This window comes from Hetaerina americana, unplaced genomic scaffold (genome assembly GCF_022747635.1).
Source record: "Hetaerina americana unplaced genomic scaffold, ioHetAmer1.1.p SCAF_3, whole genome shotgun sequence".
Classification (NCBI taxonomy): domain Eukaryota; kingdom Metazoa; phylum Arthropoda; class Insecta; order Odonata; family Calopterygidae; genus Hetaerina; species Hetaerina americana.
This window is the reverse complement of record NW_027286874.1, coordinates 50,680,676-50,752,764: the sequence shown is the minus strand read 5'-3', so window position 1 is coordinate 50,752,764 and position 72,089 is coordinate 50,680,676.

The following is a 72,089-nucleotide window of genomic DNA, read 5'->3' as shown; positions in this document are numbered from 1 at the left end:
CGCAGTCTTTATAAAGCAAAGTGATCCATTGGATGTTGCCTTATTTTTTTCAGATTGATGCATCTAGAATTTTATCCATGGAGGATGCTTGCAAATATTTTTCTGGATATGCGTAAAAATTCCTTCTAGAAAATATTTGTTTGCTAGGAGGACACAAAATTATTTATATCATAGCATACGCATCTTTTTCGGTATCTCGATTTTACATTTGATTTAATTATAATTCCACATGCATTATTTAAGTTCAGTGTTTAATGTAAAAAACTAAATTAAATTTCTGAACTTTGCAGGAGGCCAGAAAAATTGTTTAAAATTATTCATTTCAATGAAGGGAAGAGATGGGGAAATATCCTAAAATACCTTACTACCTCAGCTTGTAGGTATTTTAGACCAAATTCCAGCAAGAAATTATTTATTGTCACGACTTCTAATTTCCCTGAAATTAATTATGTTGAATTATTAATAATTCCTCATACTGTCATGGTTGTCCATTATTTATTCAATTTAAGAGAGATATTAAAAGGTATCTCACGTCTTCGTCAAATATTTTTCAATTGGTACATTTTATTTCTATTTTTTTTCTATCAACGAATCACGTTTATTATTTCAAATGAAGTCAGGAACATTTTTATGCCGGACGTACTGTACTTAAAACTCAAAAAACATCAGTATTCTTTTCTTGGAGCCACGGAAGTGGTAATGATTTCGGATGTGTTCTTTAAAATTATAGATGACTGTCTACATTAGTTGGCCAAATAAAGGGTATTTTATAATTTTGTACAATACTTGCCACTAAATAACAAAAACAACTTTTCTCTCAACGAAAAAAGTTTTATGTCTGGCTATTTGTTTAATTTTATGCGAAATATAATAACATGTACCGGAATATTCCAAAGTACGAGTATCATACTCCAAATCTTTGTAACCAGTCATCCATGCAATTTTACATAGGGATTATCGTCTCAAAAATCCGTTTAGTTTTTTTTTCTATCATATTTCTATGTTACTTACTTCCCTCATTTGAATTTTCTCACATTTTGCTCGATTATCAACTAACTTCGTTTTAAATTGCATTTCTGCCTTTCATTTTCAAGCCACTTGCAAAGAAATGCGTCACTTAGTGCTTTGGTAATGCGATTAAGTGATTGGTGATGCACGGGATTAACACGATGACAACACATCGGATGGACTCCTTAAGAGCAGGTTATTTATTTTGTACCGTAGGCAATATAAATCGCCGCAATTTGGGGGGGGGGGGGGGGGGTTGTGTGTGTGTGGGGGGGGAGGGTGAGCAAGATTTACATTAAAACGAATAATAGAGGTAAGCCTTTTTTATTTTAACTTTTATCTATTTTATACGAAGTAGCTATAATCCTTCTTTTAAACGCATCAACCAACAACTTTCTATCACTCTTCATCTCCCCTACTCTCAAAACCTCCTCCATATCCTCCCCCTCGTGTTCCACCATCTCCAGCTCCGTTTCACTCCCATATCCGCGTCAGTTCGACAACTAGCCAGTCATATCCCGTGCATCACGATGAGAAGAAATATATATCCCGGGACAGGGAATGAGAATGTTGGGCAATGAGCGTATCCTTTCGCGGCGACAGTGACACACGATACTCTTTCCCTACATCACCCTCGACTGTTTGCACACTGCCCGTCAATATTCCATTGCGATTTCTTTTATCTTATTCGGACATTTCCGTGCGCTTGCCAACTGTGTGAGCGGAGTTAAAAATTGGTATTTTCTCGTGATGCTGGGAGATTGTTCAAATACATCGGAGAGCCGGGCGGTGTGCTCTCGGTAAATTTTATCTGGGCGCATTGTGCCATCAAAAAAAATATATCCTTTCCGATATTGGCAAAGCATCCATGATTAGAAATCTTGGTATTGGCAAAGAAAGAAAATTCAAAGTATTTGCGTCAGTTGGACTAAACAATTCAGTCATTAAAACGAAAATACTCAAATACGATAGCATCGTCATGAAGATATTGGGGATTATAATGTTATCTAGGCTTGGATCCTTCTTTACATGGGGAGGTAGACAGTATTCATTATTACATTTTAAAATTAGTCTCAAACAAAAATAGATTATAGAAAAAGTTACTTAATAATAATCCCAATGCAAAAGTACCTAGAAGAAATTAATCTTAAATTCAGATCTTCGGGTGATACATGCATCAATGGATAATTCACCCGAGGAGTAATGCCATATTCAAACCTGGTTGAAGCTAGTCTTTCATAGTTAATTTCAAAACATGGAATACTTCTGGAAAACTGTCAAATAATTAACAAAATAAAACGACCAAGTGTGCTTTAGTCAAAAGGGAATATCACCAATATTTTAATATTTAAATTAATTTTAGCATAGTGAAAAACAATGCAAGGCCTTATGAATTTTAATTCGTAGCCAGATTACGCATAAACGTGAATCATAGGGGCAGCATTATAATTAGACATAATAATTGGGACATGAATTTACGAAAGCAGAATCCCCCATTCTTTTTAGACATACGTTAAGGGATGTTAAGAAGCCGATTAATCACAACGTACATAAATACAAATCCGTGAATTTGACGATATATTTTCATTGCGTAGATGAAAAGCACGCGGAAACAAGTATCATATCACACGCATGTAGCAACCCGGGAAAAAATTCTCTCTCACTCTCACACTCTCTGTCTCTCCCTCTCTCTCTCTCTTTTCAGTGGGATGGGGAAAAGGAATGTTTAAGTTCACCTTTTTCGCCCATTCATTCTCTCTCGTGGCGTTTGCACACGTTTGTGAAGCGTTTGCTCCGTGCTGAAAAATTCGGTATCATCGCCCCCTTTTGCTCCGTGCGTGCGAGAGAGAGAGAGAGAGAGAGAGGGAGAGAGATAGATAGATGAGTGCCCCACCCCCAAACCCACAACTTCCCTTCCCACCCACCCCCCGGACCCCCCTTCCCTCAATCCATCCGGTCGCATCTGAGTCCCTCAACTCCCCCATACTTCCATCCCACCCCCCAAAACCTCCCCCCATTTCCCCATGCGACCAAATACCCCATCCACCTGACCTCCCTTTCCCACCCACCCACATGTACCCTCCCGCTGCCCACCCGTCCCCTCTGCCTCCGTCTCACCCACCCACCCACCCTCCCTCCCCTCCGTTGGAGACCATATTCCCTCTCGAGCGGCCGCAATGGCCGACGGGAAAGCAGCCCCAAAGGCACACGCCACCAAAACGCCGACTGCGCCGCCACACGGCAATATCCATTCGCACGCAAATAAAACACGGAGAGAGAGCGCAAAGTAGAATGCGTCAATACCGGCGGGTTTGGTTGCGCCGGAAAAGTTAGGGGGGTTGGAGGGGGATGTTGGGGTAGGATATAAAAGGGGAGAGGAAGAGGGATGGAAGGGGAGTGTGGGGGATTTCCGCGGGGACGGAGACGAGAAAGAAGAGGATGTGGAGGAAATTGGGACGATTGGGAGGAGGATAGAGGGAAGACGAAGAGAATGGAAGAGGTGAGATTAGATTTTGTGGATGGGCACTTCGTAGCGGTGAAATTGAATGCATTAGGCCCTATCATATGACACATTCACGATTCGAGCGAGAATCAAACATCAAGGGGAATATGATTCATTGTACTGTATACTGGATTTACAAAAACACATCTTAAGCCAAGGTATTTAATTAATTTATACAAATTTTAAAATGTTATCCACATATTTATTACGCTTTTGAATTATTAGATAGCGGCTTCCTTCATCATAACTGTTCTAAAGAAAATATTTTCATGAAAATAAATCATCGCCACCTATTTTCTATTCAAAGATTGCTGTGCTGCATTTCTCCTCGCTATCCTACTCCCTGCCAATCTCCTTTAATTAACACAGAAGCTCCTCACGCTGACATCTGTCATTTGTCTCTCATAATTCATCCTTGACTTTCATCTGCTATTTTTCGCATCAATCTATCGTTCAATTATGATATTCAATGATATATTTTTGCCTCGGGATTTGCTCAATTAGTTTCTCTCCTCCCTTTTACGAGTGTCCTCTGCAAGTTGCACACTTCACTCGCTATTCGAAGTCCGTCTTCTTTTGATACATTTTCATTCATTTTATTCATTCTTCTGCAGCACCTTAAATTTATCACTTCTATTTTTACCCTTCTGGCCTCGTCGTCCAGACCTCATAGCCATTGAAAAATAAATTGCATACATAAGTTTTGATAAATAGCTTTGTCGACGCTCTTTTCTGTTGGTAGTGGAGACAAAATAACACTAGGAAATCAGATATTCATTTATTCCACGAACCTTGTTGCATCGCGATGCCAATTTATCAGTTAATACTTGAAAATAAACAGTGACTGATATACTTAAGAGATATCGATGATTTAAATTTAATATATTTTCTGTACAAAAATTTAATCCTTGACTCTAAATGAGGTATACACACATATGCATATACACACACACACACATACATATATATATATGTATATATACATATATATATATATATATATACACACACACATATATATATATACACATATATATATATATATATATATATATATATATATATATATATATATATATATACACACACATATATATATATACACACACATATATATATATATATATATATATCATCAGTATTTCAATCCTAGGATTGGTTTCAAGCAGCTTATATATTCCCATTCTACACTATTAGAATGCAAGACAGGGCTGCAAATTCTAGGTAGAATAATGTGGTGGTTTTCTGTTGCTTTCCACATCACCGTACTGCGACCGATACCGTGTATATTATATATATATATATATATATATACTACCTTGATCAAAAAGTTCCCGGAATTTATTCAGAAAATTAAAAATACAAGTTTATTCATCTAAATCTATATTGTCCCCTTCAAAGTAATCCCCATCGACTGCAACACACTTATGCCAGCGCTTGATCCAATCCTCGAAACATTTTTTATATTCGGTTTTCGGTATGTCCATCAGTGCTTCCTGCGATTTTTCCATTACTTCCTCTCGGCTGCTAAAACGCGTTCCCCGTAATGGTTTTTTAACTCGATTGAACAGAAAGAAGTCACAGGGAGCCAAATCAGGTGAATTCGGTGGCTGTTGGATGGTATTTGTTGCATTTTTCGTCAAAAAATTACGAATAATGATAGCACTGTGCGACGGTGCGTTATCATGGTGCAAAATCCACGAGTTTTCTGCCCACATTTCTGGTCTCTTTCGGCGAATTGCTTCATGCAAACGTCTCATAACGCCCAAATAATACTCTTTGTTTACTGTCTGGCCTTCTGGCAAAAATTCATGATGCACTACACCGTTGTAATCCATGAAAACCGTCAGCATTGCCTTCTTTTTTGACTGAAAACGACGTGGTTTTTTTGGTCTCGGCTCATTTGGTGAACGCCATTCAGTTGCCTGATGTCTGGATTGCGTGTCGTACTCATAAACCCACGTCTCGTCTCCAGTAATGATCCTTTTGATGAATGTGGGATCGGATTCAGCCTCGCAAATCATGTCTTTTGCGACGTCAACACGGTCTCTTTTTTGCATGAAATTGAGGTCTTTCGGCACCAACTTTGCTGCTACTCGACGGAAACCCAAATCATTAACCACAATGTCTTGGGCGGATCCATAGGCAATGTTCAAGTCCTCCTCTATTTCTCTGATGGTTAATTTGCGGTTATTGACCAACATTTCTTTTACTTTATCAATTTTTTCACCGACTTTCGATGTCGATGGTCTGCCACTGCGTTCATCATCTTCGATTGACTCACGACCACTTCTGAACCGCTCGTGCCACTGGTAAACGACCGTTTTTTTTTAGAGAATCGTTGCCGAAACACTTTTCCAACATTTCCAACGTCCGTGCGCCACTAAATCCGTTTTTTACGCAAAATTTAATACAAGTTCGTTGTTGCAAATTTAAATCCATTTCTGCAATTGTAAAAAATCGCCAACACACACAGAGATAGATGTACTCTTGGCTACGTAACTTTTGCAAATGTCAAGTTATGACACTAAGATTTAAAGGGAATATCAACAACAGATGTACCAATTTAACAAAAAAAACAGAACTCAAATCGGAACGATGGGAGCGCCACACGGTGGTTATTCCGGGAACTTTTTGATCAAGGTAGTATATATATATATATATATATATATATATATATTTATATATATTTAATTTTTATGAAGTTAGCACTAGCGAACAAAAATAAAAACACAAAAACAAAAAAAAAGTAAAGAAACTCACGCGTTCTCGAATTTTCGATGGTCAAGCCAAGTGCTTTCTCAAGGAAGAGAAGGAAGGAACTGTTCCTACACATGACTTTTATATGTATACATATACACACATATAAATATAGTATATTTATATATATACATATAAATGTAGAATGTATTAAAATATTCTTTATTCAATACACAAAAATAAATGTATCCCAACTCACATTAAAAATTGTAAAATTGTTGATAAATTGCTGTTTTCTACTTGATGAATGGAAGATGTTGAATCTAGTTACCAGTTTATTGAAAATAATTTACGCAGAAAAAAAAGCATTAGTAATCAAAGATACGTTATGAATCGGAGTATGCTGAAGCTCCGGGGTTAAAAGATTAGCATAGAATTCAATTTAAAGAATCAGTGCGGTAGCACAGAGAACGAAAACATAATGAATTTGATAAAGAAGAAATGACGAATAAATGTAGAAAATGGAGGGATGGGAACATGGAAATGAAAATGAGGGCGTACGAGTCACTTGAAACTTCGTAGATCGAAATGATAGTAACAAATTTGAGTAGAGCATAAATCCAAAGGAGGTATACGTGGGCTTGCGACAAAGGGAAGAGCGAGGTAGAAATCATTCGGGTAAGTATTTCATTTCAATTAACTTTCGGGACCACGAAGCACAATCAGAGTTGTTGAAGCAGAGGATCAGCGGGGCTCAAGTTATTACCTTCATGAATGCATGAACGTTGGAGATCAGAGAAAGGAAATAGAAAGAGGGTGAGGTAGAGTGGGATTAGATGGAAGAAAGCAGATGGCGGGACCGCAGAATGCAGCAGAGATGAAATAAAGAAGGGCTCCCAGAGGATTATCTGATAAATAATCTGGAAAATACACGAACGTGGGCACAAAGGCAGCAAGATCAGAGAGAGGAACGATAATCAAGGACCACATTGCGGAGACCTGAATGTCAGTGGAGCTGATGAGGATAGAGGAGGGGTAAGAATATATGACCTTCTATTTTTTTCATCATAGAGACGGAAGCTGAGAACTGGAGTGCGCAAATTCGAGAAGTGTGACTAAGACGGAAAGATAATGTGTGCGCCGAGAGAAGACAGAGGGGCAGACATAAGAAGAACCAAGCAAGTAACAATTCCATAATATTATAACAGATCCTAATGAAATTCGCCATTGGAAGTATTTGCGAATAACAGCGGGTTTGGTCTCTTCAGTTTGAAATGTGCCAGCTCATTTTTGGAGAAAAAAATAAGGATCACGAGAAATTTCTTAAAACAGGATTATTTTTTAAGGAGTGGGCACGTTGCAACAGCGGAGAAAGATGAGAAAATATCGAATATTCTGGTGAAAAATGGTGTGAGATACAAAGAGCTGTCGAAAAGTCTTGTATAGGTATTCGATTTCAAAAAAAAATAAAACGCATTATCGAGTAGGTTTGAAGCGTGGTAGGATGATCAGGGAATGGGAGACACCCGAAGGGTAAAATACAACATGGAGGAATATCGATAAACCATTTCATTCTGTTCAGTCTCTGTTTCATCATATCTGATAGTCCATAAACTTCAATAAATAAATAGCTATGTTAAAGTTATAAATACTCTTTTGCAGAAATTTTACTAGTGTGTTTAAGGTAAGACGGCTAATCGGAAGGTAATGACCATGATATCACATGAATACGTAGGAGAACTATTCACATAAACAGTGATCGTTGAGGGTATAATTCTTTTATGTCATCAACTAAAAATTTAATAGCTTGAATATGAGCATAGTTCATAGAGGCAACAAGAAAATTAAAAAGTTGATCTTACAAAGACAATGACAAGAGAGTATTGAGAAACAGAAGCCAAATAAAACTAAAACTTTGTCCGCCAATGAAATATATCATGTAAAAGTTCTTTGGTCAGCAATAAGGAATTCACTATTGACCCTAACAATAGCATTAGAAACAATAAACGCATCCTTATTGCATTACTAGTTTTGATAATTATTCCAGAAATAAAGAATTCCAAGAGACAAAATATCTCCTCTAGGATATTAAAAATTCAGCTAAGGATGTCTTGGAACCTAGTCAACGCAAACTGGCGATTCAGCACTGTAATTTGGGCCGCAAAATCTTCACCAATTGCTTTTGGTGAATGATGATTCTTGTCAACTTGAGTGCCTAAAGCAGTGCTTACTAATGTGAGATGAAAAATAAAAATTATATGATGAAAAATTCTAACCCCTACGTTCTCCGACAAATGTTTGCTCCATGAGGTGATCTCCATAAATATTCAAACCTTTAGCCAAAATTTAAATTTTCGGCTCCCCGTTGAAAACCCGGTTGCATGATATCCACAGATAACTCATATTTCCCAGCTCTCACTTACACGTATCAATGTGCTGGTTGGGTTAGCCCTTATGGGAAATGCATCTTGTTAATTCAAAAGGTTGCGGGATCGAGTTCCGTTTTGGAAGATGGATGCCTCGTAAATATTGGTGGTTCGGCCACCGAATAACCTGGAGTGATCAACTATGGCTAGTTGAGATCCCAGGGGTACAAGAGCCGCCTGAAGGGCCGGAGGGCAAAACTAGTGAGAACTGAGACACGTTCCTCAGAAAGACAGAAAGTTCGACCTACGGAACTCCCGTGATTGAGTTTTCCGGGTAAAAATGTTGAGTCACCATCATTTCCTGTTTCTATCTCGGCAAGACGTGATACTGTTAGCCTATATTTATACTTCCTGTGAAAGCTTAGGATAAGTGACCGTAATAGTGTCGACTCAGACTTAAGCGGCAGAAATAAATTAATACTCCTGTTGAGCTAGGAATACTGTAGGTAAAAGACAATTAAGCTAACCTCACTACCCCAGATATGTAGGTTGAGTAACATTAAAGTTGCAGCTAACAGCGGGCATACGACGTTGAGAACTAAAAGTTCTATTTCTGATTTTGACAATATTTTTCCTTCTTTCTTTTTCCAAAAGTAAATGTTTTTAAATGATTTAAAAAAATAAATCACACCCTTAAAACCCAGACATTAACCTAATCATCAGAGCAAGTTCATATATCATCGTATTAACATTATCTACCTTTTAGAGGATACGTGCCACTACAAAGGATTGAAAAAGGAGGGGAGGCGAGTGTTTAACCCAATAATAAAAAAATATGGTAGAAATATTAATATCTCGTACGAAAAATCTTACTCTACGTACTCATTCACGTACGACTCCAGGAGGGTGGGTTTGGAGCATTTCACACCAATCTCATTTTGAAAAGAGTCACCTAGAATAAACACAAACGACTTGAAATATGGATTTAATTATTTCACATGCATCAGGACTCGTAAATTTTCAAACCGTAACAGATAATTCGTTTGTTGCGGGCAAATTCTAGCACCTTCTAACCCCATTCCTACACATTAACTCCTGAAGTGATAACCTAGCCTACTTCAAACATCAACGGCACAGTAAACCTTCCATAAAATCAAATTTTTAACTTATAACATCTAGAAGGGCCAAAATAAAGCTGCCCTAATGGTAAGATAAAAATGTTCTCTGTGATATCACCAAACTTTAGCGGTGTTCATTAGAGAAAATACCTATCGATATCACGCAATAATTGGCAAAATATGAAAAAAATAGGGTAAAATCAAAGGTTTAGGTCATTATTCGTAGGTTTACCTAAAAAAATATAATAAACAGTTGCCAAACCCATAGATTTATAGACTCCTATATGGTAGCAATGTGGAGATCCTCACTCTTGATCCATTTCCCAAACATATTCCCATAGCCCCACCCACTACCTTTCCATCTGCGCTTGCACACTACTGCTGTTAACCGCCGGTGTGACTTGAAGTGCTCACTTATGGATGTAAAAGATAAACTCCATGAAGTTAAGTAATTCATATCTGAAAGAGCGTAGGATTAATTTTACAATCTTGCAGGAGGGAGGAGTAGGTGGGGGAGAGGAAGTGAGGGCGGCAAGTGCGCCTCGGCCGCTGGCGAGCGGAGTGGTTGGGAGACCGGATGATGGGACGACAGGGAGGCTGAGGGAGAAATACGGACATAAGGACTGGAGAATTAAATGCGCAGGGACTTAATGAAGACATCTCTACCGCACCTGTGTTATCTGCACTGCGAATAATGATAAACAAGAGGGTCCCAGTAATTGAAGGAAGGGGCCATTAATGCTGAAGGCCTATACTACCGATGCCGCGCGCGAGTACGGTTTGTGTGCTGAATCGTCGAAAATGCAAGGGGATGATAATGAGTCTCGGGGAGACAGAAATTGAGAGGAGAAGAGGGAGCCGTGCAATGCGCTGCATTACTTCAGGTGTTTTTCCGTATCCATGCGAAATAATAAAGCGACAATATATGTAGAGGGAAAAAACCGCAGGAATACTATAATGGAAATTCTTTGATTGCGTGGCGTAAATCCACTCACCGAGAGCATTGCGAGTAATAGAGAATGTCTTGAAAGGATTCGGAGAGTACTAACTGACACAAATGTGGGGGGAAATTTTACTCCGAAGAATTAAATTAACATAGGAGCAAACTACTTTCCGCTTTGTTTACACCTACTCCTCGATGTCATTCCGTAGTCACACCATTTACGTGGTTAGGTGGCCACGTGCCTAGTTATTGAGAAAATCAACAAAGATAAAACTAATGGGAGTCAATCTGTACAGTCTCATCGATTATAAAACGTTACGATAGCGTGAAATCTAAATAATGTCATTACAATTTGAACAACTAAAAAAGGAGTAACTGCTAACTCTTGCTGTACGTAAGTTTATTTTGCCCCCAGAATTTCCCCCAAAGGCTACCCGAATATTGGGCCTTATTTCCTCAAAAGTAAACTGAACTGCGAAAATTACGAAGCTTTCGCTCAAAAATGTGCAGAATGCGTGGAAAATTGAAATCGAAGGACTGAACCACTCATTCACGTTGACAATGGCGTTTTCCAGTAAAACATTGATACGTTTCAATTTCACTCGAGACCTCGATTCATTGTTTCACTGATGTTTGCAGCTACGCTTCAAGTCACGAATGTTCCTTGACTGGAAGCACGTTGGGAACAATGAAACATCAAACGAGGAATTTTTTTCGATTAATTTCCACCAAAGATGTTGGCACAGCAACGCCGGAAATGATTGCTCCCAAATCAAATCATCCTTATATGTTGACTTTCGGTTATCGTCCATAAGCAATGAACTCCATTGATGAGAAAAAAAGGACGTGGAGCAGGAATCGGAAAGATTTCTAATTTCCACGGCGCAGCAGAAAAAAAGGCCCGTGTAGACAAAGGAAAATATGCAAAGGCGGAAGACGTGAGGGAAGCGGAGGGAGGGAGGGGGGCGGAGCGCTAAAGGGGAAGGGAAGGGAGGAAGTGAAGGGAAATAGAAGAGCGATGCGAAGTGAATAAAAACCCCTATCCCTTCCTCCCCCCTCTCTCCCTCGGAGGAAAGAGGGAATTTTTATCCTCGGAAGAGGGAGTTGAAAACCTGTCCGACACAGGGGGAATATAAAAAAAGGAGAATAAGACCGTATGAAATGTGTGCCGGATGGGTTTCGTTAGGGAATACGTTCCCGTTTAAGCGATATTTACGCAAGGGGAGTCCGTACGCGTAATGTGCAACGCAAAAACGAAAATGAAAAAAGAAAACGGGAGGAAACGAGCAGAGAAGTTGGGAGATTTTCGTGAAGATAAAATAAAGCGCGAATGTGTGTATTTATGAGTGTGTGTATGCCCGTTCGTCGGTGGAGGGGGGAGAGGGTTGGCGGGAGGTGGCGGGTGGGCGAGGGTGGGAAGGTTTAGACACTGGGGTGAGGGGGGCGAGGGCGAGGAGGGTAGTAGGAAAATGAGGTAACGCTGTTGCAAAATGGGATCGGAGGAGGGTGGGTGGGGGGCGACGAAGTGGTGGTCCGGGGTGATGTGGAGGGAGTAAGGGGGGAGAGAGGGAGGGAGATTGGGGCGGAGGGGGGTGAGAACGAGGGGGAAAAAGCCAGACTGCTTTAAGGGACATGCGAATGAATAAAAAAATATGACGCAGAAACGCAGAAGTCAAATAAAGAAGTTTCGGTATTAAATTTTCCTGCACCGCCCTCTCTCTCTTTCTCCCCCCTCCCAGACCTCCGCACGTTCGACCCCTCCTCCCCCGCCCTCCACCCCGAAACCGAACTTCCTCCACGCTTCGGCCTCCGCTCCCTTATCATAAACTCCCCCATCCTCGCCCGCCTCACCCACACTCACTCACGCACGCCCGAAGAAGGCGGCCGCTCCGTTTTATTAATTCCTATGCTCCAAATCAAACAGAATTAACGGAGGTTAATTATGAATCCCTCCGGCAGGGCCGGGAGAGAGAGAGAGAGAGGGATGGATGTAAACTCACCCGCTCAATCCCACCCCCTTCCAAAGTCCCCTCCTCCCTCAAATTCCCGCCCAACCCTCTCCCTACCTCCCCCGCCCACCCCAGGGTGCTCCCTCTCTCCCGATCCCGACCCACTCGCCTTCCTCCCACCCACACACATGCGCCTGCCTCTCCCCCTCCCGTTCAAGTGATCCCCCGCCTCCAGACCACCACCCCTACCCGCGCTTCCTTCCCGCCTCCAGTTCTCCCCCGCGGGGAGGTTATATTGCGGGGATCATCCACTGAAAATTTCAGTCCTAGCAAGGCAGAGTTGGGAGGGAGGGCCTTTACTTTTTTTTTGTACGCCAAGGCGACTTGATGGTGTGTTTCTTTTTTTGGTTTAACGCTCCCACTCACCCTAGTCGTGTTTCCCCTAGGTAATTAAACTTCTTCCTCCCCCAGTTCTGATCACTTTTTAACGGACAAAACGGAACACTTTCATGTGTAGGAATGCTTGATTAGTTCGTCTAGTTCCTTTAGTTCGAGATTTCACCCATATGTGAATTTATTTGCACTTATGAATGAATCCTTTGCGGATAATTCTTATCTAACCGTTTGCAAAGCGCTAAGCACGGGTTTATTTCGCGTAACTAATATATGCATCCTTATATTGTACCCATTATGAGACCAATTGAGCAGTATGGTGGATAAAACAGTTAAGTGGAAATCAGGAATGTTTTCCAGGAAAAAATCATCAGGCTAGACTATATCGTACGAAAATTCAAGTATACATGTATTTGTGGCAAGCAAGCTCAAATAAACAAAGCTCTTCATCCAGACTGTTTGTACGTACGAATTTCTATCAAGACATGGAGTCATGCCGAGGATGAATGGTTTTTACTAATATCTGGTTTACAATGCACAAGTCAACTCGTTCGCGATAGTATCTGAAATTTAGTTCAGTAGACTATCATCTACGTTACGTTGGAATTAGGTTGTATTAGTGGGTGAAACTATATGTAAACTTTCGGAAATCACAGACAGAGTACCGTAGCTCTCAATTCGTTTCTTGCAAACAGAAGAGTTTTTCACCCTTCTCCAAAATATCATTTATGCGTGTCCTTTATTGAATAGCAAATGCATGCTTGGGAGGATATCGTGATGGAATAGTTGACCATCTATATATCTTGGCCTTTCAGAGGTGAATCGAGGAAACCGCAATGTTTGTTGCGGAAAAAGAAAAAAATGGAAGAATGTTTCATTCCCGTCTCGACATCGGTGTCGATCCCGCAGAGAACCTAGATCGAGGCACGAACGCGAAATAATAATGAACTTTGAAACATTAAAAGGAGTACGTGTGCTTCAAAACCTCCCACCCGTTTACGTGAACCCCGCGCTCCCTTACTACGAACCGATCAGAAAAGGGCAACACGGCACGACATCCAACTGCGAAGAGGAAAATGGAGAGAGAGAGTTCGTTTCTGTCGGGGAGTCAGGGGCAGGAAGGGGTTAGGGTGGTTAAAAAAGAAAACGCTGCCTTCCAATTTCCTCTCTTCATTCTCAATTCTGGGCGATCAGCGCTGGGGAACGGAAATAAAAAGAAGACGAAGACAGGAGGGCTTGGTGGAGAGGTGGTAGTGTAGGGGGAGTGTGGAGAGGGGGGAGAGGGAGAAAAGCGGTTTCAGTGGCGGCAGCAGTGGTGGTACGTCGGCGAGGGAACCTTTTGAGGCTTGACCGCCGTAACGTCGATGGAGGCAAATATCAATCCTTCCGCCTCACTCCCACTCATTTTTATTCCCACTTCTCTCATTCCACTCTGCCCCATCCTCCCGCTACATTTCACCATTCCATCCCCCTTCTATTCATATCCGATTTCTCCTCTCTCACTCCCTCACAGATGTTCCTCTCTCCTTGACTGGTTCTCCTTCCCCAACAACTCATTTCCACAGTTTCGCCGGAATCACTGCACGGTTTCCTCTTCGCACCCATCTACTTCCAATCCACGGGGATTTCCCCTCCCGTGTGATCTACGAAAAATTGCACTCGTTCGATATGCGCCTATGAATTAATATATCCATTCACCTTGATTCAGACTCTTCTTATCTGGTTAGCGGAGTTTAATTTTTTAATTGACTACTCTTTTTCTCTTAAGGAGTATTACCACGGAGGTTTCATATAGAAAGTTCGTTATTTTTTGCCGAAATCTATGGTTAAAATACGGAAAGTATCTTAGTCAGGGTCATAAACGAAATGCCTATGATAGCCTGGAGGTGATTTGAAGATTTTCATTTCACTAATTACGTATAATAAAAATAATTTATCGGGAGATTTATCTCTTCTTGTTGGCTAACTTTATTGATATTTTATTTCAAGAGTGAAATCGATATTAATCTGAAAGTTCAAAATGGCACGTGCCCTGCTAACATTCATTTCACCCTTTGATATAAATATTACTTTTATCCTCCATTTTAAACAGCATGAAAGATCTTCCACATCAAGAAATGAGTGCGTGCAAACAGATTATATCGCCTGGATGATCAAAGATATTTTCCAAACATTTTTTACTTGTTAAATTTCGGTACTTTATTTCCTTTCAGTAACGTCCATTTAAATTTCTACACAACTATTTAAAACATGGCTTCTCACGATTATCTTTGTTATTTTAAAGTCCATTAAAACTGTTTGCTCCCAACTAATTTTCATAAATTCTCTGCAAAATAATCAAAATATTTTCCCTAACTTTCATAACATCAACAAAATAATCACAACGTTTCCCCTAATTTTCATAAACTCTAAACAAAATAATCAGACTGTTTCGATCCATGTATATCATATATATACCTTTTATTTCAACCATGTGTCTTTATGGTACAATTGATTGACCAAATTACACAACACGCATTCTATGGGTGCAATTGTATGGGTACAATTCTATGGGTATTGCGACTAGTTCTCCTCTATGATCAGATCAAGTTAACAATCAGTCCGCAAAAAGATAACTAAAAAGAGATTTAATCCTTTGATCAAAAAATTTCTCGTCCTATCTCTATACCATCCATAAATATTTACCGGGAAAGGTTCCATCTCCTATCTTCGATTCCCTTTCAACTGTTCCCGAAGTCTTTCCTCTTTTCTTCCTTCTTCCATCGACCTTCCTCCACCAATCTCTTACACCTCCCTCTCACCACAGTGATGACAGGGAGGTGTAAGAGAATGAATCCTTCTTTTACTCCGATCCCTTCCCCTCCCACCATCCCATCCAAAATACCTTCCTCCATTCACCTTGATTCAGACACTCACTCTCCCTCATCTAGCTATAAAAGGTAAGAAACCTATAAACAAACACACAACTCGGGGTCAGTACCCGGATGTATCACATTTTTTCTGTTGGTATTGGTATAAATTACCCTTTATATTCGCAATTTTATGTTTCCTGACCTTATATTATTATATATATACAAGTATATACACGAACACAGTAGACTAACAAATAATATATACATATGCAGAGATATTTGTATTTGAGGGTCTACCGTACCACCACTGCTGCCGCCACCGAAACCGCTTTTCTCCCTCTCACCCCTCCTTCACCTCCCGTTCTCCCCTTCCCCTGGCCCCCTTCCCTTTCTCTTGCACCCCTCACCTAAACAATTATAGCAGTCATTACTTTTATATCTTCAGATGAAGACGGATTGTTTCCGTTGAAATATCAAGAAAATACGTGTGAGTGTTCTTCTTTTTTTGTGTTTCTATATTTTGTGTTACTGTGTACTGTACTATATATATATATATGGTACAGTACACAGTACATATATATATATATATATATATATATATATATATATATATATATATATATATACACACACACACACACCATAAGCACAGTAATCAACCCGAAGGTTGGTGTGGTGGGCGATGGTAGTGAGCCACAAGCCTAGCATGTGAAATTCACACTTTAGGTTAGGGCAGGCAGTAGCATACCCTGTGCCGCTTATGGTTTCCTAGGAAGATCTGGCACCCGTAAAATTTCACAGCTTGGGTGGAGATGAAGGTACCCAGAGAGGATTGCCCGTTGATCGAACGCTCCGGGAATCTAATCCTCCGGGAATGGCGCCCTCCGTGCGTCAGAAGTCCAACTCTCCACCCCTGGACTACCGCGACCATTATATATATTATATACAATATATATATACATATATATACATACATATATATACATATATATATATATATATATATATATATATATATATATATATATATATATATATATATATATACATAGATATATATACGTGCATATGCACACATACATATACATAATATTTTACATAAGTACACATGCACCCGCCAATACCCAATGTCGCTCCCGCTTTCATCCCCCTGAAACCTCCCTCAGTCCCCTAGCCTTGCCCCACGGATCCTCCCTCCCAGGCCACTTGTACCTTGAGCCAAGCCCAGACAACCAAAGGGGCCTCGGAAGGCGAGGCGGATCATAAGCGGCGAAGCCAGAGAGAAAGAGAAAGGGGGCGGTGGGTGGAGGCGAGAGAGGGATGGAAGGAGTAGGAGAGGATGGGAAAGGCAACGGCGAGTTTGCTCGAATGCCTGACTTATTAAAAAGTATGCCTAAAGGGATATATGGGGAGTGGAACTGGGGAGTGGGGGCGAGGAGCAGAGGAGAGGAGAGAGAGAGGGAGGGAGGGGGGGTCGCGGGGACGCCAAGGAAGGGAAGAGTGTGGGGAGTTGGCAAGGGGGTGCCGAGGAGAGAGCGGGGGCGGGTAGGAGCCCGGGGAGTGGGGTGATGGGAGGCGAATAGAATTTTTTGAGCTTCGAGGTATAGAGGAATATCAAAAAAAAAGAGGAAAGATGGAGCGCAAGAGTCTCTGCTGGTACTCTTGTATGTTTCCCCCGACCTCACCCTCCACACCCCTTTTCCGCCCCTTTTCTCCTCTTCCCTCTCTCCCATATTCTCTCTTCCGTGCATGACGCACGCGTCCGCGATCACGAAGGGAACGACGCGGGTCGAAGCGCCGCTGTTCTCGTGAGAGGCACGGTGTGCGAGTCAAGGGAGGTGGAGGAGGACGTGCGTGAGTGGAGTAGGGAAATTGGGGAAAGCTTGGAAAAGGGAGGAGGTAGAATTGGGCCGAGGCGCGCGTTTTTATCGGTTTATAAGCAATTGTGCGCTGGATCTCCCAGTGATTCGCTTTCGTGGTAAGCGGAGGGAGGTCGCCCGGAGTGAAAAAGATGTTGGTCTTTGCCGTGGAAGGCGATGTGAATATGTCATATGCAAACGCCAACACATCCGGAAGGGTTGCGCCCTCCTGTTTCTTTTTTTTAAATTCACATAATTTGGGAAGGGGATTATTCTAGGGAGATCGTTTTACTTCTAGGATTTCAGGTTTCAAATCTGGACGAAATCCCAGCTGATCAAAATCTCGTTATCTTTTGGAGTTGAGAGCTTAGCTAGAAACCGCAGGTTGCACGGTTGAAAACTACTTTTATGCACTCATTGGGTAAGCGTAAAACTGTGAGAAGGTACTTGATTTTCAGGATGGTCGGACAATATTTCTGTAGTTTGCAAAAGGGGACAGGACCGAGTAAGTAGTTAATTCTATCCTCTTACCAATACATATGGACACTTAAGCGGCAAATGTTATGCATTCTGAAGAAGAAGAATTAACGTCTTTGTCAATCGATATTGAGTGAATCGGTTGCATAGGAACCAGTGAGTATCTCGATCCCTACTTAAGGTGATCTTCAATCCTTTGCTGTCCATCCCTAATGGAGCAAATGGCCTTCGCTGTCGGTCGCTTCTCCTAAATACTACTACTAGGAAGCAGCGACTTAAAAAATATTTTAAACAGATTATTCTGTATAAAATTCAAGAGCTAAATTGACTGGAGAAGACGAAAGCGCAACGCAAACTCTTTTAAAATTATTTTACTGTGAATATAGGAATAAGAAAGTGAGTATTCGCGTAATATTGAGTTTCTAAAAAATCCAGGCAAAATTTGAATAATGATTGAGAATTCAACCTCAATTGATATTTAAATGCATGGAAAAATGGTTCATTATTGCTTAATGATCCAACTTATTTTGATCATTTAATGTAAACCATATTTTTTTGAGTTTAAATTGGTATTTGTAATGTAATGTATTATTGAGGTTGCCGATCCTATAAACACCAAATATTTAAAAGTTTTAATGCCGCTTTTATATAATAATAAATACATTTCACCTTTCCATTATCAAAGAAAGTCGCTACTAATTAAATAAAAAGAATAATTATGAAGAAATGCATGAAATGTCACAATGCAACATGGTCTAAAATATGAATAGTATACTTCAACTACAAACTTTAACCTAAGCTTAGCTACTCCTGGATTAAAGGGAATGAAATTCTTCAATTTGGTTACCTCAGATTAATTTTATTTGGGGTAATTATCAATTGTTAGAAGTTACTAGCTTTTCAGGATAATTAAACAAAAATCGAGATCATTTCTAAACAAATAAAATATTCCATTTATTTCGTCCCAAACAATCTCATTTTTCAAATTCCATCGAATTATTCTCTCAAATCGCGAATTATCACCTTTTCCCTGGGAAAAGGTTATTTCTAGAAAATCATACTCTTGCCTTTGAAAATGTAAATGTTTAACATTGCAAGAAAATTTACCCCCAAGTGAACCTCTCTGTTTTCGCATAAACAGCATTTGCCCACTGGGCTAACCGATTGATGTGGCCAAGAGACAAGTTTAATGATGTTTCGTTTTAATTCCTTCGCAAATGACACTGTTTGCTTATTTGAGGGTATACACCTCCCCTCTGTGCTGAAATGCTCTATCTCTCTCAAATTGCTATCCTTTTTCCATTGCTTAGATCAAAGATAACTAGTTTTTCAAGTAACTAGTTGCAAATTTCTAAATGCCTGGGCATTTTAATTGCGTTTGAACCTTATTCGCAACAATTCTATTGTTATTCTAAGACTAGACGCTGTTTTCTTAGATTTTACATTATACCCGAAAAAGTATTTAGCTCTTTTTAGAGGATAATTGGGCATTGTTATTAGGAATTGGCTTGATTTAACTTTTAAAAACGATCCTTTCCCATGAATTAGATTTTCGGCGCCGTCCACAGACGCTCAAGTAGCCATCACTGTTTCCCCGAAAGAATGTCTGACAATGGTTTTCCCCAAAACATGAAGATACCATAACTATAAGTCATCCCCAGAGGCGAATCCTGGTAAAGAGATACGACCTGCTCTTATTCGGGACGAGTGTCCGAGGCAGACCTTTTTCTTTAGGAAAATATCATTCTCGAGTGCCCCTGGGAGAAAACATTGGGTCGGTTTTTACATCCAGCCGGTGGAGCACGTTTTGTCTTTATTCCATAGAGGGTTTGAGGTTGTGACCACCCATGGAATGACACATTCCGAGACCCAATCGATACCCATTGCCCACTGTGAGACCGTTCTCTGGAGCAACGATTGCGATGGATCGTCATTCTCCCCGGAGTGAACAGGATATCCCCCTTCCTGGATCGACTTCATTCGGAGGAATCTGGTTCTGCCGCGTTCCTACCCGTGTGCTTATCAAATGCACCATCCAGTCCAGATGGGGACAAATTAAGTGGGGAATCCTTCCCCTTGTAATTCGAGAGAGGAAGAGAGACGATCACAAAGCCTCCGCTGGATCCGCACCTGCTTTGAAGAAATCCCAGCCGTGCGACGGAGGTTGCGAAAATACTAATGGGAGTCCAGGAAGATCGCGCAGGTGGGGATGGAAACCGAAGCCAAAGGAAGGAGAGAGCTGCGGTAAACGTTGTCTGGGCGAAGAGGATCGATTCAAGCGGGCCGAACAAAAAGGCTCCGAATTTCTTTGGAATGAGAACTGGATAAAGCCGGCCACTTTGAACCGATGGATTTTTTTTTTAATTTTCACCTTCGGTTTTATTACCCATTTTGAGAATTCTGTCTCGTTCACAAAGGGAGGCAGAGAACAGTAGGCGCAGTTCCAGGATTACAGCTTCATGAACGGCGAGAAATATCTCTGGTTGATAATTCAGTAATATTGTCGGACGGATCTAAATGCAGAGGAATGAATTTTAAAGGGGTAATATTAAGAGAAGCGACAAAAGAAAGGTGAAAATTACTTTTAATAAGGAGTTCGCTCTCATTTAAATTTACAAGTAGAGCTACGAATAGGATGCGAGGTAATGTATTTAAGTATTGAAACCTAAGAAAACGATTCTGTGCCTAGTATTTAACTAGTCTAAATTGTCGTTTGAATCACATAGTGCGAGCATTGGAATGAGCTAATTCCATTAGTATTAAGTACCAAAAAATAAATGCCTATAGTTTGACGCTTCAAAATGAAAAAACTGTATATCTTTCTCTATGTATCACCAGCCCTCGTCTGACGCGGAAACTCTTCCTTCAAAGCTCTTTTCTGATTACAACAGAGCACACGCATTCACGACAGGGAGCTAATTTCCGCACTTAATTTCAAAGTGTACCAAATAAGGTTCTAAGAAATGCATACGACAGGAGACGAGACGGAATGAGATGGCAAAGAAAATTAATTGAGATGTACATTGTAAAATAACCATAAAAATGGTGCCAAGTAAATACATAAAGAAAAAGGTCTAAAAAGGAAAGGAGGGTGTCCTGCAAAAGGAGAACAGTTCTGGTGAAATAATTTGCATTACCATCAAGCACGCATTCGCATAGTACTTAAATTTTAACTGTTTCCCCCCCATCATTTTCTCAACAAATTATAATTCTAATATGCCTTGTGCGTCACGTAAATGTTGCATTCATAAAATGAGGTCAATTTTGGCGTTCACAACTCGAGGATTAATATTTAAGGGTCACAGCTCAATGGAGAAGGGTGATCGACCCGGCATTCACGGAGCCATTCGCACCTTCTCGAAAACGGCGCTCTTTTCACGGGACAGATTGCGTAAAATTGAGCGCTTTGCCTCGTAACCAGTCTGATCACCCACACACACCGCGGCACTCGTGGTCTCCTACCCTTCCGTTTTGGACGAGAAACCATCTCGCACGTTTTTCGAGACTTGAGCACACCGCGTTCGTGTTAAGGCGTCTCTCAAACTTCGGCTCCGGTGGAGCGCCGCGTCCGCACTCGCATCCTCGTGCTCGACCGGCTGTTTTTACTGCCGTGATACATTCACATCGTCATTTCCACCCCCAGAAAGCAATGCGCTCCGAAGAATCTTCTTCATCACGGACGGAGATTCCGAGATTGAAGAAAAACATGCGGGGCGGACGGGCGAGCGAGCGAGCGAGTGAGTGAGTGATGTTTGGAAGTGTAGCGGAAGGCGGGATGGGGCAGAGTGTGTGCGCGAATGGATGCGAGGAGGATGAGGAGGAGTGGGAGAGTGTGGGTGCATGTGGAGGGAAATGGAGAGGGGGAGATGTATGGAAAGAGAGAGGCGGTGAAAGCTGCAGAAATGACGCATGGGAAGAGTGGAAAGGGGAGCGTGAAGGAGGGAGGAGGAAGAGTGGCGAAGCGTCCAAGGGTGGACGTGGGAGGGACTGAAAAGCTCGGCGGCATCCCTGGCGCCTGGGACGCCACCGCCTTTCACCGAAAGCGCCCCTTCGTTTCCTTCACGCCCCACGCACACGCAGATTATGGCCCACCCACCACGCCCAGATCCACACCAAGTCTCCTCTCACTCCCTATGCCTCACCTTCCTGCCCACCGCTCCCGTACCAGTCCTCCTTCCTCATCCCCCCCCTACCTCCGCTACCATTCGCGAAGACGTGAACGTTGTCTGCTCGTGCGTCTGTCCGTGTGCGTGCGTGCGCGTACGAGTTTATTTTAGCGAATGGCCTCTGCTTTGACTGGCGACCGGAGCATGATTACTTGGCGAGTACACACGCTCCGAGCATTGTTGTTGAATAAAGTGTAATTAGTCCGAATGGGCTAGGGGCGGGGAGATGGGAGGGTGAGGAGGGGGTTGGAGCGGGAGAAAGAGAGGGTGGTGCGGACGAAGGAGGGTAAGAGAAGAGAGAAGAGGGGGAGGGTGGATTGCGAGAGGGGAGGACACTGAGGGGCGGAGGGGGCGAGGGGGAAGAGCGAAAATTGCTGCAGCCAAACGCCCCAGGTCCTCGGAGTCGGCGTTCGAAAAAGAGCATTAGCCGCTCGACCCCTCTCCTACCTGGAGAGATGGGGGTGAGCGACGGTTTTGCAACTTTGGGGCGAGTGTTTGCATGTTGAAGGCCGGAGGTTTCAAGGTGGTATCATTTCATTTCCTTGGAAATGTGCTGCTATTTGTTAAACTTGCCATTTCACCCTAAATGATTTTCTGATGATCATGGTAGATGTCGTACATGAAGAACCTACGCACACAGATGAACTTCCGAGTTCACTGGGAATTGACCGCATTCAGCCACATTGTCTTCCCTGCGCCATTTTATATGCCTCAGCACCGGAGGCTGTTACGTAGATTAAACAAACTATTGTTTGCTTAAGGTAGTATTCCGTCAAACTTGCCGGTGTCAATGGTGGCGGATTGACGTCCTAACTTGCTAATCCAGTGGTTCGATTTTCCTTCACATAGGACTACGATGTTTCCGAACGCCTTGTTGATATTTCTTTAAACAAATGCAATATCCGAAAAGCCAACTTGGCTAATTTTGGGCCAATAGTTAAAAATGAAAAATTGAGGACTATTATTCCAAAACATACGTGTTTATTTACGAGAATCTTTCGGGACACATCATTTATGATTTTCCATAAAATTCTTAATCCAGCAAGAAGTTCATAATATCTTTCCTGGGATCAAAAATTCGATTGTTTTAACATCGAGCATTGTTATAGCTTAGTTTCATCTTGTTTCCTTTATTACTAGAGTGACGTGTTTACCAATGAAACCCATGCTATAATAATGTTCACGCCCTTCGAAGTCCACTCTACAGATTTTGTCGTTCCAGCGAAATTTTCATTTTACCTTTATTACCCTAATGAAAAATGATATAAAATTATCTTTAACAGCTATTAATAATTTTTTTCGTGTAGAGCAAATGACTGAACATAAAAGCAGAATATGATAATGCTTCACGTGTATTCAATAATTATAGACACATGATTAGTTTGCAATTTAACAGGCTTTCCTATTCGGTGGTCATTAAAGTGAAAACACTCTACTGACGACCGATAATTGCACATTTTAATGCCTTTGAAATGTTGATCACGCCGAAATAATGCCACTTAAGTTACACAAAGCAACTCTTGCGTGAGATGAAATTTATTCTGATGGTTGGCTGACTTCAAAGCGCTCTTCTCTACTTCGTCTCTCAACGAAGAATTCGCATGAAATCGTTGCAAAATTGTATTTCCATCACATGCAGTTAATAACTGTAGGTATTTTATTCGCAAGAAGAACCATTAATTCAAAGAGCAGAAAAAATGATTTAAAATACAATAGCATAGTTGCGTGATTCCTCCCTGCATTCTTACACGACATCAATCCCTAATTCATGATTTACCGTTAGGGTCTAAAATTATGGATTAAACTCACCATATGAAGACCATGTTTACAGCGCATTGCTAATCAATAAAAAAACGCCTTTCACTGGCATAGCGCCTCACCTGCAAAGGTAAAAAAATTATGTTGTTAATAAAACAACGTGAATCAGTGAGACCATTTTTAATAAGAAAAATCATGCAAGCTTCAGAATCACATTTAATTTCCATTTACACCTTGTCGAGAAATCTCACAGCAAACATCTCGCAAGTATCAGGGCTTTCGTTTTCTCCGCAAATGCCCATTTGGATTCACATTAAAGTTATGAGGCATTTTTCTCTTTTATTACCCTGAAAAACTAAAATCACAGTGATATATGGCTTTAGTAGTCACATCGGTGAGGAAGCTATGACAACTCAGTCAGAAGAAGCTTATGACTAAGTGGTTGCAGAGCTATGTGATAAAATCTACTTCTAGCTCGTAAAACATTAACCTTAACAACGTCAAATTAGTTTATTTAAATGTAGAGAGCTAATATAATTGTGTGGGCCGAGAAGTTTATCTCACGTGGTTGCAGTAGCAAATGCACATGTGGTTATGGCCTTCCTTTTTTGAATTATTTTGCAGAAGTATATCGTTACTAAAAATTAAGAAAAACTTAAGTTTTACTATTGGATACCTGGTGTATAATTAGACACTGGCACAAACCCTAGCGGTGGATTTCAGGGTTCCATGTAGAATAGAATGAATACAATAGAATGTCTATCAGTTTTGATTAATTTAGGTAGAATCATTTTATGACCATATAGTTTCAAGTCATTTTACGATACTTTACTCCCACCAAGATATGTAAGTTACGACAATCTCCACACTGAGGTCAGGAATCGAAAGCCAGCGATGCCGTCAAAACGAGTGAGTTGGGAGAGTATGATGATTTCAGTTTGCCATATCGCCATTTCACTACCAATGAAATGCTCTATTGACGAATTTCACTTTTCGTTCATCACACGTGGGTCAACATCGAAATTAGTCTCACCAATTATGAATGCCTTCAGATTAGATCTTAAAATAGAAATCGCAGAGAGTGAATAATGCCTCAACAGCTATAGACCAAAATGGAAAAGTATGACGAAATAGACAAGGCGCTGTGACGCGCCAGCGGCAATTGAGAACGAGGGACGATTAAGCGGGAGAATTTTGTGAGAGCAAGAGAAAGGAGTAGACGTCGAAACCACCAATTTGGACAATTTTTTCCCATTATTCGTAAATGAGTGCGCAGTGGACATGACTCCCTCGCGCTTCCGCTCCCTCTCTCTCTCTATCCTACGTATTCCTCTCCTTTCTGTTCTCCATCCTCCCGCACTAACAGGAGGAATGGGGCATATGGTGTCTCCTTTTGCCTGCCTTAGTACAACCCCCTCCCATCCCTTCCCGCCTCACTCACCCCATGCATCTCTCCTCCCCGTAGTGACGCCCAGAATGCCCACAAACTTGCAGAACAATAACTCCCCAGTCAGAGAGGGGTGGTGGGTCGGGTTGGCGGTGGAATGGGGGACGGAGGGTGTTGGGGGTAGAATTGGGGTGGCGGGAGGGAAGAAGAAAGGAAGAAAGATCCACCTCCCCATCACATCCCCCGACAGCCCCTTCTCCTCGTGGAGGATTTCCTTCCAGCCCTCGCCCATCCCCCCTCCAACACCTCCCTCGCCCGGCGTATAATATCTCTCCCAACCCCCACGAGCACACTTCCCCCGAGGCCAGCCGGAGTTCTCTTTGGTCCTCCACTAGCCCTCCCCTCCTCCTCTCTCCCTCTTTCTCTCTCCCACCCTTCTTCTCCCCACTACTTCCCCGAAAGCTATTCTCCCTCTCACGGACTCTTTTACATCCGTTCCCCTACTTCCGCCGTATCTTCACCCTCATACACACACACATATTTCCCACGCTTTCCTTCCCAGTCCTGACCACGTTCTCTGCCCCCCCCAACCCCTCTATGACAATCTCCCCTCCCGCCTTGCAGCACGCTCCTCCGATCGGTACACCCGCAGCATCGGCGCGGAAAACTGTACCCTCACACACATTGAGACAAATGCATGCTCATACGTATACACATACACACACATCCGTATCTGGTGCAAACTCGGGTCCTCCTCCCTTCCACCTCGTGTGTGCAAAGCAAAAAAGAAAATAGTCGCTAAATAAAACGAAACGTGCCTGTTTATTCTTTCGTGTGTATAAGAATACATCAAAGAGGCCCCGTGGTGTCGACGAGCCGGGAGAATAGCCTGCTTTCCGTTTCCCTCTTCCCCGTCTCTCCCTCTCACACACACTTTTTTTCCCTTTCTCTATCCCTCGCGTTCTCTCTCTCTTTCCCTCTCTCTCTCTCTCTGCCCCTCCCCACCCAACCTGCCTCCTCCCCAACAATCCCCATTCTCTGGGTTATCAGTGCGATGCTCCTCTTCCAAGGGGGGAGGTGAGGGAGGATTGGGAGAGAGGGTGCCCGGCGGAAGGATAGAGGAGGAAGGAAAGGGGGCGTGGGTGGCTCCACTAACCCGCCCCCTTTTCCCTCAGCGCCGTCGCAGCCGACGTCGTCATCGCCTCCAACTTCAAAAAAGTGCGCCTCACGCTCACGAGGCACCAACCCCGCCCCCGCCCACCCTTCCCCCACTCGAACACACCCCCCACAGTCGTCCTCACCATTCCCGGTCCCTTTCGGCGGCGGGGCGCGTGCCTCACATACGGGCCCACGAGACGCAAGCGGCGAAATTTGTTATCAAAATAACTATTCTTTTTTTTCTCCACCTCCCGTGCGGCTTTCACCGAACCCAGCGTCGTCGGCGGCGCGTGAGTCCTGGGATGAAAAATACGCGCGTTTTTTTTTTATTTTAATCATTATCATCGTCGTCGTCATCCTCACTATTATGTTCTTATTATTTCGCGAGCGTAATTCTTTTTCTTCAACGCTCCTCCCGTCCCGATCCCCCGCTACCCCCTCCGTTCTCTCTCTCTCTCGCCCGCTCCCCCTCCGGCCCAGATTATTTTTCTTTCACGCCGCCCCGTTTTTCCCTCCTCTCCACCGTTCTCGGATTCCCCCTCCCAAACCTCTCACAGGCCCAAGCCTCTCTCGCTTCCCGAAGGATCTCTGCGCTCGCCGTCACATGTGGAACACAGGCACGTGCGTACGTGTGTGCATCCGTACCTATATTTGCCGAGAGAAGGCGCACGCCTGACGCGGTGTTTGTTTCGCGTTTTCCGACACCGCCGCGGAGCAGAGGGAGCGAGGGAGAGGAGGGAGGATGTGGGGGGGGAGTTGAGGATGGATGGAGAAAGAGGTCTCGGAAGTGAACAACAATTCCGGCGGCGAGGCTTGGAGGCGGGGGATGGATGGATGGATGGATGGGAGTGAGATTGCCGGGGAGTGGAGTTGGCGCGGTGACGAGGATGGGCTTCTTGCGTGTCGGCGAGAGAAGGGGAAAAAGGGCCCAGTCACCCGCGGGGGAAGGATGTTCCCTACTCTCCGCGGGAGGCGGGGAAAGGAGATCGGGGAGCGGAGGCTCGTGGGCACAATAGAGTGGGGTGAGCCGTGTGCGCTACATATTCCCTCCGTGGAATGAAACCCCGCGGAGTTTGTATCCTTGCGGCCCCCTGAACCAATGGGAGGCAAGAATTTAATCTTCCTGGCGATTGGTTTGAAGGAGAAGGGTTATGAGGACGAGAAAACGATGGGCAAATCTTAGCACCTTGTATCCGATTGGAGGATTCCCGAGGGATTCATTCGAGAGACGAGGGCGTGATCGGCCACCAACTGAGAAACAGAATTCTGAACGTGTACGATGAATCCTGATAAATCTTTACTATGCCACTTGCTCTAATTTATCAACTAATTTTTGTTTTTTTTTGACTTAATTAAATTTCGACCTAAGAGAAGCAAATGACTACCTTATTTGGATCATGTTCACTCGTCACCTTCCCTTCATTCATGTGCGCAGAAAGTACAATTAAGCCGTCAGAAATCGAGAATGAACATTAAAAAAAGAGCAGGAATTCTTCTAGGAAACTCGCGCCGTCACACAAGTTGAACAAAAAGGTGTGTCTTTAATGTTCAAAACCTTTTGTGTAGGATGTGCAAAGCATTAGCGAAACATCTGTTTTCGATGGAAGTTGAAATTTCCGATTGGGTTTTGCAGCCTCAAGGAAGGGATGAAATGGCGAGTCGGCTACGAAGAGTGAGAGAGGTAGAGAAGAGAGAGATGAAGGACACGAAGGGGGAAGGCGTGTGCGGCACTGGCTTGAGAAGGGAGCGAAACTCCTTCACCTTTAAGGAGGGCGTTAAGTAAGAAACGGCGCGGGGTGGGTGGCGCAAAGAAGAGAAGGATGCCTCTGGGGAATGAAGCACCCAAGGAATAAAGACGGTGAGGGTGCAAGTGATGGGGAGGGGGCGGAGTAGGGGGAAAGTGGTCTGGGGAGTCAGATTTCCCCACGAGTGAGGGATGAAGAGGAAAGGAAGAAGGTCATGCATCGACGATCGAGGGGCTAGGGAAATTATGGAAACTAAAAAAGTAAAGAGAAGATTGCAATGGATATAAGATGGAATGGGAGTTAAAAATGGATTATGAAAGAAGTTATGAACGTAGAAGGGAAAAATCTAAACGGCACTAAGGGAAAATACTAGTACTTCAAGATTTATCACTACACTCCTAATAATGGATCTCGCGGAATCTGGGAAGGAGTATTTTAGAAAGGTTTTACTCGCGAGGGCCGACTTGACTCGAAAAAGGTGTCCTATAACACTGCCAAACAATATTGTCTGAATGTCGTGTGGTGAAAGAACAACGAAAATTCAAAAAAACAAGTCGCAGTTGTTTTTATGTGTAAAATGGAGCTATCGCATTGATAAATACTTGTCAGAGACTTTTGCCAGAATTAAAAGAACCATCGGAAGGGGTTTCAAAGCTAAGGGTGGAGATGCGAAAGTAGAAGAAGGGAAGGGGAGTCATGAACCGAGCATAACCTTGCTCTCACAATCTCAATCATTGGAAGACGTGGGCGTTGGCTGTCGGCAAAGGCGCCTTTGTATTAACCCCCTCGAGCTCTGCCTTCAAATCTAGAGAAGAAACTCTTTCGGAGGAAAAAACCCAAGCCTCTTCTTCCTCGAGGTGTTAATACTATGGCCTTGGGGTTGAAAATTAGACACAAAAGCGGATAAATATAGCATCTAAACAATTCGGAGAAAAGAAACGGAAACGTCAGAGTAGTCAAGAAAAGGTTTTGGTACACACAAACCAAAATCATCGCAGCAGTTCACTCGCTCGAAAAAACGGCGCCCATTTTATCGCATAATAACGGAGATTGAACACTAATTACGTCATAGAATTTTGAATCTTGGTTTTAATGGACAAAGATATGATTAACCTATGAGGAAGTAAGTCTTAGCTTCATATTGGTGCATTTCAATGCTAAGAACGTATTCAGAGGAGGAGGGTATTTTAAATGGGTAAACCCATTGCTATTAATAATAGAATGGAGTAAGAAGTCGCTAATGGCAGCAAATAATTTGATTGAGGGTGGAAGTACTGCGCAATATTTTTTATCGGAACTAAGAAATCGATAGTAAAAAAAGCAAAATAAAGACTAAGAATTCGAATGGGAAGCAGCGCTTTCATCACACGCGGAACGGAGCCTAGGGTGAAGAAGTGAACACCGCAATGTTCATAGTGGAGAACTAGGCAAAAAAATAGAGGCAGAAACGAAGCTATGAATACCAGACATTGAGCACAGACCATTGTTACAGCGGGACTATCTGACGGGAGAACGCAGAATCAGGAAGGAATTTAAAGATTCAAAGCAAGGGAAGATGAGGAGATGATGTAGGCGACAAAGTAAATAGAGGAATGGAGAATGATGATGGAGAGGAAGAGATGGCGCTGGAAGGGAAAGCATGGAGAGAGAAAGAGGGGGAACGGAAGGGAGGCAGGCGGGGAAAGTGAGGTTGGGGGAAAACAAAATAAAATAAAGTCATAATAAAAGCGGAGGAAGAAAGAAAGAAGACCGGGAGCCGTGTTATAGTATCGCCATTGTTTCGGATCCCGCCGCCCACCCTCTCTCTCTCTACCCCCTCCCCTTTTAGCCTCTCGCGCTCTCTTTCACTCCACCCTCTCTCTCTTTTTCCATTTTTTTTTATTTTTAGTTTTGGGCTGAGGCAAAAGATGACACTTTCGCCACTGCATTGCTGGAGGTGGCCTTCAAGGGAAGGGGGTGGAGGGAAGGACGGAGGGGGTGAAAATGAGGGAGGGAGAGAGGGGAGGAGAGATGTGATACAGGCGCTATGTCTCGGGGACATGGAAGTCGTCGTGTAAAGGGGGGGGGTGTGGGGTGCGGGGAGGGGTTGGTTTTGTTTAGGGGGGTGCGGGGCGACGGGCGAGGGCATGGAAAAGGCGAGCGGAGAGTAGGAGAGAGAGAGAGAGACAAGGGAGGAGGAGGGAAAGGGGCGAGCAATGTGCACAACATTCTGGTGGAATAATGGAAGTTCATAAGTTATGTGCGTGCCAAAGTAGGCTCGCGAAGGAAGGATGAAATCAGTTCTCCATGTGGGACTCGGGTTCATTAATTCGGATCGCTAAGCTCCAATATTGGTGAGATATTGAATCGCGAATTTGGTTGTCCGGAAGATCAAAAATCGGTTTTATTGTTTCGATTCCGAGCTAAGTATTTCAGTACACGACAAACGCGGTAAGAAATGGTTTCGGGTAATCATTGCATAAGAATTATTCCGACTCTTTAAAACATATTCAATAACTCGTGGCAGGTTGATTTATTTGACATACTCTTGTTTGCTCTTATACTTTCGGATTCGTTAATCGTTCACGTTTGCTCAAAGGAAGTATGACGTTTTCCTCATAACCTGATTCAAATCTGCTCGATGGAAAATTGTTGAATGCTCAATCGAACGTCACATTTTTTTAAGACGAATTCGTTCGTAAATAGATCAATGAGCCAAGTGAAGTCGATACTTTCACTGCAATATAAGCATTAAAATATTCGTGGATACCAAGCAAGTACACCTGGAAACGAGTGATCGTTTATGGAATATGCATTTAGGACGAGGCAGATGTTTACTAAGGTGTTATATTTTTGTCTTGGTTGTAGGTGCTATAGTTTACTTTCTTGAAGTGGAACAAGTGCATAGCATGGACATTCCTATATAGGCGTCAATTACAAACCAAAGAGAGGTCGTAAGGAATTCGAAGAAGATTCTATAGGCTAGCACATGGACGCTCACTTTATATCCTACCAACCGTTCCGGGGGGATGGTAAAATAGGTCAGGGGCAAGTTTATAAGAACTATTTTCAAATGGGAACAGAGAGAAAGATAATATATCAAATGTTGTGACGCTTAACATCTCCAATGGCATTCGACTGTTGATGACCGGGGATGAGTAGTCGCTGGGGTGATGAATCCAAGGCTCGCATCCGTCGCTCATCCCCTGCGCCTCCCACCCTTCTCGCCCTGGTCCGAATCTCTCTCTTTCTGGACACGAGTTTCCATGAATTCGTGATCGTGCACACAGATGTAAAAACACGAACACATGAACTTTTGAGGAATGAGTACGTGTCGCATATGCACATACCGCAAACGCCGCACGGGGCAGTTGGATTCAGCGGCGGTGAGAGCGAGAGAGAAGTTTTTAGGTGTCCCGCTGCCTCTTTTGCCATTGATCAGCGCCCCACCTTCCGTTTCCGTGTCTCTCCCCGAAGGAGTATGGGAAAGGGAAGAGAGGAGAAGGATACGGCCGCATGACGTGCAAGTGTTACGGGATTCCCAGGAGTTGAAACGGAAGGGAAAAAAAAAGTATAATGGTCCTTCTCTCGTTGCGCCCGCGGACGGTATAAAGTCCCCTGAGTGGAAGTCTCCTTTTTAATCATCCATGTGTGTGGGAGGATGTTTTTTTCATTTTTTTTATTCCTACCAAGACTCGCCTCCTTCCTAAGAGTAGATCAACCACTTCGGGAAATTGTGTTTTATTTTTATTTTTTTTTAATCGGAGGCGCTCACACTTTTCTCCGGATACGCCTCCTAGCGGGAGAGAGCGATAATTAACATTTTCGGCAAATGCTATTCCACGCCTTTAGTTCACGAACTATGGTAAAAAAAAATATTGAACAGAGAATGAAGTTTTCAGACCTGCACGTGGTTAATACGAAAACCTTCACTGCTACCATGTGCGGCATGCGACACTCAAAAGTTATCATCCATTCACTTTAATCGATTCAACCCCGAATAATTTTAAGGGAACATTATATCCCGCCATGAAATTTTCAATACCGAAATGGGTAAACAGGAACTTCGGGGAAAGAGGAAATTTGTTTGCCTCCTTACGAATCTAAAATACCGTCCGCTCGGCATTGTATGCTTTTGATTAGGGAGAATAGTTTTCATTCTCTTTCACGCTATAGACGGGGATGATTGACAACTTAATTGGATGCTGGTTATTCATTCCGCCATTCAAACATCCAGCGTAATGAACGCGGCTTCAATTATATGCCTGTAAAAATTTTCGATGCAATTTTTATTGTTTCACTCGTCGCTAATAAAAGAGGAAATACTTCCAACATTACCCGTCGCCAATATTTTCTAAGAAAATAATTCGCACTCAATTAAATTGGGAAGAAAGCCATTTTCAATTGAGTTACAGACTTATCGTCAGCTCTGGAAAGCATATACATAAATGGCATAGACTTCAGGAGTAAATTTATCAGACAGGTATGAGAAATCTGCCCTGTCATCCTGTATCATTGAAATTGATGACTTGTGGATGCTGATAAATATGTGCTAAATAATGCGAATTGGTGGAAATAGTGATAGAAATAGAAATGTTAATTTTAAGTGATATTAAAATATTTTTTCTATTAAACGTCATAATAGAATTTTAAAAAAAATTTGTATTGATCGAACATGTAACGTCGAATGTAAACCCATCCCAAATAAAAATATTAATAATAAATAATAAAAGCCCGAAAGGTTCTATTTTAAACTAAGTATTTATACATAATGATAGTTTCGAGGCGTATTCTTGTTTTAAGATGATCGTTAGAATAACTTTAATGAAAATATTACAAGCAAAAAACTGCAGTCGCAAAACAACCGAATTTCCGTAAAAAGACGATTTCCACCGAATAACGCTTTGTTCAGCCCTTTTGCAATTATTCCCAAGGAAAAATAGTTTTCCCGAAGATGACAAAATTAACGCTGCGGGAGCAAATATCGGTTTAACATCTAGTTCTAAAGTTCGAGAAATAGTTGGAATAGAAATAAACTGAACGATGACGCTTAATACCATTTGTTCTGCTTTCCAAGTAGCTATGCTCCGGAGCTTCGTACACAAGCAAGGGAAGCAATTAATTCCCTTACGGCATTCGTTCCTCGAACGTACCGTTTTCTCCTCACCCGAGGCATTATCGTTTCCCATCCGTACAAACATATACCATAGCATAAAAGCATAATAGCGATCGTCATCATCATCACCACCGTAGAACATTCGGCGCAACGAGGCTCTCAGACAAAGAAACGAAAGCATGCCATTCCGCCGACGTGCCACGGGACCAAAAAAACCGCAAAGCACCCAAACCTTTCGAAATTTCCGAAGTATAAACCGTGGGCAACCCCATTATCCTAATATCACTCCTATTTGCGCCTCCAATCTCCTCCCCCTCATGTACTGTCAGGCGGGAAACGCTGTCCAAACATTCGAGGCAGAAATGAAATTTAGCGGATGTTATCGGCATTATGACTGGGATGAAAATCGGCATGGCGCCCCGTGGACCGTGGAATGAGGTGATGGAATTGGAGAGAGAGAGAGAGTCTGTGTATTTGTGTGGTGAGGGGAGAAGCTGAGGGGTGGAATGGTTGAGAGGAAGGTAGAGAAGTGGGAATTGATCTGGCATGGGGCAAGCCCTCTCGGGCGAGAAAAAGTGGGATTGTCGGCTGGAGGTGGAAGAGGCGGTTCGTTTTCTTTTTTTTTCATTATTATTATTTCGGATGGTAGGAGTGAGATAAGCAGGTTGGTCCAGGGGGTGAGAGTGCCGTGAGGGGGAGGAGAGGGGGACGTAGTGGAGTGTGGCGGGGTGGAGGGAGTCCGGAGGAGGGACAGGTGAGGGAAAGAAAGAAGAGGAAAGGCCACCCGATCGCAGTCTCGCCGTCCCACTTCGGGGCTCGGACCCCGCGACCAGTGGTCAGCCTGCAGCCCGCGGCGTCGGGCTGACCCCGCTGGACTGGGTGCCGTCGAACGGGAGCGGGGAAGGGAGGCCAGTGGGAAGGGAAGGGGAGGGAATGGAAAGAGAAAGAGAGAGAGAGAGACGGGAGAGTGGGGTTGAGTGGAGGGAGAGGGGGATAAAAGTGCACCTGGATGGGATTTGGTACTCGGAAGCGGGATGAAAATGTTAGGCAAGTAGACAGGCAGGAAATACCGTACGTGAATTATTATACAACAAACAGCTGAAGCGATGCGGCTGGAAGGATACGAGACTTATTTAGTAGTAATGAACTCCAGTTTCCATGCAGTTTGTTTAACGCAATGTGTTTTTCAACGGGTATGCGCTTCGGTTTGAAAATTTCGTTCGCGTGTACCAGGAGTGCGGAGGATATGGCATGTGCTCCTGCTAAGGATAATAGTATGTAAATGCCTTTTGAATGCTGAGAGTGAGCATGACGGAAAATTATGCGCCAAAGGTAGTTATGCGTTAGTTGTGGTATGTTATGATTGGCTTTTCACCGGAGGGAGTTTAGCATATTTCGAAGGAGATGCTTTGTTTCTTCAGGTTTACATACTAATGAAGTTATTAGCAAACGTCGAACACGTCGCTATCAAGTGTTGTGGATATTTCTCCGTGATTGGGCATGAGGGATTTTGAAAACATCAAATGTTTTGATTTCCTTAATCTGTCGGTTTCATTTTGAGTAGGCAATTAAAAGGCGCTTATTTTATCAGCTGCGCAATATTGTAGCTAATATGAAATTTCAATGCCTTTTACGGAAGCAATCAGTTTATTTCATTTTGGACCAATACCATATCCCAAAGAAGATCCATTTCATAGGCAAGTATGAATTCAATATGAGTATCTACTGGTCTTCAATTGAAAATCGGATGGGTAAAAAATTCAGCGATATGTTTAATTTTAAATCCTTGACTTTGGACGATTTCATTTCAACGATTCTCTTGCGATATTAAAACGACTGATATTTCTCTTGCAACAATAATGTAAGCCAACAAAGCCCGGGATTCAATTCATTTTTGATGGAACTTGGCAAGTTTAACATTCATCGCTCAGGATTGATTAGGTCTGCAGTGAAATGTCCCCTCGAAACCATCATAATCGAGGAAACGTAATATCACAAGGTCTTCAGAGGGGTGGTGCGGGGAGAAATCGCAGTGGTCCGTGGCTGACAAGTTCTTTTAGTTAAGTCTAGAAACCGTCTGAGATGAACTTTCCCCTCCCCCTCCCCCCCCACTCCGCCTTAATAGACTGGACGGGAAGTTTTCACTTTGCACAACTTTCCAGATTGTTTTATTCGTGTCTTTTTGCAGTCCCTCCAACCCCCCCCCCCCCATCCTTTCTCCCCAATCGTTTTCATTCCTTTTCGACCAGGGCTCTTCCCCTTCCCTCCCATCCCGAGCTTCCACGAGATGTTTTTTCAAACCTCGATATCTTTTCGCTAGAAAACTGTTATTCAAACGCGTCGTTTAAGCACAACATGCATATGCAACTGGGTGAGATTTTTTGCGCTCATCCGTTGGAACGATAAACGTTAGGTTCTGCCCGTCTTTGATGAAAAAGATGTGGCGCAGGAATGAATTGAGCGCACGTGAGCTGTAATTATTGAATCGAGAACCGTGTTTCCGCTCCAGTTGAGCGTGTTATCCGATTCCAAAACGGTATGCAAAATTGAACGGCAAAGAGAAAGGCTACTTTCTTTTGATCTTTTTGAAATCACATTTCCTACCTAATTTGCTGTATTGGTATTGGCTGTAATAATGTAAAATTATTCTCACTATCAAAATAAAATTTCCACAACAGCTTCGGCATGTACTCACTGAAGTTAAGATTTTTGATCATTCCGACGTAATTGGCAGTGTCCAATGCTCACAATGAATCTTCCCTCGCTGAGCTGCTTTTCCATAAATTTGCGGTGCTAAACGAATGATTGGTGAAACACCCCAACTGCCGTAATTATATCCCTTTATATCAATGCGTTAAACACAAATAAGTGACAATACGAAGAGTTTTAAACGCATTTGTGACAAATATATATATTGAGAAATGTATAATATTATTCTTTTCTTTCAAAAGGCCTTTTTTTCTGTTAGTACTACCCAATTTCCTACGCATATCCGATAAATTTTCTGGTACCATTTCCTAAAGCTGCAAATAAGCTTACAATACCCCCGAAGCAGCTAAAAATATAATACAAAGAATTCTTATCTCTACATGCTGGAACAAATTGAACGCTTTTTGAAAACTCCGCATGAACAAAGCAGCAAACTGACAGGAACGAATTCTTATTGTAACCAAAGTCAACTGCCAGAACACTGGTAGAGCCCATTTCATATTAAGCCCTGTTCTACATTAGGTAAAGTCTCACATACAGATTAGGAATGCTAATTGAATGCTCTGGACTACCTTGGGTCTTCAAAAAAGTTTTAATAACACGAGAATATGATTGAATGAGTTTAACTGAAGGATTTTTAACTGAGGATTTAGAGAAATCGGCCAGATTTAAACGTGGGACCCTCAGGTAAGTAGGCGAACGCTCTACCCACAGCGTTGCTAAGCCGTATGAGGAGATTAAAAAGACCAGTAAAATAACTTGCCCTTTTCAAAAACGAGTTCCTACTTATCACGGACGCCAAGACGCTAAGGGAAGGAGTCAATGCATAGACAGAGAAAAAAGCTATTTAAAAAAAGAGTGAGCAACCTGCGCACCCGCATCTACCTACATATATCTTGATGTTACTCTGAAATCCCTCTTTACGTTTCCGTGTGTGAAGACTAGTCAACAGGGAAACCAATGATTTCATTCTGGAATTGAGAGGAAAATTAGACCTGCTTTATTTTTGAGAAATCAATTGCTGTACCAATTGTTTTCTGTCCTTGTGGTAATTAAATGTACGAGGGAAAAAATTACTGACTTTAGAAAAATGAAACAGTTTCTGGCGTCACTTGGTGGAAATTCTTCATATTGAAATTAAATTTAAAATACTTCGCCTTTCCACATAAAACACTTTTATTACGACCTAGGTTTCGTTATGGTATAACATCATCAGGCCTGATGATGTTATACCATTCGCTATATTTATTTTAATTATCATTTTGACCTGATGATGCTATACCATAACGAAACCTAGGTCGTAATAAAAGTGTTTTATGTGGAAAGGCGAAGTATTTTATATTTAATTTCAATACTGACTTTAGTATTTAGGACAATGATTTTCACAGGAACTTTCATTTTGGTCTCGCCTGTGATGCGAGGTTATCACCATTCCTTCGATATTACCACGAAAACACACAGCATTGAATTTATTCAGGAAGTTAAGCGGTGTATGCGTTATCCTCGTACGACAAGGGATTCCCAAATTCACGTTTTCCAATAAGCGTAAGGTGCTTATTTGTTTTGCCGTCAATTACAGTTCTTTTCGTTCATCACAGATACCCTTCGTTCCGTCTAATTTCACAAATGTACTGAGCAATTCGAGTAGGACAATGGAATGGAGGAAGAGTATAGGAAATAGACTTAATAGTTCCACAAATATACGATATAAACTTCAATTAAGCATGCAGAACAGAGGAGAATTAACTATACCACTTAATATTTGAGGCATAAATCTTTCAATTTAATAATCAAAACTTAAAACGTAACATTTTACCCCCGCCTTTGCTTTCATCAACGACAAAGAGTTCGTAGACAGGAATTCAAAGTTGCCCAAGGAAATAATATAATTAAATAATTGATAAGATTTTTGATTATATATGGAGTGATTTTGGTTTTCTTTTATGGTTGGATCAAATAACAGCAGTATCGATCCAAATGTTATGCATAATAATTTATAAATAACAAAATATAAATCAAATTCCATTATTTTTGTATTAAGTACTCCATTTATGTAGCTTAGTAAAGTAATGTAATACTAATCACATCCATAATGAGTACTTTTTGAAATTTAATTACGTATTTATTTTAATTGATAATTTTCGTCAAGGAGTTAACGGCTACTTCACAACTAATAAGATGTGTAACACGCCATTAGGAGACAAAAGATATGCTACCTGTAGATAGCAACGATCTCGGATTTGTTCTTCGCACCCTTCTCACGGCGAAAGCGTTAGTTCCCAAGATAGCACCCCACGGTATCCATTGATTAAGCTCATCACGCGTCATAAATAATCGAACCACACGCCACCGGTGCTCGCCATTGTTCCACGTGAGACATGTTCCTCCGTTTTTACCCCTCCCGTCTCCCTCCAGTCGCTTAATACAACTAAATTACAAGTCCAATTAGACCACGGCTCGGGGAGAGCGGAACGAAAGGCCCCCGTCTACAAATCAAACTCCCATCTCGCCACTATTCAGCCAATCTGCACGGGTGGGTGGGTGCGTTGCGATCCGTGCCTGACCTCCCTAGCCCACGCTGATGGGAGGATTGTCAGGGATGAACATCAGGAAAGAGAGAGAGGGAGATGAGGGTTTAATCGGGGGTGGAGGCTAGGGGAAGGTATTGTGTAGGACGAGGGGGGGAGCCGTGATCGGGCCCAAAACGAGCAATTATTCATCGTATTCATCTGGAGTCAAGACGAGGGGATGTGGAAGGGGTTGGGGGGGGTGGGGAGAGGAGGATGATAATCAGTCGGGAGGCCGGCGCACACCCTCTCGCACACACTCGGCGACCAATCAATCGTGTCTCCTCCGAACGCCGCGTGATGCGAAACGGTTTCTTAAAAGAGGCAGCTGACGCTTCGACAGCGAGGTAGATACAATCTTCGCGTCACGTCGAGTGGCGATAACGTCTTCGCAATAGATATGAGCCCGTTTAATTGTCTTCTCTTCCCCTCTCCCTCCGTGCTGAGCTGCACGACGCTGCATAGTGCTAACGGTTGATTGACACTGACGCCGCAAACGGAAGGAAATGATCCATTTACATTTCCGCGCTGTGAGACGGTAGTGGGTGAAGGCGAAGCGAGAGGAACGGGAATCGAGGGCGAAAGGGGGAAGTCTTAAAGAGTCGGAAGAGATAGCGACATGAAGGGATGTGAGTATTGCAATGCAATATAAACAAACCTACATGCTAACGGTAATCAATTCCACTAGTACGGGTCGGAATGGCGAGGTGACCGGAGAACTGGATAACCATACGGAAAGTATTCCAGTGATTAGAGTGATAAGCATTTTCGGCAGCAACTCACACGCATTTCGCGCAAAGTGAGCTCATAGTGCACCAAACACTTTCCTTTGTACTTCTCTTAACTTTTCTTTTCGAACACATTCGTTATAACTTTAGAGCCCATGTGAATGTTGTAAATGCTTCTGACGGAGAATTTCGCAAACTTTTTTCCTCTTCCCTAATTGGTACCAGCATACAGGTATAAATTACACAAATTTACCTCAGCTGCCACGCTCATCATACGATAACAGCCACTTTTCGGCCAACGACATCTGAAATTACCGATTCGCTAGCCTCCTCACCGCCACTCCACTTTCTAGTAACGGTAACGGATTCTGGAAATCAATAAGGTTACATTCGTTGCCACGATATCGAATCGCGATACCGACTTAAAGAAAATATATGAAAATGGTATTAACTCATTATTGAGATTACCTCACCATGGCCAGCATTATATACCTTGTTTCCGTGGAGAATCACCGAAAACCATTCCGCCTACCAATTAAAGGTAATCATAGGTCCGAATGCCCAATCCGACTGGTCGACAAATAATACAAATGTATGTCTTCGGGGCGTATATTTTAGGGCTCTCTTTCCAGAACGTCTTGCGTCTTCCGTTGCACCTTCGAAAAGAAACCGATGAGTTCAGGAATCAGGGCTCACAGTCATTATGCATCTGGGACGATTAGAGGCAAAAATTTGAATGTTGATTGATTGCTACACGAGATAAACGTCAATTTTCTAAGGATCGCAAAATAAATATGTCCTTCCTTCATATGTATATGAGTAGAAAGATACTTGTGAACATGGAAAACATTAAGCAGCGTTGATTTTACGAGAAGCATTAGGTTTGCCATTAATAACGATGTACGAACTGCATCAATTTAAGTAATTGAGCATGTGTAATGGGCTACTGACAACTGTCTGGAAATGAAAAGTCCGAAGAAAAACTGGCTACTGACTCTTCAGCAATCAGTCAAGGGTTTCTTCAAATTTTTTAACTAGCCTCTCTAAAAATATACTTTGGTAAAAAGTTTAAAATCTTTATTTCAATGGAACCGTAATAACACGACCTCATTTCATGACCCTTGAACCGAAATAATTGTGGGTTCCAAATTGAGCAAAACAAACATAGATAGACCGGAAAATGTGAAACATCTCGGCTTGCATACGAAATATCGCCTGTACCCGCGATAGAAATACACAAACTAATATAAAGGGAAAAACTAGGGTAAGCGGATAAGAGAGATCTCCAGAGATGTTTGAGGGTGTATCTCTCTCGCCTATGTTATCAAAATGGAACTTAAATTGATAGTAGTTGTGTTGTGTTCCCATATGCTTACTAAAAATTTAGAATAATTAGTATTTTTGTAAAATAAAAAAATATATATACATATAAATAAATAAATAAATGAATAAATAAATAAATGAATAAATAAATAAATATATATATATATATATATTTATATATATATATATATATATATATATATATGCGATTGGAGTAATGAGATCACTAATTGAGATGAATATAGAAGACAATCAGGACGTAATTTCCTGTTTCGTAGATTTCGAAAAGGCATTTGATAAAATGAATTGGATAAAACTAATTTGTACATTGCAGAAAACAGGAATAGAATGGAGGGGCGGGAGGCCAATCCGCAACCTGTACATGTCTCAGACTGTTCGAGTGCGAGTTTGAAAATAAGGGAGATGGTTTGGCAAGAATCCATTAAATGTCATGCCCTAATAAACCTACAAAAATAATTAGAAAGGTTTTGGAATTTGATAAAAACAATGTAACAATTGTAACAAAGGACAGAAAGAGAGAATTGCAGGGTTCATTTAAGTGTTTATTTTCTTGCATCAACTAAAAATTGAAAAAATTGTAAGTTTGTGATTCCACAGAAAATTTGAATCAATACGACCCGGATTTCGACGTTCAAAGTCATATTCAGTTGAACGTCGAACGCCTAAACCCGGGTTATAACCCAATATATTTTCAGTGGAATCACAAAGTTACTATTTTTTCATTTCCAATTGAATCGATTCCATAAAGTTACGTCTGAAACCATCGATTGCAACAACTAGGATGGAATTCCCTCCTTACCCTCGACCAAGGTCTCCTTACAAACAAGAATCGCCACGTCACGCATTCAAGTTACACAAAATTGTGAGGCAATTGGAATAAACACACGCAGAATATAAGGAAGAGAAAAAATCGAGATAATTGAAAAAAAGAGCAAGAACAAGTTAGGATGAATTTATATCAATAACAAGTAAAACGATAGCCATAACAAATGGGTAAATAACTTAAGGAGAGACACCAATTTAAATAAATAACATGGTAGGAAAAAAATAGCAGCAATAATATGGAAGGTCAGGTTTGACATACATTTGATATAATCAAAGATGGTGTTCTTAGAAACGCCCGTGAAAAAAAGAAAACATTCCACAGTCACTCTAACAACTATCGAGAAAGCTTTACACATGCATTCTGCTCGGACCGGAAAAGATCTCTCCGATGAAACGGTAGCTGGGGATGGGCTTTCTTTAAAGAGCCATTCGTAGCCCCTTGGTTAGTTTACTGGCAGAGTATCAACTAAATTTCGGATGGGTGAGCGGAGGTGGAGGTCACGGCGGGAGGGCGGGGGAGAGGGTGGACTAGGAACTTTGTCTAGCGGAAGAGAGTGAGCGGGGTTGTTGGCAGTGAGGGGGAGTTCAGTGGGGAGGGTGAGAGAGAGAGAGAGAGGGGGGGGGGTGGTCGAAAGTAAGGATGGGGCTGCGGAGCAGAGTTGCGGTTCCCCACCTCCCTCCTCCTCCCATGTTCATTCCTCTTTCCCCCAACCTCCCCCCCACTCGCCCACCCACCTTGGCGCCTCATTCCTCGCCCATCTCCCTCCCGCCACCTGTTGTTCCACCGGGGAGAGGGAGAAAAGGGGGCGGGGAGGAGGAAGAGGGATTGAGAGGGAGGCCAGGGCTGCCTGGCGACTGCCATCTTCCACCGCCTGTCCCTCCGCCCCACTTCGGAAGGAGGCGAAACGTCGCGAAGTCGACGTCGGTCTCTCACTGGGCACGTGCGTGTATGTGTGTGTTTGGCCGTAAGTGTGAGACACGCCGTCCAAACTTTGGCAGTGAGAAAGGATGGAAACGGTGAGAAAAAGGATTCTGGACCGACGAAAATGCGAGAAATGGCGGAATGAGAATGAACTCTAGGGGTTGGAAAACATTTCATGTCAAGTTAAACTATGTATTTTTTTCCGCGACAGCGAAATAATTACTTTGCAGTGTCGTGAGGCCATGTTTTTCGTGCCTAAATGTATTAAAAATTGGCGATGAGAGAATTTACACGTGTGTCTACCCGTACTTATAATGGTCAGTATGTGAAAACTTCGGTTCAAAGCATTGAAGGAGCGCCCCACGACACAGCCCGAATCAAATTTCCAACCCAATTTGTTTGATGCAGCGAAATATGAATTTTAAAATTTTATCCCGGCAAATGAAATCAGCACTGATTCAAACATCCATCAGGGAATATTAAAATAATAAAAAAAGATCTTCATTGAAATAGGATAAATCCTTAGTGAATAACTATGTTGACCTAATGAATGATATTATTTTATACAAGGAATGCAGCAAGAGAATTTAATCGCCAACCAGGAAATATGATTATAAACTTAGATGGGACAAAGCTATAAGCATGAAGAAATTATTTCTTCTTCTATGGATTATTCTCATGTCAGCAAACTGGCCCTTAATAGTATTAGTAGAAGCTTTACCTTCGTCTACTTCAGAGCAGAGGTTGATTTTGAAACAAATTACGTGAATCATTTAGTTTTAAACGGAACCAGAGCCACTAGCTTCGAGCGTTACGCAACATTTCCGAAATCCCTTCTTCCTGCCATCAACAACCTTGGATGACTAATCAAACTTGCTTTAATTTATCCTTTCTCTTGGGGAATAATTAGCGAGTCATTTCTGTCACTCCACACACACCGTTCCTTCTCGATGGTGTCCCCGTTCCCCAACATCCTTTCCCTTAATTGCATTTCAGAACTGATTGAGTAAAATGAAGAGGTGATAATTAAAGATGATGAATGTTCTAGAACACCTCGTTACGTGGAAGCCTATCTCCAGTGTTAAATGGGATGAAAGTGGTCACCAGAAACAGAGCCACCCACGGCGAAGCTTACGAACTCAAATGGAAAAGGAAAGAAATAGTCTAGGCCGAAGGGAAGAAGTGGCATGGAGAGAATTAAATATTTCCAGAGCGAAAATGTAGGGCGTGGTTCAATATATTTTTTTGGCTTCCATCGACCTGTGAGAGAGGCATTCACCTGTGAAATATAATAAAAATGACGAGTTAAAAATTAAGCAAGGACCGGACTCGGGTAAGGACTCCTAACTGTGAAAGTTAAATAAAAAATCACTCAGTTTCAGACAATACCTACATCTGGTCTTTATCGAAGTGCAATTGATGACGAACTATTATACGACCTAAGTTCAAATTGCACCTAAGTGCTTAATCATTGGTGTAATCGGAGAAATTCTTATTATAAGTATTATCCCACAAATAACTAACTCTTTATATGTTTACCACGACACTACATGTACCCGTGTAGAACTACAAATGAGTTAAGCCTATGTTCCTGCACCAGAATTAGTATATTTAAGGTGTGATCATCGAAAAACGATGCATGATGAGTCATAAAAGAACAGGAGCCATGTCTACAAATTGAAGGATAAGAAAATGAAGAGCGTTTGCACGTTCTTCATTTACACGTAAATTGCCTTCTTACTTGATACGAGAAATAATAGATACATGGTGGGCAAACAAGCAGAATAAACAAAAAAGTTCACGTAGAAGATAAGGTGAGAGAGGGATTTCCAGAGAATTGAAGGGAGGTCGGAAAACTTTCCCGTATGAGGGTAGTGAAAGAGGTCGCATTCATGTTTTACATATTCACCCATTCCGATGATAAGGAAAAACAGATTCCGGCATAAAATTAAGTTCACTTCCCAGAATGGTCTATTTAATTATTTTTATGATCATAACTGAATGACAAAAATATACTTTACAAAAGAACATGGGTTTTGGAATAGTAAAGATAAAAAAATTGAAAAAACTAATTTATACCTTTCTTTACTTTACTAAAAATGCGGTACTTTGAATGAGATAATGTTTGTTTAATTCTTTGAGTTCAATTCTAGCAGGTATACTAGTATAAATGATTTCCAGGCAGTTTGGTCACTGAGAAAAACACCTCAGAAAATCTGTCGCCGAGTGAAAGTCACATATCGGCTCTTCCCATTTTTAATACTGGATGGCTTTGTGTTACCCTCCGCCCAATTTTTATAGTACAAATAAAGATAGATAACTTACACCTGATCTTTTTCCTTCTCCTAAGATTTTTTTCAGTTACTATATAATTCAAATATATTCAATACCAAAGAATAAAGATATACGTGGAAATGGCGTTTAGGAGAAGAATAAAATAGCCATTAAAAGGGAAGTGTCGTATCAGCATCTTTACTGTCATTTAACGGCTAAAAATCCGCGTTGATACAATATTAAACGACTGGAAAACCTTTCGAAATTGAGAACAGCGGTTTGGAGATTCCCCCATTCCGGATATCCTAACAATTTCACCATGATTCTAGGGAATCCCAAAAGATGGATAGGAAGATCAGAAGTTCCTCCTTCAGTATCATGGGGTGGTGGTAGCAATATAAATTAACCTTCAAACAGAAAACCACGGGGTAGGGGGTCGCTGATGATCAAAAAATGAGCTTCTTTTTCGCAAGGGGAAGCCAATGGGATGAGCGAGCGGGGAGAGCGACCCGGACGGAGGCGAGGAGAATGGGGTTGGTGGGGGATGGGATTCGGATTCGTGGGTGGAGGGGGCACCTCTTGAGTGAGACAGCGGTAAGGTTGCAGAAAGGGAAACAGAGGTGGGAAGGGAAGAGGCCGGGAGGGACGATGATGATGGAGGAGGTGGGAAGGAGGGGTCCGATCTGGTCCCGAGGACGGGGTGTGCTCAATGGTGCCGGTCGACATTCGTGCGTTCCCGTGAGGGCTGGAGAGAAAGAGAGGGAGGAGTGACAGGGAGGGATGCGAGCGTGACGGTCAGGCGAGAAGAGGTGAGCCACAAGATATTTGGTGAATCGTCCACAGTTAACAGGTCAACGGGAATGGAGAGAGGGGGAGAGAGAGTAGGAATGTCCAATCTTAAAGCCTCGGAAGAAACTTCCGCCCAATCAACTTCCGCTCAGTAAACCATTCTTCATCCTCCGAGGAGTCCTTCCTTCCAACCCCCTAGAGCACCACCGCTCACTACCCCCACCCCATCCTCCTTCGTCACGTGCGCGTGGATGAGTGAGTGTTTTTCTGCGTATGTGTGTGCGCGCGCGGGCAAATCCTCGTGTTCGTGCGTGCGTTCGTGATGCCTTATTTATTTTCCGCTCCGAGAGGAAAATGAGCAGGAAGGGAAGGGTTTGGGAGGAGGGGGGGGGGACAACGTCGGTGGCTACTGCCCGGCGGTGGCCGCACGCATCAAGGAGCTAGGCGAGGATGATCGAGCGGAGAGAAAAATGGCGAACGCTCCGGGGCGGAAGGAAGGAAGTGCCTGGCAGGTGGAGAGAGGCGCCCGCGCGGAGCGCAAGTAGGGAGAGGAAGCGTCGACAGTTCTCGGCGTCGACGCTCAAGATGGATTGACTCGGAAAATGTGGGATGGCAGGGACGGGAGGATAATTTAAAGTTCCAGACTCGCGCCCTCTCAAGAAAAGAAATACTAATGGCGTTTCGAGAAAGTTAAAAAATTACTTTCTTCCAAGGACTTCGCGCCTTGAAATATTCTACAGCCGTAGCGAGATGAAGACGGAACGCGATCAATTGTGGGCGAGACAAATGCCTTTTCTGCACGAAATCTAGGGTTCATTGTCCAGATATTATATTTGTTTAACTGGGTGACCATTAATTCATAGACAATTAAAAAACAAATTCCAATATTTCCAAATGGAGATATTTTGGCATCTTTAATAAAAAGAAAAACAAACTCTAATGAAGCAAATTAAGTTCGTTGTGCAGGGAGCAAATTTATCATCGTTAGGGGTCATTGGAATTCGAAATAATATTCATTAATCATCTGCCAGTACCCAAATATTCCCAGTGATTACAAAAATAATATTATTATTCTTCCTCAATATTAAAAATCTGCAATTTAGACGCATATTTATTATCACAACATAATATTTATAATTATTATACCGTAATTGATGGCCGTAGAATTTGTGTCGAGATTTCAAGCTAAATTTTCCTAAAAATATGCAAAATTTTCTTGGCTACAGATCTATGGGAATCTCCGCTAAAAAGTCATACAAATACGTTGCAGTTTAGGAGACCATCACATGTTTTGGAATATATCATTAGTGAAAGGTGATTTTCCTGAACCATTAAGTGTTTAGCTAAGGGCGTAAAAAAGAGCGATGATAGGCAGGGAAAAATTATGGGATATGTTATTTAAGGACTCGCTGAAAAAAGTACAAATAATATAGCTGTATATTGAGAGCTGAACGACAAGGTGGGGCCTAGAAATAGAAATAAGAGGAATAAATTAAAAAGAAAACGTATATAGAACGGCTCGTTTGAATTTAAGGGCTCCAAGGAATTAAATGCTAGCTGGACGTGAAAGGAAGGTTGTTTTTTTAATGAGCAGTGTTCTCCAATTCCAAGTCAAATTTTGGAAATTGTGATTGACGAAAACTTTTGACAAGAGTTATTTTTCCCTCTCTACGCCATGTTCAGCCATAAGGATTGGCAAGCCATCATTAATGGCTAATAGGAATTATAAGTTGGAAATAAATGCCAAATATTTTAGGAATGCAAAATTATTCCTCTCAAAATTTTTAGAATAAATACATCAAACCCTTAACAGGAAAATATGAAAGAAGCTACAACTCAGTTTAAAAACAAATGTTCAAACAAGTACTTTTTTCGAGCCATATCCTCACGATGTATTTGAATTTTGATTTTGGATTTAATTGACGAAGCACCTCTGCCTATATCGTGAATGTCATTAGGAATCATTCGAAAATTCAATATATTCATTAATTAATGATATAACTGATCCCAATTTTAAATAATACATAAATTAGAGTTTTTAAGACAAAAACACCAAAATTGGCATTGGCTGAGCACCAACCAGAGGAGAGAATCATGAGTTTGCTGGGGATACAAAATGGGATATTTTTTTGATGAATATCAAGCGAGTCAATAGCTTGCGGTATTTTTCCAATTAAAAACCATTTATTGCGTATGTATTTAATTCAAAATACTTGTGCACCGTAAATATATTTTCGAAGCCTAGGATTTCCGTGATGTAAACATTAATTGTTATTGACAAATTTGGAGAGGCAAACTTATGCATTCAGTGATATTTCTTCGCTGTATTTTAAATAGAACGCCCGCACCAATCGATCTAAAAATTTAGCTCTTATTAAGGTATGCAGGGCACGAAACTATCTTCTCTATATGAGTGCCAACACTTCAGGCTCTCAGGCTCAGTATCCCTCGCAATTACATTCCTCCGTGCATTAATCATTCCACTTTATGCGTTAGGTCTGCGATGTCATAAGAAGGAATTATAATGGCTGGGCTCCAGGACAGCATGAATACTATTTACGCTGGCGACAGGTGTGAAGTAGATACAGCAAACAACACTCATACAAAATGAAAAAAAAGGCTCAAGTTGGAGTAAAACAAATTAATATTAGCAGTTGAGGGAGTTCATAGGTGGTTGCAGGAGTTGCATTTAAAGGGGAAAACCGTTATTTATTTCTTCACCTGTAACAAAACGCACAAATGTTTAATATTTCTTGAATAAGTCGCTACGCCATTACTATGACAAAGTGAATGATTCATCAATTGGCAAAAATACAATAAAATGTTTCCCAAAACACCTTCAAAACAAAACACAAAGATCGATAAAGGAGCGGTGAGTGAGGCTGGGCGTCGAAGAAATGCACGAGTACACAGCTTTACGGAGTATAGAGAGGAGGAGGGGCCGAGTATAACCCGGAAGAGACGGCGAGGGAAATAAACTCGGGACGATAAAATTGAGGGAAGGTGGAGGAGCTATGGAGTCAAGTGAGAGATAAAAACAAAAGAGGGCGAAAAACGGAATGAATTAACGCGGCAGAGTGCGAAGTTGAAGGGAATTTACATTGGCTGAAGATCGATTATTCGAAAAAAATTATATTGCACACGTGTTCGCGCACACACGGTGTGATCTGGGATGAAAAATGCTCGGGTCCGGCCCACTTGAGGGGGATCCAGCGCGTCCCATGCCCTGCATGTGTGTGTGTGCCTATAAGTTTGTGTATGTATCCGAGAGGACGCTTTAATCTCCATCCCAGCCGCCATCTATTCCCCCGACCGCCAGCAGCTGCGAGGTGTGTACCGAAAGGGGGCGTGGCGAGGAGGAGGAGGTAGAAGAAGAGTTGAGGAAGAGGAGTGAGAGGGGAGGAGAGCTCTTGCCCGCCTCTTTTATCGACACGCGATCGGAGACACCTCGGCGTGAAGTAGTTGGCCGGAGGGAGGAGGGGAGAGAAGGTCCGAGTGTTTGCCAGCATGTGTTTGACATCTTGTGTGTGTGTGTGTGTGTGTGTACGGATCAACCGGAGGATCTCATCCACAAATGACGTCTTTCACGATCCGTTCAGCTAAAACCGAGCCTCCATACACACTCTGACTTAATGTCGCTACCATAAACGTGCGCGATTATGGACGGAGTGCGACGATGGACGGAGCGTTCTAAGTATGGTGTGCACCTAGCCCATTTGTGATGGTAAAGGTGCGGTTGGTAATCTTAAAGGGTCATGGTATACAAGAGCATTTTGTCTCATATCTGTTCTTCTTGTGTATATATGTACAGTGACTGGTAAGAGTGACTGTTGACCACACTTGCCCGTTGCCACCAGGACAATTGCCTAATTGCAACGAGATTTATATAATAATAATAACTTAAGCGCCTCTTCGTAGTTATATCAAAAGGTACAGCACATAGGCAACTAGCAAACCCAGGATCTTATCAAATCTCAAATCCTCCTTCGAATCAAACCTCCTCGTCAGTAGTATTCTAAAAACCTTTTTATGAGTCAAGATTTTAATGCCATTGATTCTCTTTCTCAAGATATTTTTTCAAAGCCCGCTCAAGGGATCAGGTCAAACGGAACGATTCCATGTGGAAGGATTTTGTGGAACGGAATTCCTCTATAAGATTAAAAATTAATATCCCGTTATCGTAATTGCATGTGGGTATCTCTGCTACGAAGTACCACATTCATCTGAAGGAAAGTAAATAGGATTGTAGAGCTTAAGAGATTTATTTCGCTCGTCATCTCGTCGCAATAGTATGAAAGTAATATCCAGGACTACTATGACCCCTTCAGGGTTTTTTGAACTTTTTTTTAGGTGTTTTAACTCCATATCAGGGTTCCCTGTTAAATCTGGGGTTTCAGCGGCGTTTATCCATAAAATTCAAGGCTTTTCTCCACATCAGGATGTCTTTTTGCGGCAACGATACTGCTGGTGTCTTCAGGTCAGAAGTTACCATGCGTCGAATCTGACCGTCTTACTTATATATATAGCCAACTATATACTTACGTATATAGTTGGCTGGGAGCCCTAGGTTGGCTCTGATTGATCGAGCCAGGGGTCAATCCGAAATAACCACTTCCAGCTATTGGCTAGCGTGTCTAGTAAGATCATTTTCTTTCGGTCATTAAAATGCGAAATAATTGTCGTATGGCTATGTAACGTCAATATATCCAAAAATATAGCGAAAAATAAAATAATATAACTAACGCGCTAAATTAATCATATTATGCCAAGTTTGGTTTCAAACTACCTATTTAAATAGTGACGGTAGGGAATTTAGTAGTTGAAGAACGTGACAAAAGCAATGGTCATCGACGTCAAATTTTCCATTGATTAAAAGGAAGTACGAACTGAAAATGTCTTCAATTGAATATTATTGCGCATATTTCATACAACTTCGCATTTCTATATTGTTAGCTTTTATCTTAATATAGTTTCCATATTTATAGTATTTAATTAAATATGAATAACATAAACTCAAAACTTTTTGCACTCAACCTTAAAATGCCTTGCGTGCCTGCAGATTTCTCCGGCCACTACTTAAAAACCATGAAATCAATATTTGTATCATATATTTATTTCATGAAATAAAGAAATATGATAGAAAATTTAAAAACAGTTGTATTCCATTAATAATTAAACATATTATTAAAAAACGTTGTCTTGATACAAGAGTCCGAGATGGGACATGGTTATAAAACTCTTTTCATTGAACAAAGTACCCGGTTTACTATTAAGTACCATTGTTATACATTAGAGGACTTCCATCGTCTTAATAAAATCTCTTTCCACTCTGAATGTGAATTCATTACAATGAAATTTGTTTTCTTGTTGAGTGTCACTGATTTAAAAAAAATTCAAATCGGTTTTCATATAATCCAGGCAAATAATACTTCATGTGCTCTTTCATCTTCTCTCACCGATTCTGAATATTCTTCTGCATCGCGTAAATCGACAAGCCAGTTCACTCGCTGGGGAATGGCAGGAATTGAAAAACATTTTGTTCAACATATTATGCGTTAAGGGAAGTAGTTCCTTTGACCATGCAATTTTTTGAATTAACTGTATTTCTAATGCGCGTCAATCATCTCTTGCATATTTATTTCGTTTTAATTAATCTTTCTTGTAAACTGAAGGCACCTATTTATTTGCTCAACAATAAACTGCGATTAAGATAAGATAAAGGACGGCTAGCGTCTTCAATAAAGATTGAAGACGCTAGCCGTCTCTTTGCTACGCGTACGACAAGCCGTCGGATGGGAAAGGACTGTCCAAGGTCCGGGCTCGCGTGCCTACCACGTTGACAAGATAAATTTGCGAGGACCATCTGACCGACCCCGTTCATTTTATTTCCCTCTCTCCCCCGGTGCCGGAGGAAGCACTCGAAATGTCGGAAGAAGAGAAACGAGACGGGGGGTGGATGGCGTTCTTTTTGAATGACATGAGAAGAAGACTGGAATGGATAAAGAGGAGAAATTGAAGACATAATGGTTGGAATGGACGGAGGAACTTGCAAGAGGTATAAGAGCCAGAGACAAGTAGAGACGGGTGATTCAATGAAGAATGGAGGTGAAAGATTGAGTCGTGAGCTGTCCTGAGGCAATAAGTAATAAGCTGAAATTACTAGTTTATGACAGTTCCTTCGTCGATTGCGTGTTTCCCAGGGAGTGGTGCTCATCATGGTGCAAAAGTCAAATTACCGGATGCTGAAATGTCAGGACGCGATCAATGGAGGGGAGGAAGGAGACAAAAGGTCTTACTAGACAGCGCATAAATAAAGAACTCGTGGAAAATATTATACAAATATTTTTCAGCGGACAATGATGTACCTAAGCAATAAATTCCTTAAATTTGACCTATACAAACCTGAAGAGGCATCGAGGGAGTGAGGAACCACCCATAAGATTTAATTTCCGTTGAGTAATGGCCTCCATTCTCGAATCGTTTCGTAACCGCAAAATGTGTCGGGGTGAACTTCTCAAGAAGACATTTTCTGGCGATATACGAAATGCTATTTTCTCAATTGCAGAGGAGGAGGCATCGAAGAGGCTATGGGGAGGGGGGCGAAGTGGATTTTAGGAGAGAGGGAGAGATGGAGCGGAAAAAAATATTAAATAAATCCCAACGCCATGAAAGTGACCGAGCTCCTTTAACCAAATAATATGGAACACGTTGCGGCAGATTTTTTTCGAAAAGGAAATTGTTAGGTACCATCGCGAAGATGATGGATATCGAATCTCGCTCCTCCCTCCCGGTCCAAACCCCTTTCCACCCTCCCTGCATATCTCCCCTGTCCTCAACCACCGGCAACCTATGCACCTCCCCCCCCTCGACCGAAGGGTCGCCCTCGTTCCGACGGCCAGGGAGGATGATGCGAAGTGGGAGAAGGGATGAGAGAGGGCGGAGGAGAGAGGGAGAGTGAGAGTGCAGAGGGCGGGATTGAGAGGAGTCGTTAATTGGCGAAGGAGGCAAGTCTCGACGACAAACCATTACTCCCCCTAATTCAAGTGGGTAGTTGAGCCATCACTTTCACTTTGAAGAGGGACAATGGGTGGACACCCAGGCGTGAAAGAGGGAGGAGAAGCGAGGGTGGTGGGGAGGGAGATGGAGGTGGAAGGGCAGAGTTTGGTGAGGAAGAATAGGAGCCTAAGGTAGGTGCTTTCCGAGGGTGGGGGGAACGGGAAAAGGTTAACTCGCCGGAATGTGCTTTATGTCGTAGGCGGGAGAGTCGTATTTTTGAAAGTCGTTAAAAGCGCGGCCGTTAAGTGAATGTCAAAAGACGTTTCTTTGCAGCATTCGGAGATAGCCCACACCTCCTCAACCACCCTTTTCCCTTCCCTCCCGACCACTCTTCCCGTCGCCTACCACTCACACCTCCCTGCGGTCCTTACGCGTGCGTCGCTGGAGAACAAAAGGAAAGGGAGGTAGATAAGCTTGTCTTTTGAGAGATTCATTCCTCATCGCCCCGGATGAATAGCTAAAAAATTAAAGAGCGAAATTTATGGGGGCGGGATCTCGCTTGGAAAAAACGCGTCGAAAAAAAGAACGCCCCGTCGAAAAAAAAAAAGCCAACGATCATCCATGGCGCTTATTCAAATCATTCGGTCATCCACCATACCCCACCTGATCGCATACAAGGATGTTCAGTGTTTCTCTCAAGAATGGAATCACTGGCGGATGAAATTTTAATCAGCGGTTGGGCCTTCCCGAACCATTAACACTCGCCGGGATTTTCTTTATCGCTCGTTACGTTGTCAAACTTCGCTTTACGGTAGATGACGCTGAGATAAGAATGATAGAGCCTCGTTCCATTAGAAATACAAGTCTTCTCTTGAGTAACTGCATATTTTTTTCTGATGGGATAATTGCTACCCAGCGATATCAGATACGTTGAAAAAATATAACATATAAGAATAATATGCCCGCTAGCATTATGTATTTGGAAAGGCTTGAAAAATCTATTCTCGGAGGTTTGATCATAGTAAGGTTCAACAGAAGTCAAATAAACATTTCTTTCATCCTGTGACTTGGATGTGTGTCCATAAAAAGTACATAAAATTAGCGCCCACCTTTCACTAGGAATTATTATTTTGTGCTCATTTTAATACAAAACGATTTGAACAGTTTTGGCATCCTCTATCGGTACATTTATTTGCCGTTCCACTCGTATGAATATAGGCATCAACATTCTACCCTGAAATGCTTTGTACATTACTACATTAGAAAGTATATAATACGAGTAGGTGTAATTCACTATTTTGCTGATTGCTAAATGCTCTTCCATTACGCATCACCAAACACGGTTGCCTTTAAATATGTATTTCTAATATAAAATCAAAATTAAACTTTTGAAAGTAAAAATGTTTGGAATATATTAGATTTTCATCTATTTTTAAAAATTTTTAAGAGATGAAAATTGTAGGATACATAAAAAAAGAGATATTCAGTATTTGTCCCGAAAATGAGATAAAAACCATCCAGAAAAATGCCTGAAAAGGACTGCTTAACCAAAATAAACTTCAATATCAATTGTTGACTAAAGATTTCTTCTTTGGTGGGATCGGATCACATTAATCATTAATAAGAACGTAACCAAATATGCCATCGGAATATATCTCCCGTCGCTCGTGAATATCTCATTGATCACTACCTCGATCATCCGGAATATCACGAGTCATTCGAAGCGTACGGTAGCATCTCAAGGAAGAGAAAAGAACCCCGCGAGAGCACCCATCTTCTCCCAGTCACTCTCGGCATCTTGACGCCACCCCGCCGCTTACGGACCGATGGGTTCAAACGTCACGCTCCTCCCATGATGATACTCAGGCAAAACAATTGTCAGCGGTTCGTGCCACTAGTGGTGAGACGGCTCGTTAACGTGCTTTCGGACAAAATGAGCAATGCCCACTGAACAATTCATCTCCATAACTTTCACTTCACAGAGTCAGAATAATTGTACAAAAATCATCACTTTCGAGAGTATGATGTCCTTGTCTTCTCAAGTAAGTTCACATAATATTCAAAGAATGCGTAGTGTGGGAATTGCAGATAATACGATACAAAGTGCTTATCATAGATACACGGATATCGAGCAAATAACATGGAAGTGCACCAATATTTTTTTTTGACTTGCATGCAAATTCTTACAAGAAAATATTCAAGCGCCATCATGCACTTATTGTTAGCAATAAACCGGTGGTGGTTTTTTCAAGCGGAAATGAGTATCTCTGCAGACCGGTTCTGGCCTCAATCTGTAAAACCTCACGAACAGATCGAGATGAAATTAGTCATGGTGCGGGATCACAGTAAAAGTAGCCGTGAAATCTAATTTTTAATTTATCGGAACATCAGAACTTACCTTATAGGTATAAATTATATTTCAAATAAATCTCTCCAGTCATTTCACGCTACGATAAGATTGCGAGAAAATAGATTTTAAGCGCTGCGAATAATTTTAAGAAATTTCCCAACAAAACTATAAGAATGTAGAATATGAATTAATGAGTGCCAATGTTTTGAACGGTTCTCGGTTACACATAACAGACGCCGCTTATTTACATGCTCCAAGCGTTGGGATTAAATAGATGTATCGAAGATATTTTATACGTGAGGAAATCAATTAATCTCGTACCATTGTGATCCTGGAAGGCATTACAAACAAAAATACTTCAATAATCGCATAAGAGATAAAATTCAAACTACGATTAAACGAAAATTCAAACTTCTCACCCCTTCGAGGTTTAGTATAAATAATTGAGAACCTCGAATTAACTTCCGCGGCATATCCAAGTGATTCAACGTTTTAGACGTTGCTCCATCAATTTATAACCATACTATCGGTTGACGATAAAGAATGATTTTATCCAAACGCGAAGGTGAAAATGAACCTACTTCCCAATAGTGGTACTGAATTACCCCAATCTCAATCAGAGTGGCGTGGGTAATCCCATCGCAGCTTCCATTTCATTGTGAAAACGAATAACAATAACCACTCCATCGCACAGGCGACCATTTCTCCTGGCTCGTGAGATGAGCGTCATCACCCTCTTACACCTCTCGCCTCAAAGAGGATTTCATTTTTCTCCTCACCTCCACCTGTCGATAGGTGGTGGTAATGGAGCGACAGGGAGAGGATGGGATGTTCATGTGAGGTTGAGGGGCGTCGGAGGAATGCGGACTGAGTGGAAGTGCGAGAGAGAGGTGGCGATAGAGAGAGAGAGGAAAAACGGGAGGGAGGGGCTCGGGTGGGATGTTTCATTTTTCTTTTAAGGGCGGGAATTTTCGAGAGTGCCGAAGATTGGGCGGGGGATGTGGTGGAGGCAAACGGGGAGGGGAAGGAGATGAGTTCTTCTTGGTCGTTGAATTAGGCGGTGCGCTCGGGCAGAGATGCCGCCTCGGCCGGGAGAGATAGCGTCCTCGGGGAAATGAAGAGTAGGGGAAGAGGAGCGCCTGAGACGGGAGATTGGAGACTCTGGCTCCTCGATGGAGAGGAGAAAGAGAAGGAAGGTGTGTGCGGGGGGCTGGTAAGGGGTCGTGGAGGGTTGCACAAAAGGAGTCGGTCGGTGAGGATTCTCGTCGAGGATGGTGGAAAGGTGGGAGCGAAATACCGAGAGCCCCCTTCACTGCGGAGGGAATCTGGAGAGAGGGAGGTGGGGAAAATTTTGGGTCCTCTCGAGTACCTTACTTGACTTTCAGTATTCTTTTTCGTTAATTTTTTTGTGGAGCTCGGGAAGCGATGAGTGTAGCCGGTAGCAGCATCTAATCCGATTTGGTAACTTTTATTTTGGAAGATGGATCCTTTTCGAGATTTCCCTTTTTAGGGGGCCAATGTGGGTGAAGTAGGTATCATAAGTAACAGAAAGTGAAGGAACCTGAGGTGGTTGTGAACAGAGTTGCATACTAATACGATATAACTTTTCTAATATCGACCGAAAACCTAAAATAAATAGCAAAGAGCACACGATGCATCAAATTGGGGACAGTTTTTAAAGGCAACTACAGTGATACCTAAAAAACTGACCATTTCGTTATAATATTGACGATAATCATAATACTTCGAGATATCGGTTCATTATTATGTTTGATAATGACTTGATCAAAAAGAAAAATACATCGGAATGGCTTTATCGCACAGCCATAGTTTTGAGGAATGAAATGACGGGAATGAGTTTAATTTGCGTGTTGGGTCGCGAGGACAGTCGAACAGAACAGAATATCTTTCCATGTGCCTTCCCATGGCTTCCGGTTCAATCAAAGAGTGGCTCCCTGAATGCCACGAGGGTTGACGTGCGATTATTAGATAATGCGTGCGAAAATTCGAAAGAGGGCTACCGCACCTATGTACCATGATACAGGAGCGTAGACATTGCTCAAACAGGCGAATGAATAATTTCCTGGAAGGAATGTCACTTGAAGCGGACTGGATCATGTCGACGACGATGAATCGAGTACATTGTCGACCTATTGTCTCCGACCATAAATTATTAACGTAGACATTGCGATGAAAATCAAAAATCACAATTGGTAGTACTGGAATAAAATATAGAATGGTAAGACATTATTTCAAGTATTCTAAAGCGATATGATCAAGTGGTAAATGAAACTGCTCTCCAATGACAGATCTTTATGAACACGAGTGAATTGCTCAAATGTTTCGAATATGGAATTAACAGAATAAAAAAATGCGATTTCCAATTATTTTGATTCTGCTTCGATATAAAATACCGCCGTATTATTAAGTCGCAAGCAGACATGAATAAACACTCGTTTCCTTTTCACCTCTCGTGTCCTTCAGTTTGTTATATGCCTATTCTCTGTCACCCAGCAAGCCAGTGAAAAACTCCAGTTGGTGTATGATGCCGCAGAAATTAAATAACAATATTTATTTTTTCCAGAGCGTACAAATTTCTCGTATACGTAGCATTTGTTCCTCTCTCCATATTCCGTCGAGCTTTAATTGAATAAAATTTTCTTTCCACGAGATGATGAATGAATAACAAACGCGACCGTCAAAGGGAAAGTGAGGCTCACCGAAGCTCCCTTGGGAGTGACCACTTAAGAGGAAACTTCATGCATTTCAATTGTCAAAACTTATTATGACCAGACGGTTAATGTTACCTCATCAAAGGCTAAAAGCCATTGCCAATGCTTTTAGAAAAAATTATCACAAAAATTTAGAACATCTCAAGTCTTAGAAAACTTTTCTCTTCTAAAGGAATCTGTTTAATTCATTATTCTAAGAGTGAGAAATAGTTAATGTAATCATTGAAAATTTCATAAACAGATTTCAACTATATTAAAGAAAATCATAAACTTAAAGATCGTTTTTCAACGGATATTTTATTATCAATTAACTCCAGCCATTTCATAAGAGATTATTTCAACGAAATATTATCTTTCTTACAATTGATTACATTGTCTGTCATGTCGATATTATATCATTACTTCAAGAATTAAAATTTATAAAATTCCAAACTAAACACAGTATTACGAAAGTTTTAGGTAAGGGAAGTACTCCTGAGTTAACACTATCTACAAATTATCCCGAGGAAATAAATGTCCATTCCAGTGTCCCACTTCAATTTACTCGATAATGAACACATTTAACTGTAAATTTAACTGTAAACTTAAAACTGTTGGAACATTGCCAAAATGAGTTACTTGATACCCGATTATGGTTTTCAATCAAAAACTTTGTTACAACAGCTAAAAAAATTGCTAAGAAATAACGTCGATTTTTGCGGCAGCGAATACTAGAAAGCTCTTGTTTTAAAACTCTTGTAGAAACGTAATTCCGATTTGTTGACTACTGACTTGTTTTTATATCACTAGTTCGATACCCGGGTATGGTTGATTTACCTTGAAGCACGACGGGCGAGGGCGAGCTAAAATTAGTTAGTGACCTAACTCCCGGACTCCCCCGCATGCGCTAATAGAAGAGAGCTGTGGGAGAGAAAGGTTAAGTGAGCCGACTTGCCGATAAGGAGATTGAAACGGGACGACGGCAGATAAGGCTCAGCGTAAAATTGAGACGCTTGAAGGACGTGGAAAGAGATTTAAATTGAAGCAAGGGAGGGAGGAGGAGAGAGAGAGGGGTGAGGGATGGGAAGGGGGGATATAGAGAGAGAGGGAGAGGTCAAATGGAGAGGGTGGGGCAGATGCACCGATATGAAATGGAAAAAGAGATCCTCCAATGGAGGGAAATGAAATTAGAGTCGAGGTTAAATTGGATGGAACGAGCGTGGAGGGGCTGCTCATTCTTTTCGTGTTTGCTTTCGTACATATTTCGCATCTCCTCACTCGGATCGCACTCGCAATTAAAACAAAACAAAGGCCGACAATTTTATTCCCGTCTCCCCCCCCCCCAAGAAGCCCAACAGCTAATACTTATTCCCCGTAAATAGAGAAAATTGATGGCTACAGAGTTTCAAGGAGGTTTTCAACGTCCTCTTAAATGGCCCAGCTGATCCTCGAGGTAACCGTTATTGACCTTCGCCATAATTCAATAAATTCTGATGGCGCTGACGGCCGGTGTGTGCCTCTCTAATTATGAAGTTTAAGAAATGAAAACGTTATTGGTCGGAGAATACATCAAGTTATATTTACTCATCGAGTTAGAGATTTTCTTATGAAATAATGTTCAATGTATCCATTTATTTCGATTTCCTCTTTCATTTGAACCCATCCCGTTTTGTGTGAGGAGATGTATTTTTACAAGACTTTATATTTGACAAAGCAAAAATAAAAAAGTCATAAAATGGCGATTAAATCGCTCATGGACAAAAAGAATTATTTTCAGAATACAATGAGAAAGATACAATTTAAACATTACCATGAGTTAATATTCAGCATTACGTATCCATCACATGAAACAGAATACTCGAATACTACTTATAACGCGATTTTTTCAATATTTTGAAACTAAGAATATATTTACCCATCCCTCCAAGTATTAATCGAGGTACACGAATGATCTCCAATAGCAAAGCAATATAAAATACTTTCGGTTCCAAGCATTCGAGACAATTGCTTTCTAATTATCATAGCAATAGATATTACATCAAGATATCGGATTTAACCTCTCATTACAGTACGGAGAGTCCGAAGATAAAGTTAAAACTCGGAACGTGTCCAATTCAGAAATTATGAACATAGATGGGGAACTCCATTGGATGAGAAAAGGGTAAATAACTCAGAAACACGTTACTTGATACAATCAAAGGTTTACATTCGCCTCGATCAAAGTCCTCGATTATAAGGGTACTCATTAATTCAATTTTAAGAAAATAATTATGGGTTATAACGCTCTGGAGAACTGAAAATGAAGCAAACACACATCAACGGCAGGCATTTCCCCAGTCGTCACCTCCTCAAATCCGATGCGAGTGGCGATAGCGGGGCGCTCACTTCCAAGAGGGGAGGAATGGGGGGGCGTGCGCTAGATCGGGATTCTCGTAGGGGATACAGCTATGTAACCACGAACGCACATGAGTACGCTAACGTATGGAATGAGCCCGCAACACACGCCTATTCTCTTTTAAAGTGGTCGACAGCAACGACTGGGAAAAGAGAGAGAGGGAAAAAAGAATGGGGAGATGAAGCGAGAGAAGGGAAGAGAAGAACCCTTGGGGGAAGGACGATAGGCGGGGAGAGATGAGGAAGGTGCCGCCGGAGATGAGATGGTGGAAGGTGCCAGGCGATGTAATCGGCGAGCGAATACGGGGCGGCCCCCGTGCGAGATTACCGTAATCGCGGGCGAAGGGAGGAGGACGAGAGGGGGATGGCCGAGCCCGTCGCACGCGGTTTCCTCCAGCAGATAAAGAAAGAGGGAAGCGGTCCTTCTTACCCCACCACCCCTTCTCTCTCTCTCTCTCAACCTCCCTCACCCTTCCCCCACATGCCCAAACACGCCCTCTTTCCCCCCTTCCCGTCCCGCCGATGATGAGGAGAGATCGAGGGGAACGGCGGATGGATCATGCGGGTGGACCATTTTACTCAGTTATGGTAGAACGATGCGGTGCCGGCGTAATTCCGCGCAGGGTAGCATCGTGGATGTGCTATTCTCTTTCTCTATACCCTTGCTCCCCTGTCCCCTCATTTCCTAAGGAGTGTTGCGGCGAGGAGGAGGGAATCCGTCGGCCGCCCTCCCTCGCCCCGAGAGTGCACACCTCTGGGCGCGAGCGGAGGAGGAGGATCGGAGCGGGTCGGGGGCGTCGCCCCTCGTGTGCTCCCGCGTAAAATATGCGTCCGCGCGGCGTACCCGAGACAGATAGTCCACAGGGAAGGAATAGGGCGAGGCGGGCGAGAGCGGTGGGGGAGAGACGATGCGTGGGTGCGAGAGGAGGGTGGTGCTCGATCCGACGGACGAAGGAGCTCCCCCTGTTAAGGTGAGCGTGAAATATTTCTCCATGAGTTCACGCCTCATCGAGTCTCTCTCCTTTTAGGGTGGTTGCAGTAGGTAAATTGCGTCATCTCCTCGAGGTAGGGAGACGTCCAGGTGCGTAACCTTTGGGCATAGGGAAGTATTAGTATCGTATCAAAAGTTGACGTCGTTAAATTTGTCCTTTCCCACAAACGTGGCCATGGTAACCTCGTGTCGCATTCGCTTCGAGTTGATGTGCTGAGCGATGAAGAAGAGAGGAGGAGTTTTCTTCAAAATTCATACGAACACCTATTTACGCTATTCCTTAATATCACGCAAAAATGCACTTGCCATTTCAAAAACCCATAAATAAACAGCCCCCACCTTAGCAAATGGGTCTGTCTGCATTTTTCAAGAAAAAATACAGGAGAATTTCAAATAAACTGCGGGAGATGCCGCAACATTAACTTTTAACGGAAATTTCCGCTGATATGCATTATGCGATGAGGTTAAAGCCTCTGAAATTGTTGCATTGAAATGCATATAAGCGGATGACTCCGTTAAAAGTTATTGTTGCGGCATCTCCCGCAATTTATTTGGAATTTTTCTAAGGTATAAACAGCCTAAGTGTTTAAAAAGTTGGCTTCAACCTCGTGGACTGTGGCGCGTAGCGCATGACTACGAATGCCTGTGACATTGTGTGTATGGTATGTCGTCACAACATCTTGTTCCTTTAAAGCTGCAAAAGTTTCAGAGTTTAAGAGGACGCCTCGATAGCTTAATTGGCTAAAGCACTCGACCACTCAGACAGACCGGATATTGAGGGATCCGTGTTTGTACCCCGGTCAATGCAAATGATTTTTAAACCCTGAAATTGTTGCATTGAAAACAGGAGAATTAAAATTGTGCGGGTTACGAGGCGGTTTCTACTCATTGAAACTGTTCAGTGGAAAATGGGGGATATTCATGATCTATCACTACAATGCTCTCTTTCATTTTCCTGGATATATTTATTTCGAGACCAATTCTTATATGAATTGGTTTTCCCAGAAAAAGTGCTATTATTTAAGGTTTTAAAATCAAACTTGACTGTACATGGTTTTCGGCCTGTCTTATTAGAGAAAAATTTCAGAGTCCAAAAGAGTGATCTGGAGACATAGTCTTGAGAGTAAATTTAATAAAAAGACACCCTTCTAGTCGATTATATAAATATTGCTTGTATTATTTTGGAATCTCAAATGATTTTGCCAATACAAGTGAAATTAACTGATATTGCTTCTGTTCCAATATCCCAATCAAATTCCCCTGAATAACATTGTCTTTATGAAAACAATATAATTAATTAGCGATGTAATCACAGTGTATTGAGAACATATTGCCTCTTCGTAAAAAAATCATCGATATGTGATGCTCCTCCTCAGTCCACTTATGAATTGGTGCTAAATTACCAATTAATTAGGACCAGTAAAGCTTTTAGTGGTTTTTGTGCCTGGCTCCTTTCACCGTAATTACGATTAACTGAGGCCATGGGCGACTGGTGTGTCTGTGCTGTGATATTAACTAATTTCAATTTTTAAAATTCCCATCGATGAAAAGGCCTCCCCATTTCATACGAATCCTATTATCGCCCTATGTCGCACACAATTCTTGCCGATTCATGATTGCATTTCACTTTCCTCGGGGAAACATTTACTAATAACTCCTAATGGAAGATTTCGCCTCCGTGATAATAAATAATTGAAGAACCACTGTCCTCATTTTAAAGAATAACACATCTTGATAAGATACCAGCAACACAATTTCCAATGCCATTTAATCTTTGTGCTAGGGGAGAAACAGCTAGACAAATTATGTAAATGCATATTCTCGGACAGTACTTTTACAACCAATAAATTAGCTTTGAAAATATATTAAATGCATTTCAATTAACTCCCAGCTTTAGAAACATATTATGTGTATTTCAATTAACTTTCAGATTTAGCTCACGTATATTTTGTTCGCCGGCTTTGAAGTACAGTAAATTTTATGCGCGTTGAAAAGTTCACTAAGCACAAAAAAATGCATGTCCCTTTAAGTTTTTAAAAAAGTGATTCATATTTGGTTCACTATACCCATTTCTTATTCTAATTACGATTCTTGGTACATTATTTTTATTAGTTTTTATCAATAAAGAATCATCCAATAGTTAACTCATAAGCTTATGCCTTAACTGCGCCAACGAAACAGAATTCGAATGGATATCATTCACATGCCATGTCCATGTTTGGACAGGAATATTATCTGGATTACCCCTTGAGTATGCTGGCAAATTAAAACTCTTTGCGGTACACACTATTTTGTTGATTGTACATTGAAAATGGTTTACTTAACCGATTAATTATATAGGCGGATCAAAAACAGTCACAATGTCAGCAAAAGAACTGTCCGGCATCATCTTATATTGGAGTATTACGACAAAAAACCTTCGGCTATATCACACTGGTAGAAGGCTCATTTTTCGCGCGCTTTGAAATTAAATTAATGGACCACTTAGAAAGAGAAATTGCCCAGCATAACCTACCTTGCAACGGCCACGGACGTAATTCCACCGACGGACTACAAGGTGAAGTCGACGACGAGATGAGCACGAGAAGAAGAAGCCGCGGTGTGTCTGACTGCATTAAGTGCCACGACGTGAGGGTGAGGACGGAGGGAGGGCGAGGAAAGGGTGGGATGGGGGAGGGGGTGGGAGGAAAGGTGGGGCTCTTGACGCGGTAGGCGGCAAACCGGTGGCCACATTAAAAGGAGCCCTGAGTGGCCACCGTGGTTAACTCTTTGTTTACGCCCATGAAAGATGAGGCACGGAACCTTCCTCCAGCCTCTGTCTTACCTCTTTTAGACTCACTCATTTCCCAGCAGTTGACAAACGCTTCCGACCTCGCTTCAACCCTGTCCATAAGCGGAGAGAGCGCCAGGGGTGTCTGGGGGTAGGGGGAGGTGGGGACTGGGTGGGACACGAATGGCATGCGGCCGAAGATCGTCATATTTTTCAAGCCGTCCCGTTTTAAAGGATAGCTCGTCGGAGGCACTCTCCGAGGCGCGGGATGACTATCGCTGCTCGTGATTCATGATCCTTCTCTTAAAACCCGACGACCTCTCCTCGTCGTCTCTCTCTCTCTCTCTCTCTCCACCCCCTCCCTCCCAACCTGCTTCACCCCTTCCCTGTCTCCTCCCAACTCCCCTCCCCCGCAAACCACTCCCGGCTACGTCTCCACGCACGTATTTGACTCGAGGGGGTAGCTCCCGCGGCAGCAGAAGATAGGGGTTTGGGGTCGGTTATACCAAATGGTGCCGGGATTAAGGGAGAACGCGCCGACGTCGCGAGTAGTCCCTGTTTTTTTGACTTCATTTGTTTTCGTTCTCCCGACCGTCGCTGTCCAAGCGGTCAGGCGATGGTTGTAGCAGCCGTTACTGGAAGCTCATGAGTTCTCGACAGATGAGGTCACCTACGCCCCTGGAGAAAGGTGCGTAGTCACCTGTGGTAGGTGACACAAGGGAGCAAGTATGGAAGGAGCTAATGGGTATGTCCATGTATCACGACGAAAAATTTACGAGAAATAAAACAGTGCGTGGTACGCCAGCAGGAACCTTGCTATTTCTTACTAAAATCGATACAAATTGTTATCGTCATCCTTAGTTAAGAAATGTTACGACTTGCAGGCATCCTTTCTTTCAGATTCGATGTTTCGCTGCTTTGTCCTTTCCTCAACTATTTCTCCAACTTCCCCACGGTATTTGATTTGCCTACTTTGCTCATGCGATCTCGCCTATTTTTCCACGTACAAGGCTAAGGAAAACGAGGGCCGCTAAGAATGCATGTGAATAGATAAAGTCAGCAATCTGGGAACGCAAGAACACTCAGAAGAAATCACTTGGGCAGAAAGTTAGGGCATTGGGAATTTGGGATTAATTGGTTAGCTAGTCCCTCTTTGCCGAAGAATGAGATGACCTTGGACCAATTTCAAATTAAGGATGGATTTATCTGTAGCACTCCAATTATCACCGAGGATCATTTTTAAGAAGTCAGAATTTGAGGAGATAAATGTGTTAAAGAGTTAATTCACTTCTTTACCGTGCACTACCCAGGCTCACTTATGAAGTATTCGCTTCCTTTACGTGAAAGGTTGTCCTATCCGTAGAAGTTGAGGCTAATGAAATATAACGGGTACGTGAACTAACCCCGAAGAATGAACAAATTCTGAACTTAAAACGTGTGTGCAACTTGAATGAATACCTCATGGGAGTACTGGGTAGATCAATAAAATATTGGGTGCGGTATACTTTCTGCAAGAGCATTTAACTTACGAGGACTCCTAGGCGACAATCCTCCAACAACCGTGGTTTCACTTTCCAGCTTCCTCTTTTCATTCCGTTGCGTGTGTCCTTCATCCGGCGGAAATTCCTCCACTTTAAGGGCCTCTCTTCGCAAGTCGGTGCCCGAACTCAAAAAGATTCACGCCTTAAAATTAATTCTCTTATACCGACCTTTTGGGTCTTCCCCTCGTAGGAACATCAGTGAAAGTTACGTAATTTCGGAATGAACGAGATTCAATAAATTCGGAATCGGTTGGATAGGGGACAGAGAGACAAACCTAGGAAGGGAAATGGAAGGAAGGAGTATGGATGAGGGGGTGAGGAGGGGAAACCAGCGAAAGGGAAGTAGACGCTCTGAAGAATGCGCATTCCTACAGGTGATCAATCCGTCTGAAGTGCCGTGAAAGAAGCCTCCCAGAATTTTTATGGCGTCCTCTTAAAATTCCTCCGAACGCGGGTGTGCGAGTTGGGTGAAGAAGACGAGCGGGGAATTGAGCTATCTATCAGAGCTTCCGTGACTATCCTCCTCGGCCCCATATCTCCCACAAACATTTTCATTCACACGCTCATTCATGATTGCGGAAAGCCTTCCGAAATAAACCGGGACATTGTTTACAGTGGACAACATAAATTCAAAATAGCGAGAAATTCGCGTGTAAAGGCAACAAAAAGTAAACATTACTTGTTAGTAAAGTTGATTCATGTCATGTTTGCTAGACTAGTGAAATTCACGCCCAGCATTAAAAAATGTTTTCACCTCCATAATAGGGCGTAGTAAATATTTAAATGCATCAATCGGCTGTTTGTCAGTGGCTCTAAACTGCACATAAAGGCAGTGAACAATCACGGTTGATCCGGGAACATAATAAAAAAAGCGGAATTTTATTTTTGAATCCATAACATTGTGTCTACAAATGAAGTCAACACCGACTGGATTTTTATCGGTCAAACCAATTACTATGCAAGGATTTGCAATTTCCGTGGGACGGCTCTCTTCCTACCGGCAGGCGCAAATTCCTCAAACGTAGCGAGCTACAAAAAAAACACTACCCCTACGGCTGGTCATAAAGCGAGACGTCGTACCATATGGCCTCGACCATTGATTGGTATTGTCTCCTCCCACACTCCTTCCCTTCCCCCACCTCACACACGCCATATCAGTTACGCCAAGCGTGATCCAAGCATTTTCCACCCTAATAGCCATTTCCCCGAGGCGTTTCTTTAGCAACAAAAGCGTCTTTTTTTTCTCCCTGTTACATTCGCCCTCGACTTTATTGGTCTCCTCATTGCGGGCATGACTGTGCACGTAAAACAGTCGGCCTGGTCTCCCTCGCCTGTCTCACCTTGCCTCTCCCTCCCGCAACCCCCACTCGCCCCCTCGTAACCTCTTCGCTCCTTCCCACTCTACTCTCCCCGCTCCCCCACCCTCCTGCCCTCCGTTGCCCCCGGGGCCCACCCACCCAACCTCCGCGCCGACCTCCCCTCTTCGCCCCCCCGTCCCCATCCGCCCGACCATATCGCCCGGGGCCGTCGAGCCGACCCGAGCGCGGCGCCACTCTCTGCCATGTTCCCAATCGTCCTTCGGAACGCACACACGTACACACACACACCTTCCTCACCGCCACCTCCCACACCCGGATTCTTTCTGGATCCCAACGGAATGGGGGCCAGCCTCCGCCGCCATCCTCCACAAACACACACACATTCTCTCGACTTATCTCTCCCTCTCTCATCCATTCTCTCTCCCTTCACACGCACGCAGGCTACATACATATACATACAAGAGGAGCCCACCATACCTTCTTCATTCTACTCCTCTCCCTCTCTCTCCTACCTTCCACACTCAACGCAAATGAATGCCGCCGCTTTCCTCCCTGCCTCCTCCACCTCCTCCCTTTTCCATCATTCCAAGCCAAGACTCCCCTTTTCACGGCCCAGCTCCCTTCCTTCTTCCCCCGCCGCCTTTCGCCTCGCCCCCGCCCCGGCGACCACCTCTTCCCTCGAGGCTGAAGTGCCCCCAAGCCCCCACCGTCGTTTCCACCTCCCCCCCACACCCCCTCTCTCTTTCTCCCGAGCCCGCCTCTACCTCCCACACTTCCATTCCTATCCTATATCCCACCGCCGCTGCTTAAAGGATCGTGACGACCTCACGGCATTGGAGGAAGGAGTGCCCCAAGGGCACCGAGGTGAGGAGGCGGCGGCGACGGCGGTAGAGGACGGGGGTTTGGAGTGAGGGGTTCAGTTGAGGTGAGGTGGATGGACGCAATGGAGGGAGGGAGGTACACTATGGGTTAAGGAGAGAGAGAGACGTAGGGAGGGAGTTAATAGTGAAAGATGACTCGGAGTTTAAAAAAAGGGACAGAAAAGTGTCGAGGAGCCGGATAGAGGGAGGAGAGGGTGAGGGAGGATTGTGGAGTTGAAAACTGGAGGAGAGGTTTGGTGGGGGGATGGAATTTGGGCGAGAGGGGACTCATTGGCAATGGGCGATGGGGCTGGGGGGAGGGAAATCCGGCAGCAAGACACACACTCGGATACAGGAGTGCAGACGGGGTGCTCTTGCTGAGCAGACGCGTAATTAGGTCAATGGACTTGAGGACGATTGAGATAGTGCGCTCCCTGAATTCAGAAATTTAACCGTCTGAAGATGGGTCTTTGGATGTAAAGGGCTTTCATATTTGAACAGGGATATCAAGCTCATAACATTATATATTTACAATCTGGGCGTATCATTCCTATTCTGAATGGATAAATAAGTATGTAAAGGTGCCAGTGGGTAATTTGTGCATCTAACCTGAATCATAATTGGTTGTAAAAACTGGTGGGACCTAGCGCCTATCACACTTACTTCGGAATAGTTGATGGCATCATTGGCAATTAAAACAGGCATGTTACACGTGAACTATTCATCGTTCGCTATTGTTGACTTAGCATTAACTTGATAGAGTTAAAGTACAAATAACGTAAACAATTAAAAACCTTAAATGTGATTTTTTCTGTTTTGAATTAATTTCGTTAATTAAAATGCATTATTAATTATTAGTCCATTTATATGTGCGACTTTGGTGCCATAGATGGATGTCTATGTATACGGTAGCATTAAATAAACGCATTGAAAAACTATATCACAGCCCTAAAGGCCACCCATCTCTTACATACTCATTAAATCTTCCTTTTGAGTGGCGACTGTGATGTTACCAGCTTGCGATAAGCCTTCAAAATTAAAAACATGGCGAAAAACGTTAAACTAAGAGTTTCAGAGGCGCTCAAAGAGGAAATTTTCACAAAGTGACATATGCAAAAACTAATGAAATTACAGATTATAAGGAAATGAAATGAATTCTTAGAAATTTGGTCTATCAAAATGATAACTTTAAATTTGTAGTTGTTAACATGAAAAAAGCGTAAAATATGAAAAATATTTTTAAAAATATAAAAAAGGCCTTTTCATGGAAGGAATATATATATATATATATATATATATATATATATATATATATATATATGTATATGTATATGTATATGTATATATATATAAATATATATATATATATATATACATACATATATATACAGAATATACAGAAACAGATATAAGGAAAAGGGATAGGAACACACATAAAGGACGAACACAATAGAGGTGGGGAAGGCGGAATCGAACGGATCACAAGAGTAAAAATATTTCCTTGACCGGGACTCGAACACCGGATCTTTCCACTTGCCGGGCGGATGCTCTTAACCACTTCAGCTATGATATAAATTATTTTATTCGGTTCAGAATATTACAGAGTTTGTTAGCATTATGCATAATATCAGGTCACAGATTATGGGTACATCATGTTTTTCTTTAGTATAAGTGTATACATGGATACATATATGATACATATACCACATACATATCCACTTGTACATACATACGCACACATGCATATCCACACGCACATACATAAGCATATGCATACAGACGCATACTCGTGAATTTGACCATTAACATTTAGAAAGAAAAAAAAGAAAGGAAGACAAGGTCCACAGATATTAGGAGGGAGATTTTAGCTAGCAATGGAAAATTATGTATTGTAAGAAATTATCAATGGCAGGGTTGAAATTATCGATTCAATCAGTCATTCAGCAAAAAAAAAAAAAAAAAAAAAACTCTCCAACGATGGACGAAGTGTGTCCGGCACCGGGTGGCTACCGGACATCACTTCCCAGAGTTCTGATCGTGGCTAGCGTCGCTCCGGTCGCGACTCGACCCCGGGCGACGAGTGCTTCGCCGTTTCCCGGGACGCCTCGTCCAACGGGTCGACGAGCGAGGACGCGGCATTTCGCCACATCCCTCCCCCCCGGCCTCGTCCGAAGAGGAAGAGCCAGCCGTGGTCTCCACGAAGACCGGGTAACTCGGCAGCGTTCCACAGGGGGCCTTCTTCGAAGGAGCACCGCTGGGGGCCGCCAAGGGGCAGGACGCACCCTCGGGGAGGGTCGGAGTGGCGGACTGGGGCTCATCTGCGGAAGGGTTGTGGTCGGGAAAAATCAAGGGAGATAGTTGCTTGTGGTCCGTATCTTGAGAAGCGCTGGGAAGATCGTCGACACATTGACTGTCCTTAATGGGGAAAGAAGATGGGGTATGTGGGATTTTTGACTTTGGGAAACTTGTATGCGGGTCGACTTCCGGGGTCGGTGACGCCTCCTTTACAGTCAATGATAAAGGGGTCGAGGGATGAGCTGTTGGGGACTGGAAAACATCGCAATCAGATGCATCCTCCTCACCTGTCACCAGAGGTTCTTGGGGTGTTTGAAACCCGTGATGCAAGGATTGCGTAGCGAGGGCGTCGATGGCGTGAGCGGGGGGAGGGGGGGCGAAAGACCATCCCTCCTCATTTGACGAGCTCACGGAGACGGGGGCTGGAGGTCGTGTGATATTAGGCGAGGTGGTAGGTATGTGAACCATTTGAAGAACGGTATTCGAGACCAGGAGCTTGGGTTTGTCTGTCCTCTTCTTTTTCGGTTCCCTTTCCTACGTTGACGATTTTCGCTCCCGCTGACATTTCCCTCCAATTGAAGGGAGATGCGGGGGACCAACGGGAGCAGCCGGGACCGCACCCTCGATGAGTAGAAGCGACCGCGCTCTCTCCTCCACAGCCACTTCGGGCTCGTCCATCTCCACGGCGGCGTTAGGGTTGGAGGGCATCGTCATTGCCTCCACATAGCTCTTACCTCCCTGGTTCCGAGGGCAGGTCTTGCGCTCGTGGCCTTCTTGATTACAGCGGGCGCAAGTGCGGCGCTGACCCTCATAGATGATGATGGCCCGGTTGCCGCCGATGTGGAGGTACGAGGGGATATTTCTCTCGACCGTCATCCGCACAACCCTGGTGCCAGTAAGCACCCGCGCCATATTTTCTCCCTCCCACCTGTTTTCCCACGAGCGATGTATTTTACCAAAGCGTTGGAGCTCGCCTGTTATGTCTTCCAATGGGGTCTCCACGGGGAGACAAAGAACCCTGACATTACACGGGCTGCCGGAAGTCTCGTCAATTGTTATTGTCGTCCTCTGGTCACTTAAAGACGGAAACGGTAGTTTCCGCGGAGTATTGTCTAAAATCCTAGTCATTGTAGCTTCGGTTGCCAACTTCAGGAATATCAAATGGCGATTGTATCCAAATTGGATCGCCACTATCTCTTCGGGTGTGAGGCCCAGCGACTCTAACGTGAAGAGGTGGACCTCCAACGGGGTAGGGGGCTTCGCCTTCTCGTCAACTTGCAAGGCGAGCGTGTTTAAGCGGCGCACAGCCATTTGAAGAAATCAAATTCAGCACACTAGCATGAAGAAGGAAAGCGCAACAAAAAAAAACGAGCACTTTAAAGGGAAATAAAACACTCACGAACGCTCCCTCCCCGCCACACGCACCCGGCGGTAGCAAACAAAAGGAGCCTAAGCTCTACACCAGGAGTCAAGGTCAGTCTTGATCCACTAAACAAAACAAAAGTACGGCCTTCCCGGCGGAAGAAGTCGAGAGTCAAACTGCGCGCTTCTTGATGAACTAGGCGGTCAACCGCCGCTCGAAACAAAACACGATCGGAACCTCGATTTCCGAGAGAGTCCGGCAGTGCCGCTCTCCAAACCCCGGCGACCGAAGCCTCGGACGCCGGCGATTTTAGACACTCGGTGAACACAGGCACGTCCTGCTATCTAGGCAGCTATCGAGGAAACGTAATTTACTCTGAGATCCGTGGGTCTAATATGTCGCCAAGCGCCCCGATTCTTTAGCCAAGAGATGGCGTCAGGGGGCTGTTTCACCCACCACAGGAGAAATACACCACACACAAGAGGAAAATTCAGGGGGTTAGAATTCATACAACATCATACAGGAAAGGAACAGTGCGTTTCGTGGCACGCATAGCCAGAAGAAAGAGATGAGCCACATTGGCCAAATACACATTCAAACACGAAATCCCGCCAAACGGCGAATAAATACTCATATATACAGAAACAGATATAAGGAAAAGGGATAGGAACACACATAAAGGACGAACACAATAGAGGTGGGGAAGGCGGAATCGAACGGATCACAAGAGTAAAAATATTTCCTTGACCGGGACTCGAACCTCGGATCTTTCCACTTGCCGGGCGGATGCTCTTAACCTCTTCTTTATGTGTGTTCCTATCCCTTTTCCTTATATCTGTTTCTGTATATATGAGTATTTATTCG